Source organism: Alnus glutinosa, chromosome 9 (assembly GCF_958979055.1).
Source record: "Alnus glutinosa chromosome 9, dhAlnGlut1.1, whole genome shotgun sequence".
In the NCBI taxonomy this organism is placed as follows: Eukaryota; Viridiplantae; Streptophyta; class Magnoliopsida; order Fagales; family Betulaceae; genus Alnus; species Alnus glutinosa.
The window spans coordinates 20525555-20597643 of NC_084894.1; the positions used below are offsets into that span (position 1 = coordinate 20525555).

General features: G+C 36.6%; 3 protein-coding genes and 1 pseudogene across 4 annotated transcripts; all 4 read right to left on the minus strand.

Annotated features, from left to right (window-relative positions):
- Window positions 1-2917: 2917 nt before the first annotated feature.
- On the minus strand, window positions 2918-12904 carry LOC133877134 (DNA repair protein RAD51 homolog 2). Of its 2 annotated transcripts, none has more exons than XM_062315381.1 (13): window positions 12697-12904; window positions 12232-12345; window positions 11948-12100; window positions 10864-10967; window positions 10690-10753; window positions 10537-10592; window positions 9533-9613; window positions 6010-6069; window positions 5818-5909; window positions 5630-5749; window positions 4381-4524; window positions 3957-4036; window positions 2918-3199 (listed from the first exon to the last, which is right to left on the minus strand). In XM_062315381.1, the coding sequence occupies exons 1-12, from the start codon at window positions 12778-12780 to the stop codon at window positions 3993-3995; spliced, it is 1116 nt and encodes a 371-aa protein (XP_062171365.1). In that variant the 5' UTR covers window positions 12781-12904; the 3' UTR covers window positions 2918-3199; window positions 3957-3992. The 2 variants fall into 2 exon arrangements, with proteins under 2 accessions (XP_062171365.1, XP_062171366.1); XM_062315382.1 differs by having other exon boundaries at window positions 11948-12110; window positions 12697-12722.
- Window positions 12905-15080: 2176 nt separating this feature from the next.
- LOC133878301 (geranylgeranyl pyrophosphate synthase, chloroplastic-like) lies at window positions 15081-16125 on the minus strand (annotated as a pseudogene).
- A 19775-nt stretch (window positions 16126-35900) lies between these two features.
- Window positions 35901-38419, minus strand: LOC133876829 (geranylgeranyl pyrophosphate synthase, chloroplastic-like). The gene is made up of 2 exons (XM_062315071.1): window positions 38384-38419; window positions 35901-36410 (listed from the first exon to the last, which is right to left on the minus strand). Exons 1-2 carry the CDS (start codon window positions 38417-38419, stop codon window positions 35901-35903), a joined length of 546 nt encoding a protein of 181 aa, XP_062171055.1.
- Window positions 38420-54210: 15791 nt separating this feature from the next.
- On the minus strand, window positions 54211-55331 carry LOC133878070 (geranylgeranyl pyrophosphate synthase, chloroplastic-like). Its single transcript, XM_062316560.1, has one exon. The coding sequence runs from the start codon at window positions 55241-55243 to the stop codon at window positions 54332-54334; it is 912 nt and encodes a 303-aa protein (XP_062172544.1). The 5' UTR covers window positions 55244-55331; the 3' UTR covers window positions 54211-54331.
- Window positions 55332-72089: the final 16758 nt, after the last annotated feature.

Here is a 72089-nt window from a genome sequence, read left to right on the forward strand (position 1 = left end):
TTAATGAATCTAGTCTACTGAAAGAGGTAATTTTGCACTTGACAAATGAAAGTCTGGTAGCACTCTTATCCGACTAGCCAAATTAACAACAAAAAGATCGAGTTGTATCAAACTCGTTAATTAATTTGGAGAAATATTTATGACTTGGTGAGCACTGTTCTTTAACCAAATGTAAAAATAAAGTTTTATTTTATTTTATTTTTTAAAAAAATTTTAAGATTCTCTCTCCTCTCAAAAAAAAAAAAAAAAAATGAACTGAAGGGGAGAATAAATTAGGTCAGATTAAAGTTAAAAAACCTAATCATATCATCTTCAAATACATGCATACACCTGCAGATTTGGCCACTAGCCGGCTATATCTGCCGACATAGTTTAGATTATATTAAAGAGTTGATCGTGGCCTACTTGAAATATATATATATATATATATATATATAGGATGCTACTACTAGTTGCTTTAGATAATTAAACAACACCAAATTAATGGTGCAACAAATCGTGTTTTAAGATCCGTCGGAGCATAAAATTTCGAGGAAATTAAGATGCCTTAACCAGTAAAAAACAAGTACAAAGGAGTGATTAGAACTGAATCAGAACGCAATCCAGATTAATCTATAAATAATTAAGGGTTTTCTCCTAATTGGCCTCTAAAAGCGTGGCAGGTTCGATAATCGTTTTTTTATTTTTTCATTAATTGTTTTATTCTATCCGTGTCAGGCTGGTCGCTCAGAGTCAGTGGATGATTCGCATCACAAACCCTCAAAACACAGCTAATGCAAACAATATAATATCTATAGAGAGAGAGAGAGTCCAATAATATTGTATGGGAAAGCTAAAGAGAGAAGAGGAAAGAAACCTTAAAAACCAACGAAATCTTTGGCGGCATCTCCAAGTATTCTTTTCTTGTTTAAGAAACCCAACTGGAAGGCTGTGTTGTCTTCTTTAGGAGACGAAAAGGAAGAAGAAGCAAACACAGGTTTGTTTACGTTGTAATAAATAAATAAATAAATAAGCATCCTTTTCTGGGTTCCTACAAACTAGAAAGAAGAATAAACAAGGTTTGAGTTTTTGTCCTCGAATGAATCTCGAAGTCGATGGAGTGCATGCTAATTAATATATATATATATATATATATTCTTATTAAAAACATCGATCTGATCTCTCGATCATGACTCAAGACTCCAATCAATATATACAACAAGCTTTGAAAATACTCTTCCTCGATCTAGCTAGCTTGATCCATGAAACTACAAAATTGCCCAACAGTACCCAATGCAATAAGTCCAAGCCTTTGAGTTGGTTGACATTAATCAAATGCATCCACTACTCTCATTGTAATGGCTTCCTAATTAATGACATGTGCACCATTGTAAGAATGATTTCTTTATATTATCCGTCAGGGTAATGCCTCTCCTGCTTTCCAATCAAGAAACAAGGATGCCTGTTAGAATATAATTTAAATGTTTAAGTGTATATTTTTTTTATCAGCATAAATTTTTGATATTAGTGGTGATTTAACATTAAATATTTTGAGTTCGAACATTGTCTCTGTCATTCCGCCCTCCCATTTTAGTTTAAATATCACGTGTCGGGCCTCATTTGTTGGGGAGATCTACCATTTTCTATTAGCTTAAATTTTTGAGATAAATGGTGATTTTATATGGCCAATGTCAATCCTTAGTTCACTCGCTCCATTCATAAAAACGCTATTATAATATAGAGAAAAAGCTATTTCTTTTAAGTTCTTGGTGTGAGCTTAAGTGATTATTACGTTAAAAGGTATTATTCAAAAGGAGAATGATATTTGATATTTCCATATAGTTTTCCAAGGGTGTGACCTAACACAATAAGAATTAATTATCTTATGAGAGACAAGGGTATAAAATAAAAAGAAACCAAAATGGGTGTGAAAGAAAAACCACCATGTTTTAGAAAAAGGTTTAAAATAAGTGATTTGTTTGGAACTCCAACTTCTCTCCATTCATTACTCCTCCTTCCCTTCCAAATTTAAACCTTTAATTTATCTCCTACCAAACTTGCTGCCACGTTCTGGTAGGGAAACCCATTCACCAAATGTTAATTATGATGCACCAAAAGTCTGTCCTGATCATCTGGAGATCATTATTCCACTACCCAAATTTTCTTTTAACCTCTTTTGTTTTTTTTTGCCTTTGTTTTCTGCTCAACTTGCCTTTGTTTTAGGATTCAAAGTTGCCACTACCTCTCTAATTTCCCTCTTTGAACTTAACGAGGACTGGCCAATCCTTATCTCACCTTTCAACGCATTTGTTTCCTTTAGTATTAGCATCATAAACAAAGCATGGATACTCCACTAGATAAAGCAATCGAAATTTGTAGAATATCTGCACTTCTATAATCACAAGTTGCTTCTGATCAATCAGCTCCTTAATTGGTCTCAGTTTATTATTCCACACGCTGGTTATGCCCTTGTTCATGGGTTGGCATTTTTTTTTTTTAAGTAGATCTGGCCCAACAGGCTTTGAGCCGTATCGGAATTGACTGCATTCCCCCATATAGATCGCTGCCTGCCTGACTACATTTGTGAGAGGTTTTCGATGGGGCCTATTACAATAGTCTGCCCAAATACAGAGCGTAGGCAATTGCAAGGAATCCCCGTCACACGAGCTGACATACCCATCTAATTAATAGCCGTTTATTGCACTAAAATACATTTTTTACCAAGCTACATGACGGAACACATTTTTGTTAGAATATATTACGAGATTTGATTTTATATTATGAGATTTGATTTATTGTAATTGAATCAAATTTGATTATAATCAATTACAATAAATCAAATCCCGTAATATATTCTAACATTTGTTACCATTTATTGCAGTGGCAACTTTGCAAACCTAAGATTTGTGTTCATTCATCTTTAAAAAAAAAAAGAAAAAAAAGAGAAAAGAACAACCATTCTATTGCCGTTTGAACAAAATTTACTAGCCACTGCAAAAATTGTTTACTAACTATACATTGTCTAAACAAATCCAATTCTCTCTCAGATTACTAGAGAAACGACATGAAACTTTCGCTCAGGCTTAGACTGACATGGGTGGCAGTTGTGGGCATCTATCTCCCTTAACTTTCGGCCCATTTCAACAGGATCATCAGTAGACTGTAGAGCAACATGTATGTATAGATATATCCAGACAATTATTCTCACTATTTTTGAAACCTGCATCATGTAAATAATAAAATTAAAAAAAGAAAAAGAAAAAAAAGGCAACGTGTCTATTGTTGTTGTTATTGTGATTGTGATTGTGATATCTCTCTAGCATGTAATGCGGCCTGTCAAGAGACTAGAGTAGGTACTTCAAATTCAACATTTTCCTACATCCTAAGCTTATCCTACTATCCTCTCAAAGTCTAACATCTCTCACATCAAGATAGGGTGCAGACTACCGGAGGAATCCAAAAGGTTGAAGTGATGTGGAATGATGTGATTGGTGTGGATAATCGTCAAGATTCAAAACATTTGTGGGGCAGTGAAGATAATTATTGACAATATAGCAACAAGATAATGAGTCTTCTCATTATTCTTTTTTATAAGGATTTATACATAGAAGGGTTGTATTATATGTGCAACAGTATTATTTAAGTTGATCTGTCTAGCCATTTGTATAATCCCCCTAATAACCTTCCCTTCACTTAGTGATCAAGGATGATAAATTTCTTATTTCCTTGCTAATCATCTAATATAGTTAAAGTACACTTTAAGGTCACAATACTTTTGTATGCATAATAACATCTGAAATAATCCATCCCACTAGCAATTTGCTTGACCAAAAAACAAAGGGTACTATGAACCTAAAATAGCCAAGGTGAAGAGTCTTCAGTTTCAGTTCATTGATCTTTTTTCTACGGTGTTAACCTAGGAAGAGGTTAAAATGAGTAGCTGTTTCAGGTATTATACTTTCCGCAACATAACATACCTAAAATTTTACCAGTGCAGCTTCTGTCCTGATTGATCACTGCAAGCTTTCCCCGACAAAATTGATAATGTCATTGTGGCCTGCAATTTTTTTTTTTTCATTGATGTGAGACTAAATCTATTAATTAAACCCGCAAATATAAAACCAATATACATCAAATTTTCAGACAAGTTTGAATGATGTAACTCTAATAAAAGTAGTATCAGCACCTTAAATAAAGGACACTAATTTCCACCAAAAGTAAACTGATTTTAGCTTGATCAATTGTTAAAAGGTTTCTCTACCGGAGATTACAGTCAATAAAAAAAAATCACTAAAAGCTACTTTAAAGTGCTCCACATTTTGAAAGGTGCACTCATAGTCTTGGGTGTCCAATTAAAATTATTCTACAGGTTCACCCAACAACAAAGTCTCAATGACAAACCTTGACAGTGAATTGTGCTTATATCTGGCCCTGTCAGCTCAAATCCATCATCACTTAGCAATGACATCCCTGATGAAGTTATGTTAAAAGGGAAAACCAGAGGTGGTGATATTGGAGATTTTGCCACCTTGATAAACCTCTGACCTGCAAGAGAAAAGAAAATTAAGAATTTTTGAAGCATGAGATAAGAGGTAAAATCCATAGTGTTCACATGTTATCACACCTATAAAGGTAATTTAGATAGCCTAGTAGTCAACAAATTGACTTTTCTTGGAGGACATTTTCGCAATCTCCCGTCTTGAAATTCCAATTGATTTCTAATTCCAAATATGAAAAGAATCATACAAATTAAAAGATATAAACATTGATCTTTTCTAGTATTTTCTACAAATCATTAAGCTTATTACAAAAGGAGAAGAGAAAAGGAGGCAAGACAATCCCTTATATGCACCAAATAAGTAACACCTTATACGCACCGAATACATCGATGTTGGAGCTACGGAAGCGTTTGCTTAACACGTTATATATTTGGATAGCGGCTCATCAGAGCTTGAGTGTTTTTACTTATGCAGATTTTTTAAATTTTATTTTCTGTTCGTTCCTATTAGGGATTCTCTTGTATACTTTGTGTGTACTAAGGTTGCGCCCCTCTGCATTTTATTAATGAATTGACATTACTTATATAAAATAAAAATAAAAATAAAATAAAATAAAATTCTAAGTCTTTTCGGTTTAGATGAAAAACATTAGTCAACGGAAGGTATTCAAAGTGTAAAATGACTTGCGCTTCTCAAAAAGGTGAAAGTTATTTTACGCCTCTCATTTAATACTCAAATGTACTCGTACTTCTCACAAAAAAAATTCCCTAGAGCTCATTTTTTCTTATAGAGACATCCATTCTAGAAATCCTTCATCACTTCGTACACACACACACACACACACAATATTATATATATATATATATATATATATATTCCTTCAAAACACGTGTTACGTCGAAACAAACATAACCTAAGTTTTGTTTGCAGTTAAGTTGAAGGGAACCAAATCCACTCTATATTAAACATGCTATCTTCAGCAGATAAGGAAGCAATACATTCCAATCAAACAAATTTAATGGCAAGTTAGGCTCATTGGATGGTCTGTTTTTAACATTTTATTGTGTCAGCATGCACATTAAAAGTAGATACAAATTTAATGGCAGGTCAAGCTCATAAGATTATTAAAAAATAGCATGTGTAGTACCAACCTGATTTAGATTCAAGCACAAGACGAATTGTCACAGCATGAGCCCAGTGAACTCCCAAAGCAGCAACAAGATGAGAGTCATATCTCATGCGATCATCTTTGGTTTCATCCCAGCTTTGCACTGCAAAAGATAATCTCTATTTGTAATACATCTGGAGGAACTTTTGTAATTTGATTATGCCATCCAACCTTGAAAAGAATACTGGCAGGCCTCATCACGGCTTTGAGATCTCACTTGATTTGTCACCACAATAGGAATTCGTGAAAATTCAGCAAGTGACCTAGATATTAAACAAAAAGAAGCATCATTCAAGAAGAAAAGACAATCACCTATAGCAAAGAAGTTCCGTAACATAGCAATTAAGACAATTTAATTCTTACTTGATAAAAGAAACATGCCAACCCAATGCATGTTGCCTGGGCGCCCCTTGCTCATATTCCCTGAACAATGGAGTGACCACTGATTATATACTAACCACAGCCAACTCAATAATGCATGATGCATGACCATTGTATATTTTGCAAATATATCTCCAGAAAACATGGAAGAGATTTGAAAAAATAGGACGGAGGGCATATAGAAGCAGGTATTGAGAAGAGATGAGTGGATAAAGAATGGTGTGTTGAGTGGGGGAAGAACCCTGGGAGAGAGAAGAGTGGGAAGTGAAGGGAAAGAAGACTCATCAAAGATGACATTCCAAGAAAGTTAAGTTCGTTTGGTGGGAAGATGGAGTCATTTATATCCACGATGAGAGGGTCTGTATCCTATGAAGATGCATTTGTCTGAGCGAAAATCCAGTATGTGCTTGTTGTAAGGCCGGAGATGGGGCCAACAAGCACAACCAAAAACTGGGAGGGAGTTGTAAATGGGTCAGAAGTTAAAAAGTCATTGAAAGGGTGAACATTGTTTAGGAGAGACGCAAAAATGTGGAGTAATTTCTAGTATTCACCACCGCCATCTGTTTGGATGGGTTTAAGTTTAATCTCACAGTCAAAAAGGCGTTCGACATAAGCCTGAAATAGGATATAGCCAAATAAATTTATTGAAAAAATATTAATTAAGGAAGAACACTATTTATTTTCAGACAACGAAAAAGAAAAGTTGATACATTTTTCCTTGTTGACATGCAGGATAGACAGTCAGCTTTTTATTGGATGGGCCAACTTGAAATTTGGACAAAATGTGACGAACTATGCAATCGGCGGGATGACCAAAATGGCATGCCAGCCCACAAGAGGAGAACCAGCGGAACAATCCATTTCTACTCGGGCCGCTGTGCAGAATTTTCACGGACAAGCGCTCCTTGACAAAAAAAGGCGGGTGAAATTCCATGAAAGCGTTATTATCATAAGTAAATTATTGAATAGATTTTTTTTTTTTTTTTTTTTTTTGGAATTTATGGAGCATGTAAAAGATGACGTAAAATACAATTAAAGGAAGAGTTTAGAGGTGCCAGTATTTTTTATGGCGAGGTTGGTACCATTGCCTACTTGAATCTGATCGGTGCCATCATACTCCTTCGAGTGGATATTCTGATTGCTTAGGTCGAAGGTAATGAGGTGGGTAGCACTTGTGTCTGGATACCAATTTAGGTCCTAAGATTGTGACGATGCAGCAGTGTAGGCAGTGAGATTAGGGCCATTAGCTTGAAGGCTTGGTCAAACCTGTGGTAGCATATCAAGGCCGAGTGCACCCATTTTGCCACAAACCTAATATCTGAGCCTTGGGTCCGAATTGGGGCTTTGCCCATTTGGATTTGAAGGGCCACGAGCAGGGGATTGTGTGGGATACCCATGCCCTTTGTGGTCAATAGCTTCGCTTGGAAGAGCTGTTGGAACCACGGTGGCCTCCTCTGTCATTATGGTGGCTTTGGCCGCGGTAGACAAGGTTGGCGGCGGAAATGGCGGAATATGATGACTAGGCGTGATGCTCAAGCCACATCTCGTGGGCGAGCAAGTGACTGAAGAGGTCATCAATGGTGAGAGGATCCACTCGGGTTGTCACAGAGGTGACAAACGAGTCATACTCTAGACCCATGTTGGCGAGGAAGTAGGAGGTGAACTCAAAGTTGTTTAGCGGTTGACCGATGACGACAAGGGTGGCGCCGATGGTTTTGAGGCGTTGGAAATACTCTATAATGGACTAACCACCTTTCTTTGTGATGGCTAACTGGCAGTGAAGGCTCATGGTATAGGCTCGGGAAGTGGAGGTGAAGATTCATTCAAGGGTGGTCCACAACTCATGGGCAGTTTTGCAACCGAGGACCTGTGGCAACATTGCTTTAGAGAGGGAGGATATCAACATGCTAAGGATGAATTGATCCTGTTGAGCCCATCAAAGGGATTCATGGTTGACAACGATGATGAGGGAGCCATCGGTGGAGGTGGTCTGGTGAGGGAGGGTGACAGAGTTGTCAACAAAGCCATAGAGGTGAAGTCCTAGGAGGTAAGGTTCAACTTGGGCACACCAAGTGAGGAAATTGTTTTTAGTGAGCTTGGCGGTGACCAGGTGGGGAAAATTTGAAATCGGTGGTGGGTTGTTGAGTTGCTGGGTAGAGGTTGGGTTGGTGATAATCGGATTTGAGGTTGCAGAGGAAGAAGAAGCCACGGGTATAGATTAGGTGTTCGAAGAAAGGCTTCAAAGAAAAAATAAAACAGAGCAGGGCAACAGGTGTGTGTTGACAATGTTTGTCGTTAATCACTGCTCTGATACCATATAGAAACAGGTATTGAGAATGATTTTATTGCACACTTTTTCATTGATGTTCATTGGGTTTTATATACAAGTGCTTGAGGTTACAATTTAGGAAGAGATACAAGATTGATGCTAAAGAAATATTTGTTTCATTTCTTTGGAATTGCTAGTCGTTGCTTGATTTGATTTTGTTTGCCTTATTTGTGTTGCTTGATTGATTGTTGCCTTGTAGAGGTTGTTTCCTTGTGAGTTTGTTTGTTCATTAGGGCAAAAGGAACAATATAGCCAACTCAAGCGGAAGGGATCAAGGCTTTGTTGAGTTGAGCAAAGTTTACCTATGAGCTAATAAACATTAGACAAGTGTCAAGAAAAAGGAAGAGTGGAGCACATGCATGAACATTTTCATTTCTGTGCAATGGGGAATATGCTGGGAGTTTTGACAATGGCATTCACAAACCCCAAGGAAATTAAAATGTGATATCCTTGATACATTGCAGGGGAACACATTACAACTAGCATATGACCTTTTCAGAACAAAAGCATGGATATATGAGTGATATGAGAAAAGAAGTTTCTTCTGTTAAAAATTAACATGGAGACAGAGTTCTTTCAATTATCTAAAGACATAAAAGTTTCATCATGAAATGGCCTAAATGTAGATAGCCGTTTTTGGTTTGTGGATGTATGAGTTGATAACTCCAGAACCTTCACTGTTAATTATAAAAGAAGAAGAATAGGACACAATTTTCATTAAAACATGAGAATACGACCGTCTCTCTCACTTATAGCTTCCTCATATGCAATCCATTGAGAAAATTTTACTACTCTATTTTTATATTAAAGGAATACACAAGCTACCACTTGCTAAAGTTTTTTTTTTGATAAGTACCACTTGCTAAAGTTTTAACATGAACAATATTAGTTCCATAACTTTCCTTCTTTGTGAACATGAGAGAGAGAGAGAGAGAGAGAGAGAGAGAGAGAGAGAGAGAGAGAGAGAGAGAGAGAGAGAGAAGCAGATGATCATACTGAAAGCTGATAAAATGTTAATCAGGATTCAGTCTTCATATGAGAAGAATTCTGAAAATAACAGGGTACTGGCAAAATAATTCTTATCCTAAAACAAAGAAAGAAATGCTGATTAGAATAGTAATGCTGAAGAGTAACACATAGCTAAACCAGGTGGTTGATTACTAAAGAAGTTCTTACCCTGAAACAAGAGCAGCCATGCTATCAATTACTAGCAACTTCACTTGATGTTGGAGGAGTGAAACCTTGATTTGTTGCAGACTGGTAACAATATGAATAACATATGATCCATCGACCAATTTCAGCAGTCTTTTGATTAGTTAGTAAACAAATGCAAGTTGCTAGGATAAAGGACTATAGGGTAACCAGGGAATTTAGGACAACAAACGTATATAGAAAGTAAACAATGCAATATTTGATAAACAGTAGCACACCTTCCATTTTGCATCATCTAATTGCTAGGTTGTACATTCAAACCATCTAAGTTAATAGATATTGGGGGAAAAAAAGATTCCAATAATGCGCAAAACTGAAGAAGAGTAAGAAGAAAACCCTCAACTGGCTGGATACTACCTCAGAGGCCCCCCAGTGAACCTGAGAGATTTCTAGCAAGTCCATCCCGTGCATCAAAAGCAAATATAGACTTCTAAAAAAAAAAAAGCACTGCTCAGAGGCAGTTTTGTTCCAAAATAAACTCACCACTGATGGCAGTCCCTCAGGAAGTTCAGTTACAACTATCAACATATGCATGTTTTCTGGGGTTTTGGTGCAGTATGTATCAGGTCAGGACTTAAAGATATAAAATATCACAATGTATAGTTGCAGTATGTATTAGTTTAATTAAAAGACATGCAGTAGAGTAGCAATACTGCTGGCTTGTTGGGCCATTTCAATTAGGCTTCAGTTGTATTTAAGAGAAAAAAAGATACTCAGGTCACCCAAGCATAATCCCAACTAGTTTGAGAAAGTTGCAGAATACTGATTAATTATTCCACTCTTTCTTAAACCCAACTTTCATTTCAAAGGAATTAAATCATATGAACATTCCAAACTGGAGAGGTCCTGGTATTCATCATGCATGCCTTGCAATCCATATGAATTTCTCATCTAATCACCAATCAATCCTCCCTGAAGTTTCAGTCATAATCTGTCTTTTCTAAGGCCTTGGAAAAATGAAGTCTTACCTCTCTGTGAACTCAGACAATGATGTCGGATGCAAAACAAGGATTCTACCACCCATCTGAATATAGATGGAAAAATAATCTCCAGTTAACCGAAGTGATGCGAGGAAGTGAAAATTTAAAAAAGGGAAAAAATTTAGTGAAAATCCAGCATACCTCCTGTGCCATGCCTTTCATGAGAAATATTTCCGGGAAACTTTTCATTCCAATTTCTATCATCCTGAAAGAAGCAAATTTCGTGACTTGAAATTATTGCTCTTCTTATTGAAAAATTGTAAGGAAGACACATACACATCAAATGAGTGATATCATAAAGATGTGCTTAAGTACCTTCTTGAACTAAATTTGGATTCTACATCAATATATATTACACGACCATCTAAGCCTCCATAACTCACAGGTAGCGAAGCCAATAAAGAGAGCTTTAAGCAAAACTGCAATTTGATCAAGAAAACTACAGCTCAAAAATCAACTAACCAAGCTAGATAGTTCCCACAAAATATTATAGAGTTACCTATGTCATGCTTAGACTGCAAGCTCAAATTGTGTCCCTTAAATGAAACATCCCACTTATCAATGAGTAAATAAGAATGGCTTTACCCCAAGATGCATTTCTTCACAAAATAGCTAACAAAAGTGTTGTTTTGTGTCTCATATATCTCTCAGTTGACGAAGCAAAGCTGATAATTTATTTTCAAGGTAAGCACGTGCTAAAAGAGGGAAAGGAAATGGAATCCTAATAAAGGCTCCGCAATTTATCATCATAGTTATTATTATTATCTTCATTTGCTGCAGCTTGTTCCCAAAATGATGTGTGCATGGAAATGTTTTACCTTCAGATAGCCTTAAATCCCAACTACTGAGGGGGCGATGCAGGTTCTCTTCCATCAATTAACTTTAGGACAGAATTCTCAATGAAATAAAGGTCATTATATACTATATCATCACCATGATCCAAATTCCTTGTAGACTTTTTACTTTCCTTACAGCAACTTCAAGAGGAACCAATACTCTTTACTGTCTTTGAAAGGTGTTTTTTAAAATGATCATTTTCATTTTCATGTAGCTAAGTGAAAAAGGATGTTCTTTTATGCCTAATTACATAGACACATAGAGGAAGAAGAAATTGGATACTGTTATAAGTCAAAGATGCCTCTATGTATTAAGATCTGAGTATCACAAGAACCAGACACCCAGGACCTACATGTGTACCACAGACCTTCGTGAAGAGGTAATGATGTGTGGCTTTCTCCTAATAGTCATTTGATAAAGATTTCCCTTGCTACGATATATCATGTAAGACTCAAATTCCAACTACAGAGTATGTATGGATTCAAAAATATGCATACATCATGATAAGATCCCCAAGTACACCCAAATTGAGAGTAAATAAGGTACTTATGAAGAATAATACTTGTGTTTTGCCGATTCCTGCTGGACCAACCAACTCTGTCAAAACACCAAATGGTATTCCACCACATAAGGCTTCGTCTAATCCTTTCAGACGTGTGGGAAGATGGCCAGCCAAGTGCTCATTTTGAACCCGCTGCTCCATCAGAGATAATGCCTAGAAACAACTAAATCCAGCACCTCTGAGAAACTCAAAATCAAAACAGACAATAAAAAAAAATCTAGTGCACAGTTGATCCAACTGAACTGCCACTATAATAAATCGAAAATCCAAAGTTTTATGCTTACTGTTTGATATGGTGGACACACGATTTCACTGATGTGCGCTACTGCAGATGCTACTTCTGCCAACCCCACATCTAAGAACTCCATCAACTCAAATTCAGTTAAAGATAACGCATCCTGAAGCAAACAGCGTAAATGTAATTCCTCCACTTACCTTGTTAGCAATCATTGTCTTCAAATTCATTGCAAAGTAAAAACTACAGCTGAATTCAGATTCCAATAATGCCAATTTGTTTTTATTCCTTTTGTTTTTCCTACCAATTTGGCTGAAAAATTAGAACTGTAATCATCTTTACTACAGATTCATCAATTAGGACCATGGACAAGTTGAACTTTGCACCAGAAATTTAAAAGAAAAAAAAAATTAAATTAGAAATATAAATTATTTCCTTAACAAAACATTAAGTAGTTCCAAACTGTGTCAGCTAAGCTAGGAGGAAATGAGGAGGTTGAGATTCGGTAGTTTACCTTGGCGGTGATGATGTTACGAGCTGCGAATATGTTGGCGATCCACCTGGGCAGGTCCATCTCGCTGATTACCATGTTCGCCATTTCTCTCACTCTCACTCTCCTTCCCCTGCTTTCCCGCCAAATGTGAAAACCTAACCCATTCTTTTTCACTGAAAATTTGAGCAGTGTGCCAGTGACGAAGAAAATCTGTTTGTGGGAGAGAAAACGGTGACAGACTAAAATGTAAGCAGGCCCGTTCTTAGCTCTCTTTAAACCCAAATTTCACAGGGCCTTAGGGCTGCAATGATATCCTTGCCTTGGCCCAAAATATATTTTGAATCGAAATTTTGTAAGTCTTTTGTTTTTGTAAACATTGTTGTTCGAATCTCCTTACTCACCAAGTGCTTATAACATTTTTATTGGGCTAGCCTTTTAGTCAGGATAGAGTTTGTCCGGTCTTTAAAAGTGACATGTATTTTTTAGCACTTGAGCAATACGAATTTTTAATGACACGTGTTTTTCACATACTTTTTTAATATCTTAAAATACAAATGTTGTGCTAAAGGTTGGTTTGTAGGTAGTAAAAAGGGGCAAAAAAGTAGTTTTATCGGATATGGACACAATTGCGGATGTGGATGCAGTTATTTGCAATATCTAATGTACTACACACTTGCAATATCGCATCCGCGAAGTTATTGCAGTTATTAAGTGTGGTTATTATCTATTATTTGAAAACAGGTAATGAGCCTGTTTTTGAAATGCTTTTAAAAATATTTTTGACTGATTTTTAGTTTTTTAGGTTTGTTTTAAAAATATAATGCAACACTAAAAATATGTAGAACCAAAAAAAAAAAAAAGGTATGATGGATACAACTTCAAAATATCCATAGTAATCAATGCTCACAAGAAATACCAGTAAGGGCTTTTTTTTTTTTTTTTTTTTTTTTTTTTTTTTTTTCTTTTTTAATCCATAATTTAATAAACATAACAATTAAACGAGCAAACATTAAAAAAAAAAAAAAAAAATTACAAATCCACCATAAAAGAAATAATATTACAAATTTATAACATAAAAAAAATAAATTGTCTAAATGTATCACATTCATAAGAGGGTGTTGATAGCGTTGTGTTGTGTTTAATATATATATATAGGGTACGCAGATACGATTATTAACTGCATCCGCTATCCGCATCCGTATACGTGGATAACTGTTTTTGCTAACCACATCTGCATGTGCGGATAGGGGATAACAAATAGGTGCAGATAGCGGATATGAGCAGTTAATATCTGCCCGCATGTACACCCCTACTATCAAACTAGTCATTTTAGTTATAAAAAAAAATGGCCAGTTGTTATAGTGCTTAGCAAATTTGAGAACTATAGCTCAACAAATGCATAAAAAAAAAAAGAAGAGAGGGTTAAAAAGGGAATTGCACCTTGTGGTTTAACTTTTTTATTTTTTACCCTCTGTGGTTCATTTTGTATCGCATATGATATCTTGTCTTTGGGAAAAAATGGAGATGGTAACTCTATTCAAATTTCTGTCAAAAAACTAACGGTAGTCCACGTATCTACTTTCAGGTATTGACACATCTCCTATACATTAAAAAAATTAAAAAAAATTGGTTATGCATCCGTCTGGTTTTTTTTTCTTCTGATTTGTAGGTATTCTCTGACCATATCAACAATTTTGGCCTCTCAGTTATGCATCCGTCTATCTACCTCTGTGTTGTGCCATTCATCTCCTCCATGGCTGCTGCTGTTGTTTGCTGGTTGTGTTTTTATTTTGAATAAGAGTTTTATTCTCCATATATCTACCCTCATGGACGATCTATGAGATGAAGGTTAGTCAGGTGTGAGGGGTTATCCCTCACGACCTGTATACTTCGGTGCGAGGGGTTATCTCTCACGGCCTAGATAATTCGGTGTGATGGGTTATCTCTCACAGCCGGTTTAAATAAAGTTTTCTAGGATATTTGGCTACCATTGTCTTAAATCTAGTCTGTTCGGAGCAGATCTACTCTTTAACTATTTTTGTATATGGGTTAGCCGAATATAAAAGTCATAGATAATACTTTATTATAAGAATTTTGTTTATATCTATGACTTTGTAACCTCATAGCATGTGGCTATGAGTTTGCAGAGCTTTATACTTTATAATGTAAGAGCTTTATGCTCATAATTTTTATTAATGAAATACTAGATCTTTCACTAAAAAAAAAAAAAATCAATTTTATATCCCTTTACGGACATTAGAAGGAACTCTAGCATTTCTAAAAAATAAATAATTAAGATCTACACATAATTTTATTTTATTTTTTTTAGATATGATCTAAACAGAATTAAGAAAATAGAGTAAGAGGATCTTGATCCATCTATACCATATATTTTATCACCTATAAAAGTAGAGCCACGTGTATAGTTTCTTATTTCGAGCATATCGGAAACGACGTCGTAAAAAGGCTGTTACAGTGAGACGAGACTAGTTGGACCTATGAGCAGCGTAATTAGCCAAGGCATGCAGCCAACGGCGCGGCCTTCTCAAGATCAAACTCGGAGAGCTGATCCTGCGCATCCTCCTTCAATTTCTCTGCAAACTCCCTCGACTTCTCGATGCCCATCAACTTCGGATACGTCACCTTGTCAGCCACCAAGTCCTTCCCTGCCGTTTTTCCCAGTTCCTGCGACGACTTTGTCACGTCGAGAATGTCATCCACTACCTGATAAAGCAACCCAGTGTACCTGGCGAATGCCCTCAGTTTCTCAATCTCCTCATCGGATCCTCCTCCTAGTACAGCTCCAAGAACCGTTGTCCCTTCCAGGCTTCCACCATGGCCGCTGTCTTGCGCAGATGGATGAGTTCGAGGTGCTCCAAGCTCACGCCAGAGATCCCCTTTGAGCTTATATCAAACACTTGGCCCCCAACAACCCCTTCGGCTCCAATGAGTCTCACAAGCTCCCCAATCCCACGGACGATCCTCGCTGGCGGCACGCCCACGGTGAACGCCGCTATGTGCTCGAACGCCATTGCCAGGAGCGCGTCGCCGGCGAGCACCTTCAAGGCTTCGCCGAAGGCCTTTGTGGCTTTTGGGCTTTCCGCGGCGGAAATCATCGTTGTCCATGCAAGGAAGTTCGTCGTGGATCAGAGACATGGTGTGGATCATCTCCACAGCGCAAGCGGCGAGCATGGCCATGCGTTCGGTGCCACCGACGAGCTCGCAGGTGGCGATGCAGAGGATGGGGCAGACTCGCTTGCCACTGGCAAGGAGGGAGTAGCGCATGGGCTCGTAAAGCTTATGGGGCTCTTTCAGCGAAATGGCGGCGTCGAGGGCTTGGTTGATGGCATTGACTTTTTGGGCTATGTAATCTTTGAAACTGAAGGTTGGGTTTGAACTTTCCATGGTCATGTCAACACCGCTGAGTCAGAGAGAGATGAAAAGTGGTGGGGGAGATGGCTCGGTGTCGTTCTGAGAGTGCCAAGGAAATAGGTATCCATATGAAAATTTTGGAAATTTGATCTGGATCCAACAGGTTTTGCCCGTCTAACCAATCTCACAAAGCTTATGTTTCTCAATTTTATTTTTAAAAAAGAATGTAACACTAAACTTTGACCAACATTTCAAGATGGAAGATGACAAGATTGGTACATTTCACTAATTTAACCATCTTTGAGAGAGAGCACCTTCGTGGTGTTTGGTTGCTTGAGAGGGGGGGGGGGGGGGGGGGAGGAGGCTTCTTGGTGTTTGGTCTCCACCTAGCTTTGAAAGGGCTAGGTTGGTTGTTTTTGTTCCCTTCCTGGATTCTTCTAGGGAGTTTAGCTTTCACTCCCAGCCTTTAAGACTGTGGAGGTTTTGCTCCTCACGGTTTGATCCGGTGGAGGTTGTGGTTCTCTTAGCTTCAAGCTATGGAGCTTTTGTGTGTGTGTGTGCATTTTTTTTTTTTTTTTTTTTTTTTTTTTTTTGTGTTTCAGCAGAAGGAGTTTCAGGCTATTGGTTTTGTGGGTTTTGGCCGCTCGTGGTGTGTCTCCGGCAAGGCGTTTCTGGCTATGCTTTAACAATGTGGTTTTTATATGGTGCTAGATCTATGCGTTTTGGCACGGATTTATGTGACACGCGCCTCCCTGTGGTGGTCACGGGCCTCCTTCAGTCCGATAGTCACAAGCCGTGGCCGTGCGTTTTCTCCCCTGTTTGGTGCGTGGCCAGCATGTGCTGGGGAGCTTCCTCCCTAGTCCTGCGTGTGAGGGGCATGTACCACTTTTTCGGTCTCAGGTGGTGATGATTTGGACTGTTGAAGGTTGTTTGCTACAAAGAGGGATTCGGAAGTAGGCGCTTGCACAACACGCGCCGACTCCGGTGACGGCTTTCCCGGAGCTGGTGGTTGTGGATTTTTCTGCTTTGTATATTCCTCTGTGTCTACTGTGAATCACAGTGTGTCTACTTGTAATGCACAAATGTTTCATGGACTTATTTGGTGTCTGTGGTAGATACTAGCCATCTTATCTTGTTTAATATGGGCTTAACTGTAAAGAGTAGCTTTTATTGGTTTCCTTGTAATATTTGTGTATTGTATTTAGGCAACTGCTTCAAGTCAGACTTGTTTTTTGACTTAAGGTTTAGGGAGGTCTTGTACCTCTATCCTTGTATTCGCATTTGGGCGCTTTCATCAATATATGGTAGCACATGTTATTTTGTTCAAAAATAATAATAATCTTTCTTGATAAAAAAAAAAAAAAAAAAAAAAAAAAAAAAAAAAAAAAACTGCTTTCCTTTTTTCTTTCTTCTTCTTCTTTTTTTTTTTCTTTTTTTTTTTTTTTTTTTTGTCAATGAATTTAAATCATAATCAGGGATAAAATATAATAGAAAGATGCCTATTATTTCTAATTAAAGGAAATCTCCTATTCTTTTAAATTACAAAGAATACTAGGCTAAAATGTATCTTATTCTCACCAAGTTTGTTTTAAATAAAACCCAATAAGGAGTTATTTGTTATAGAGGCCTACTATAACAACACCTCAATCTCCAAAGATCAATTTTGCAGTTTTGCCTTTTTTTTTTTTTTTTTTTTTTTTTGGGTTAAGTACTTTTTTGCCCCCTATGGTTTTACTTTTTTTATTTTTTGCCCTTTATGCTTTCTTTTTTATCACAGGTGGTAACTGGGTTATGGGAAAAGACAGAAATGGTATCTTCGTCAAATTTTCTGTCCAAAACAAAAAAAAGGCCACGTCAACCCACACATGTCGGTTTAATATAGCGACACCTATCCTCATGCCACCTAGACTTCAAACCACTGCCACGTCACATTATTAAATTTAAGAGGAAAATTAAAAATTTCATGATTTTAAAAATACTGGTGATTTGATTTTCACAACTGCTCGATTCTTCCCCAAGCCCTAATTTCTCAGAGTTCGTCGACCTCACCCAAATCTCTTCTGTCACTTTCAAATTTCGTCCCTTTCGATCTCCACCCAAAGTTTTTCTTCAATATTTTGGCTGGAACAGTCCCTGTTGGAAGCCGGTTAGAAGCAGAACCCGAAATCTCCTCGGCCAACCTTCGCCACAGGGTAGCAACAAATAACATAGGTATTTCTATGGCGCCCGAAATAGTTTTTTTTTTTTTTTTTTTTTGTCGTATTGAACATTTTAAGAACCAAAAAACTTGGTTGTAGTTTCTTTGTGCTGTGCGAAAGAACTTGACCGAAGACGCTTTATATACTGCTTTTGTCTAAGGGTTGGTTGGTTGCTGGGCATAGTATTTTATTATATGAGTTTGGTTTTGTGGTCAAAGCATAAATTCTCGAACTTTATGTAGAGTCTCCAATGCACGTGTTTTGTGTGTTTTTGTCGGTTGTAGCTTTTGTCAATTTCTGTCTTGTTATTGTCGGTTGGTTGTTGGAAATTTGGAAACGATGTATAAAGAATTGGATGTGGGCTTTAGCCAGTAATTAGTATTTTTTTTTAGGAGTCCAAAATGGTGGTGCTCATTCCAGTTGAATTTGTATGTCATTTGGTCTCCACGCTTGTAGGTTTTGTAGGTTTGCACTTAGTTGTAGTCCATTCAAGTTACAATGCTTCATTCGAGGGGTGGTGATATTGTCATAATTGGGGGTTGTTGGAAAAAATAACTTCTCCTTTCCATAACTAACGGGTGGAGGGTTGTGGATTCAATTTTGTGTGGGTGTGTGAGTTGTACATTATATAATACTGTTATGGCTAATGAGATACTTGTGTAAAACCCATAGTTGCACACAGACAATACTTAAAGTATCATGTTAACATGTTAATTAAACATATTATCATGGTTGAATTTTTGCAATTGATAACATGTTAATTAAACTAGAAGGATATAGAAGAGGGGACCAATAAAGTATCATTTTTGTAGTATAGCTCAATAAAACATGCAAGTGTAAAGACAAAATCTTGACAATGTGAGAAAATCCATTCAAAGAATAAATTCTCCAACATTAAGGACACTTACAACTCATCCTTGTGTGTTGCCTTGAAATCATTTAGTATTGTCTTGCAATCATTTCTGTATTGCCTTGTCTGATTTTGTGCAACAATTACAACTTTTTTTTTTTTTTATCATGTGTGTGTATAATTGTGTGCGCGCTTGTGTGTTTGATTTGATTATGAGTAGGTGAGTTTGATTATTCTCACTGTTTACCAAAATGGTGTAGAAATGGATCCAGTTTTTGGTTTGATAATCTACAATCATGGGTCCCAGTTCTGACCTAGGATGGAGTATATTGGAGGTGATACAATGGAAATAGATGACCTAGATGCAGACATGCTTTGCTTTTGAGACATCACAAAAGGAATAACAATAATTTGAAGCCGAAGCAAGAACATGTGGACGTGAGTTTTTTTTTTTTAAAACGGAATAACCATAATTTGGTTTACAATTGAATGTTACAATTATGTCATTGACTTGTTTGGTTATTCTATGTGGGAGAGAGGACCCTCGGGAACAACATCTCCCCCAACAACCGAGTCGATTATACATAGACAAAGGCGGGTATCCGACCTATACAGGAGGAAGGAATTAGTGAGCTTATGTTGATTTGTGTTGGATTAAGTGCTTTGTAGATTTTCTTCTAATGCCTTATGTTAATTTGTTAATGCTGTTGCAGCTTGGGGGGCCGTCAAAGACAGTTAAGCAGCAATAGGTGGATCACAACAGTATTTTACTTTGATTAAGTAGATCCCAACATTAGTATGTGACTTTTGATGTAAATGTGTATTTTGACCATTTTGTGAACATGTTAAGTGGTGCATGTAATTTTAGATGTATTGGTGCACATGGTGTAATAGCAGGGACGGAGCCAGGAGTTCTTATGGGCAGGGGCCGGTGGTAAAAAAAAATTATTGGTAGGGGCCAATAGGCTAAATTTTTAGTTTTTTAGCTTATATATTTTTTTTTTTTGAGATTTTTTTTTTTAACCTAAGAAATTTTTTTTTTCAAGAAATTTTGGGGGGGGCCATGGCCCCTGCCAGCCCCCCCCTCCCTCCGTCTCTGTGTAATAGGTTATATTATTGGTGTAACAAGATTAATTGTTAATTGTTTATTTGTTGTTTATGAAGAGTTCAATTGTTGGCTTGTGACTCTTGATGTAAAGGTGTATTTTGGCCAATTTGTGAACATGTTAAGTTGTGTATGTAATTTTTTATGTTTTCGTGTACATGTTAAATGAGATATGTAAATTTTGATGTATTGATATAGAGTGTGTGTTGGCAATGGTGTAACAGGTTATTATTGGTTTTGTCATTTTGGGTTAAGGTCATTTTCGAAACAGGATTGTGATATAATTACAATTGTTTGTGTTATATCAATTTGGCAGAAAAGATGCATACCAAACACGAACTTATTGTTTGTGTACAGAGGTACCAATTGTGATAGAAATAGAAAACCAAGGTACCATTTCTGGTACTAAGTAAAACCACAAGGGGCACATCAAGACATTTATAAAATCACAGGGGGTATCTGTCCAAAAAAAAATTGTGTAAAACATAAACATTTGGGCAATTTTTTGGCTTTATAAATTGTGTACACTGATTATAGTGTGTTTCCAATTGTTATACGGGACTGATTGTGTAATGTTCATTTTTTGTTTATGAATGATGCCTTTGTTGCCAACATGTTATTTTTATGCCATTGATGCGTACATGTTATATTTGGCAAAAAACATGCATTCCAAATATACGAACTTATTATTTGTATAAAGAGATACCACTTGTGATACAATTACAAAACAGATGTACCATTTGTGATACTAAGTAAAAACATAGGGGGCACATCAGGACATTTATAAAACCATAGGAGGGGCATATATCCAAAAACATTTGGGCATTTTAGGGATATTCTAAGTGGTCAATTACACAAAGGTTGTAGTTAATGAAACCAAGGTACTTAATGAAACGACATTGGGCAAAACATGGAATTAATAAAACCACAAGGGGTTCAAAGTTACATAATTCACATTCATATGACAAACTACAAGTCATCTACTATGTGCAACACAAGCGACCAACAACATTGCAAATCATAAAAACAACAAAGCATACATAAAAAATGTATCTCTAGCCATATAGATGTCATTTTTCTTCTCTATATACTTAATGAGTGTCCTGTGTTTTATCATCCCCCTTCTACAATTGTTTAACCCTCTCCATGCAAATGTCATTTTCATTCTGCAAGTCTTTAATCCTTGCCATGTATCTACCATTTTCATCCTCCAGCTCATTAACATTCTTTGTAATCTCAGTTAAGACCTCCATACCCGTTGCACAAGTTGATTTGTCTAACAATTTGAAAAATCAGCATGCAACTTTTGTCTGTATGTTGAAGTATAGCAAGACAGTCAGTAACTCAAATTATCTAGTGGAAGTACTTCAAATTAACTAGTGGAGGTACTTCAAATTAACTAGTGGAAGTATAGCAAGAAAGTCAGTAACTTACTCTTGAGTTGTATGTGGCACAACCCCAAAATCTTCTTTCGGGGTTTTCCTAGTACATGAGGTCTTCAATGGTGATGGTAAATCGCAAAAACATACATAGGACATCTCAGCACGGTCCATCGAGAAAGATCTAGATGATGACTTCATTTGATTCAACAAACAAATAAACAATTTTTTAATTTTTATTTTTTAAAAAATTTGAGTCAGGAACAAATTTCATTTGAATCAAATTCAAAAACAAAACAAATTTAACAATGGGTTAAGAACAGATCTTGTCTAAACCACGAGAAACTTCATTCCCTTCTGAATCTCGTAGCTGACTTGATGCCATTTCGATTGTGACCTAGATTATGCGAAACCACTGGGAGAAATGGTCGTACTGGAGCTGGGGGAAGCCACATAAATCTGCATTGGCTTGATCTCCTTTAGTTACTAACTCTAGTTTGTGGAGAATCAGTCTTCCCGGAGATGTTGGTTAGATATCTAATGTTTTTAGCAATTTGGGAGAAATGGGTTGAGGAAGACAACGGTTTTTAGCAAAATACATTTATTTGTATTTCTAATAAATTACGTGGAATTAGTTAAACACGTATGATGTCTGAGGTGTGGCATGAGGACATGTGTTGCTATATTAAATCGACATGTGTGGGTTGACGTGGCATTCCGTTTGTTTTGGACGGAAAATTTGACGAAGGTACCATCTTTGTCTTTTCCCATAGCCCCTGTACCATCAGTGATAAAAAAGAAAGCACAATGAGCAAAAAATAAAAAAATGAAACCACATGAGGCTGCAAGGTATAATCATTTTTTTTTTCTTCTAAAAGTAATGCTATATATTATACTAATATTTTACAAGTATTTTACTCGGTTGACATGGCAGTACCAATTCATTATTAATTTTTATTTTTGACAATAATTAATCCAAAAATAAAGTGGCATTACCACGTCATCATAGTAATATATAAGATTTCTCTTTTTTCCAATTCAAATTAGAGATGTTAGCAGACTTATGATGTGTCAGAAAAATTGAAAGACATATCTTCTGGGAAGGCCTGCTCTTGTTCTCTGGACTCCAGATGCTACGGGGCCCAATGGGCTGAAGAATGGGCTTACACTTGGGGGTCTTGTGCCTATTTCCAATGTGGACCAAACCAGATGACTAAATTGCCCATTAACTCTGTTGCCCCTTGGGCCTTGGCCCATGAAACAAGTGGATCAGTAGCTGCAAAAAGACAGCTGAGCGAATTGAACGAGCATTCATTACCCACAAAGAAATTCTTCTAAAGTTTATATGTAGCAGTAAAATTATCGTTAAATTTTAGATGGATTATTATTAAATTTTAGATTTATTAAATCATCAATTGTCTTTAAAACTTAAATTAATAGGCAGGGTTGGAACCAACTTTTGCAATTTGGGGGGCTAAATTAAAAAAAATCAAAATAATAATAATAAAAAAGAAATAATAAAATTAGGGATAAAATTTTAATTTTTTTTTTTTTTTTGGGGGAGAGACCTTGGGAATTGGGGGGCCCAGGCCCCCCAAGCCCCTTGGTAGTTCCGCCCCTGCTAATAGGATCCTTACGTGTGGGCTTATACTCTATTTTTAATAAGTAAGGCTCAACAAGTGCAATATTTAATCGAAATGAGAGGTAAATAAAACAATTAAGGTTCGAACTCATGATCTTTGCCTCTGATACTATGTTAATTAATTTCATAATATTTCTCACAAAAAAAAATCATTTCATAATAAGATCTAATAATAATTTTTAAGGTTAAATACCTTTTATTGTTTTGTATCACATGTGGTATATGAGTTATGAAAAAATATGGAGATGGTACCTTCATCCATTTTTCCATCCAAAACTAATAGATTTCCACTTCAGTGACACATGGCTGCTATATATATATATATATATATATATATATATATATATATATATATATATATATATATATATATATATATTGAGGCTTTTTTTTAAAAAAGAAAACAAAAAATTACAAAAAAACAAATCGTGATTTTTAGTTTTTTAAATTTTAAGGATTTTTTTTTTAAAAAAATAAAAATAAATTAGGAGTGGCTTAAGGGCCAAAATGGGAGTAGCCGAAACTACCTCCATTTGGTTGAAAAAAGAAAGAAAGAAAGAAAGGTGAGGATAGCTCCACCAGCCACTTTTGTCGATGATAATCTATTTAATTAATTAATTAATTTTTTTTTTTTTTTAAAAAAAGATCGCAACTCACATCAGCAACAAAACGTGATGTTAATTGTCACACACTTAGCAACGTAACATTTTTTTATTTTCTTTTCCAAGTTCCAAACATTCCCATTTCGACAACAATCTTTCCCATTTCACTTGAAATAGAAAAAAATTATTTTACAATCAAGTCAAGATTTTATTTTGTTACATCTAAAATTTTAAATAATGTGATAATATATATATCATATTATAACATAAACACTATTAGATATGTAAAATTTAATTTGAACTGTATAATAAAGATGATCCTATTAATCGGAATTCAAACTAATCCGCGTTGGGTTCTCTGATCATTGATTCCTCTTTCAATGGAACGTCCCTTTTTGACGCCGAAAGAACGTCACTGAGCTACGTAATTTGTCTGGCGTTTATAAAGGAGACAACATATATTCCGACTTCTTTTTTCACAATCCAACTCGCGGACTTCGGACATGGCAAAGAAGGCGGCTCATCTTTAGTGCGAAATGCTGCCGAAGCTTCCTAGGTTTTGACTATTAGACAGCAAAATCTAATTTGGTCCTAGTTATACGTTTACAATTTTTTTCAAATTAACTATTACATCTATTTTTTTACATGTGGATTTTACATATTCAATGATTAATTTTAAATAAAGTTGTTAAAGTTGTACGAGAATTGTACAAAATGAAGATGTTTATAACTTCTGTACAACTCTAACAAATTTTTTTTTTTTTTTTTTCAAACAAAATATTAGATCTGTTTTCTTACGTGTGGTGTTACATAGCCAATGATTGATTTTTTATTTTTTATTTTTAAAAAAGTTGTTAAAGTTGTACAAAAGTTATAAATGTATCATATCTTAAATCTTTAAGATATGATACATTTATAATATTTGTACAACTCTTATACAAGATTTTTTCAAACGAACAATTGAATATGTTTTCTTACAGATCGATTTCGTTTTCTGGCCCCCGAACTCCAATGTTGACTTTAGAAGACCAACTTTTTTGGAAAGTCCGATACTCCCGATTTGGGGCAAACAGCTTCGAAACTCTTCAAAAATTGACAGGTACGTTCCCATTGACGAAATCTACATTGTGGTAATGTGAGTCATACATATTCAATGATTATTATTTTTTTTAAAAAAAAAAATCATTAAAATTGTACAATAGTTATATAAAACAAATATAAACGTATAATATCTCATCTAATCACTCCTTTCATGCACAAGTTGTGTAATCATTTTTTTCTTAGCCAACAACAAACGTATCCAACACTACTACTAAACTAACCTATTTTGACAAACTGATCGATGATCATTGATCACATCCTGCCTGCCTTTTTGCTTATCCTCACACTTTTTTATTTATTAATATAAGAAAACCTGAAAAAACTTCTGGGGTAGGTGTGTCAGAAGCATGTACATATATAAACAAACTGATTGGTCACTGCTTTTGTGGTCATTATAGCTTTCGATGTCGACCATTTTGCGGCGAAAGGTGTCGGTATGGTGATGTGTCGCCTATTGATTCGCTGTCTCCCTCAAACGCACAACCTTGATTCCTGTAAAACAACAAACAACTAGTCGGGGGTGCCGACTACGCCCACTTCGATGCCTAAGTCAGTTCAAATCAATTTCCTAGAAAGTATCTGTAATCTCAAAAGCTCAAAGAGAATATATCTAATACCTGGTGTGATGGTCTTATTTATAGGCTGGTAGTTGCAGTCCTACTGGAATTCTTGAAGCCCAGTTGAACTAGGAGTTTGAGTCCTAGTCTGGTTGAACCTTAACCTTATCCTCAGGGAATTTGAATAAGGCTACAGAGTCCAAATCGAATTGCATTTGTACCTCTTTAATCTTAATTCTACGTTACTAGCTATCTTATCCCGTTAATAATGGGATAGAGGCTTATCCTTGATCTTCCGGGATACTGGCCTTATCTCACTCTAAGACAATTGTAACACACTTCGACCAACCCCCGAGGTGATAATATCCGAGACATGTTCACTTCGAAAGGACTAGGAGATCTCGGAATATTGCCGCACCGTAACAGGGTTGTGGAAGATCCGAGGTGTTATCGTACCGATGCAATCTTTGTAACCGGATTGTGATTCAACTTCCCGAATGGTCTCGTAGCTTCTGTCGAATATCCGAGGCATAAATATCCGAGATATGTTCGCTCCGATCAGACTATGAGATCTCGAAATATTTCATACCGTTACTAGGTTTCATAGGACCGAGGCATCATTATACCTAAACGATCTTCTTCTACTGGGTCGTAACAAATGTCCGAGATGTTTCAAGATTAGGATCTACGTGTTTTCGGGGTTAATTTTATCCCCAACAAAACACATTGCCATTGATTTTCATTTTGTACGTGATCTAGTGGCTCAAAAATCACTCATAGTCAAATTTCTCTCAAGCAAAGATCAGCTAGCAGATGTGTTCACCAAGGCTCTTAATTGTCTCCACTCGGTTTGCTTATCTTCGTAACAATCTTACCGTTTACTCACAATCTTCAAGATTGAGGGGCACTATTGGATTGACTCCTTCAGATACAAGTCACCCAGTTGTAACTGAAGATAAGAGACAAGACCAAGTCAATGATTCTATGAGATAATCATATCTCACTTTGTTTTTGTAATTTGAATTTTTTGTAACAAACTCAAGATGAGTTGGATAGTCTGTTTGTAATTTTAAACTTCGTATATTGGTTATAAATACAATATAAAACAAAGTTCTCATTGAGGCATTACAAACAATCTTTATTGTTCATTTTAGTTTTGACCCGTGTAACCACTCTCACAAAGCTCATGTTTCTCAATTTTTTTTTTAAGTAATACTAAACTTTGACCAACATGTTTAGGATGAAAGATGACAAGATTGGTACATTTAACTAATCTTTCTTAATAATAATAATAATAATAATAAAAAAAAAAAAAAAAAACTGATCTTTTTTTTCTTCTTTATTCAAATTTCTTTTTATTTTGTCAATGAATTAAAATCATTGCCAGGGATCGAATGAGTAATATTTTTTGCACAATAAATGTACACATTTTATATAACAACGCTGACGTGGAAATGATTTTTATTTTTTATTTTTTGTTCTACAGGAAACATTACTCTTTATTTATTTATTTTATTTTTATTGTGAAAATCATTTCCACTTCAGCGTTGTTGCACAAAGTGTGTACATTTATTGTGCAATAAACATTACTCAGGATCGAATAGAATAGAAAGATGATTATTATTTCTAATTAAAGGAAATCTCCTATTCTTTTAAATTATAAGAAATACTAGGATAAAATGTATCTTATTCTCACCAAGTTCGTTTAAATAAAACCCAATTAGGAGTTATTTGCTACAGAGGCCTACTATTACAACACCTCAATCTCCAAAGATCAATTTTATAATTTTGCCTTTTTTTTTTCTTCTTCTTCTTCTTCTTCTTCTTCTTCGAGTAATGCTATATATTATACCACTATTTTAAAGTATCTCACTTAGTTGACATGGCAGTATTAGTTCCTTATTGATTTTTTTTTTTTTTAAATTTTTGTTTGACAATGATTAATCCAAAAATAAAGTAGCATTGCCACGTCATCATAGAAATATATAGGATTTCTCTTTTTTCCAATTCAAATTGGGGATCTTGGGAGACTTATGATGGGTCAGAAAAATTGAAAGACATAGATTATGGGAAGGCTCGTTCTTGTTCTTTGGACTCCAAATGCTACGGGGCCCAATGGGCTGCAAAATGTGCTTACACTTGGGTCTTGTGCCTATTTCCAATGCGGACCAAACAAGATGACCAAATTGCCCATTACTCCGTTGCCCCTCGGCCCATGAAACAAGTGTATCAGTACGTAGCTGTAGAAAGACAGCTGAGTGAAATTGAACGAGCATTCGTTACCCACCGAGAAACACTTATAGAGTCTGCACTATTTTACGTAACAATAAAAATTATCGTTAAATTTTGGATGGATCATCATTGAGTTTTAGATTTGTTAAATTATTAATTGTCTCAAAAGTTTAAATTAATAGAATTCTCACGTGTTTGTTTAAACTCAATTTTTAATAGATAAGGCCCAACATATACAATATTTAATCGAAAGGAAAGGTAAATAAAAGAGTCAATGTTTAAACATTTATGATACTATGTTAAATTATTTCATAATAAGATCTAATAATAATTTTTATTATCACGTCAGAAAGTATACAAATAAAATGTCAAGAGATGTTTCATTTTCAGAGTGGCATGAAGCAAACTAGTTTTACCACTCTCTCACCCATAAAAGTAGTTCAATAACAATCAAGTTACTAAATTAAATGTGTACTCTGAATCTCTAGTGCTCTCCCAACGGAGCTATCCTCACCTTTCTCTCTTTCTTTTTCTTTTTTCAACCAAAAAGAAATGAGAAAACACATACACTTTTCCACCACGAAAAAATATTCTTGGATAACAGTTGTGCACAATACAAGACACATAAAGTGGGATTCATGTAAGTAAGACCCACCACATGGATCTCACACCAATCACTTATCTTGCACCACTACCTTCTGAGTAGTTAATTTGGTCAGACAGTAAAAAATTGATCATTGATTCCTTTAATTTCTTTTTTTTTTTTTTGAACAAAATAATCGGAGCTACCATGCATTAATCTGAAGAGGGCCGAAGGCAAATACAGTAAATAGAGACACATCAACACCTTACATACTAAACCAGAAAAATGTGACTTGGGTGCTGCCTACAAATAAACGAATATTACAATATGACAAATGTTTGAGCCATGGCCCCTACCAGCCCCTCTCCCTCCGTCCCTGCTTCCTGCCTAAAGAAACTAAAAACAAGAAAAAACACAAAGTTCCATTGTCCTAGAATGACTAGGAGACACAAAGTTCCATAACTCTAGAAGAACTAGGAGAACAAAAACTTCACTGGATCTAAGCCAAGAAAAACACAAAAAGCCTTTGCAGCCTTAAAAGAACTAGGAGGAAAGCACCATTGGAGGCGCCTCCTTCCGCTTCAAACACCTCTCTTCTTTTTTCTTTCTGTTTTTTTTTTTTTTTTTTTTTTTTTCCTCAAGGGCGGCTCGATATATATGCTTCTCTAATTTCAACGTAACGAAACGTAACGTCCCTTAGCTTTTTGACGCCGAAAGAACAACATCACTGAACAAGGTAATTTGTCTGTCGTTTATAAATGAGACGACATATATACATAATACATATATTATATTCCAACTTCTTTTTCCAAGAACACAATCCAACTCGTGGACTTTGGAGGCGGCTCATCTTTAGTGCGAAATGCAGCCGAAGTTTCCTAGGTTTTGACCATCCTGATCAGATTAGTGATGTAATTTGGTCGTAGTTTTACACACACACACATATATATATATATATAGCTAAATATTATATCACTTCCTTTCATCATGCACAATTGGCGTAATCATTTTGTTCTAATTAGCCCAACAACAAACGTATCCAACACTACTACTACACTAACCTTTTTTGACAAACTGATCGATGATCATTGATCACATGCACCCGGCCTGCCTGCCTTTTGTGCTTATCCTCACACTTTTTTATTTTATTTATTTATTAATATAAGAAAACCTGAAGAAGCTTCTGGATTGTGTCGGTAGCACTTAAACAGACTGTTTGATCGTTATAGCTTTCGATGACCACCCTTTTGCGGCGAAAGATGTCAGTGAGATTATTCATCCAAAAAAAAAAGACGTCAGTGAGATTTGTCTTGTCTTTTATAAAGGAGACAATATTCCAAGTGTTTTTTTCCAGGGAGACGCGGATATTTATATGGCGAAGAAGGCGGCACGCCGGAACTGGTTATATATATATATACCGTAAAAGCTACGGCATTATATATATATCGTAAAAGCTACTACGCAATGCCGTGGAAGCTGCGTAGCTTTTGACTCTCTCAGCTTACCTCCCCCTTAATTGGTCATGTACATGTACGTAAGCCTTTGTTTTTGTGTGTGTATATATATATATATATATATATTGAAATTGGCTTCCTTAATTGCGCCTTTAAAGACGGTGTTTTTTATTTTTTGTTTGAAAACGTCTTGGTTTTTAATTTTTGGAGTTTATGTTAATGTTTTTGTTTAAAAAAGAAAAAATAAAAAGAATATATATATATATATATATTAAACGAAAATCTTTACTACAAAATGTTTTACAAACTTGCATTATAATTTATGGTTAGTGAAATAATTAAACATAAAAGTGTTTAAGATACTATAATTTTTACTACAAAATCTAATGATACGAGTTTTATTAGGGGTATTACAACTTTTGCTATTATAAAAGAAGGGCCAAACGAAAGGAAGAACAATGGATTTACGGGGTTATACATTGACATTTGTTAAATGTCAATTTGTAAAATGAAACCATGTGGGGAAATAAAGTCACGGAAGGTTCTTGGTAATTGACTTTAGGTCGGATATGCTGGAGAACAATTTGTTGTATTGACTATTTAAATATCTTAGAAGAGACGTGCTCTACGTCATTCTTTCACTTTTCAAAATTATCATTAATTAATAGGGTCAAAATGTTTAAAATTTTATCAATTTCAACCATCCGTTAGAATTTTTGGTTAATCTTATCAAAATTCTTAAAATACTATACCCCCTGTGTTTTGTATTTTTAAAAAAATTATAATTTTTTTTTTCATAGATTCAAACATGAGTATTTTTGTAAATTCTGTTAAATTCTGACCAACACCTAAATTCTAACAATTTTTTTTCCTAAAAAAAAAAAAAAAAAAGAGGTATTTTGAGAATTTTGGCAAGATTTAACGAAAAATTCTAATTAAAAATTGACAATTTTTAAAGTTTGAATGCCTTATTACAATAATGATAAATGATTAATAATTATAATTGAAATTCTCCTCTAGTTATCAAATACATTTGTCACGAATGTGTGTCTCACACCCATTCTTCTCTCCTTAAAATAGACATTTTGTTAATTCGGAGTCCGTTTGTCATCGGCGCGCGAAGTTGCTGAGAAGGTGCGAAAGTAGAACGGAGAACATGTTGTTTGTGCCACGAATCACAAGGTTGATCCTTTGTATTTAGCTTTTAAGGCATTAGCGTCGGTTTTGCATTTGTCAAAATGCAAATGCACAAGTTATGTTTTTTTTAATTAGCAACTAAGGCATCGTCGGGTAGAAAGAAAAATAAAATAATATAAAGGGAGACGCACACCAATTAAGATCAGGGCCGAAAATGATTTGTGGGGGAGGTTTTTTCGTCCCCCAATCGTTACGACATTAAAAGTCACTTTTTTATTAAAAAATATTTTTTTTATTAAAAAGTAACGGTTGGGGGATGGGAAACCGTCCCTCATGAATCATTGCTCGATCAGGGCAACCCCAAGTAATTATAAGCTAGTTCTTTAAAATTTTAAAAAAACTATTAAAAGTATTTTTTTTTAGGAGGTAGACACTCAAAAATTAATTCTCTTCCAATTTTTTTTTTTTTTTAAATACACATACCCACAAATTACATACCCGTTGTCAATGTTCTACAACTATTTTATAATGCTATATATCATATTTTTATTTAATAATTATTTTACAATGTTAATGTGACGCTTCCACAATGCTAACAAGAATTGATTCAAGTTTAGTTCAGACAGCAACATTATGAGATAAAAATATAAGTAAAACGTTACTAAAAAAAGTTCAAAAGATTGATAGAACTGCCACATCAACATTCTAAGATATTTATAAGATAAAAATGTGATTTATAATATGAATAGAAATTGGCTACAAAATGGTTTGTAGCAATTAGCTACAACCTAATATATGATTCTCACATGTTTTCTTATCAATGTTATTAAAAAACATGTGAAAAGAATATGGTATTTAAAAAATATGTGTTTCTCACATCTTAATTGTTACAAATCAGTTTGTAGCTAATTTCTGTCATTCTAATATTATCCTCCAATGAGACATTCGACTCGATTGTATGTATTTCTTTGTTAAAGAAAAATGTTTGGTTTTATATTTTTGCTCATTTCTGTATAAAAGAGGTACAAATCTACCATTGAATGTGTGGGATCACATGTGAATTTGAGAGATTTAATAATAAATTTGTAAAAAAAAAAAAAAGAAAAATGTGCAAGATATATATGGAGTTAGAAACTTGACATGGGAAAGAAGGCGTGGGCGGCCAGTTTTTGCAAGGCTGGATGGTCTGACCATTTGGGTTATCTCCACCAAACCTTATCCTTCAAAACATCTTTGCCTTAGAATTGGGTTCCTGACAGCTGTTTTGCTCTCTGCGTTCATGGGCTACAATGCATAATGGTCATGTATGTGCAATGTATCATGTAATTATGTATGTAAATTGAATTGCAAGCATGCTTTCCACGTGCACATTAGGTATGTACCCAATTCCTTGTACATAATACACAGAAAAATAAACTTGAATTAAGAGTTAATCTAAATATAACTATTTTATGCTTTTACTTGCTTGTTGAATTTGAAAATAGCTGCAAAAATCTCCCCAAACTGTATTTTTACTTGATTATTCTTATCAGATAAATGTTTGGTATTATTCTTTTGCACATTTTGTGCAAAGGACTGTAAATTTACCATTAAGTTTATGAAACTACATGTGAGTTTTATACATTGAGTAGTAAATTTGCAAAAGAAATGCGAAAAAGATAGGTAAGAGAATTTAATAATATGTAACCATTGAGATGCTGTTTCAAAAAAATTCAGTGAGATTTTCGGGTTGGTTTATCCTTTCATTGGGGCTAAAGGTCCCAAAGGATTCTCTCTTTATCATGTTCTCCGCGCGTGCTTTATTTTATTTTATTTTTTTAGAACAAATAGCATGTGCTATTATAACAATTAGAAGCCTAAAGGCTACAACGAGAAATGAGGGACATACCCCCCACACTCTTAAGTCAGAAGAATCTGACTTAAAAAACAATTACATACGTAGAATCTCAAATTTTACTAAAATTACAATCAACCTCCTAACAAATAAAATTCTAGTAAAACCTAAACCACACATAGGCAATTTTTAATTGTGAAAATGGTAGTTTTCAACTTTTAATGTTATCCAGAATAAGATTTGTTACATTTGTATATCATAGAATGTCCATGTGCTTTTCCCACACGTTTACATTGCATAACAAAGAATTCGGGCGAATTAACCTTTTCTTTTTTAATAGGGGAATATCAGTAGGAAGAATGCATAATATTAATGCTCCGTTTATTTCGACGTAAAATAATTTCTGAAAAATGATTTCGGTATTTTATAGTGTTTGGTAGGGGCGAAAATAATGGTCAATGAAAATCATTTTAGGTTTGACCGTAAAACTTTCTTTAATTTTTGGGAAAAGATTTACGATTTTAAAAACTGTAAATCTTTTTCCGAAATTAAACTCTTCGTCCTTGCATACACGTTTGATATCCGATTGTAGGAATCCGGCAATGGTCGGTCGTCGAAATTAAGGCGGCACCGGAATACTGCCTGCGCTGGAATCTGGCAACAACCGGCCATCGTCGGTGGATGCCAGCAGACCAGATTCCGGCCATGGTCAGAAGCCTACTGAATCTGGCCAAAATGACCGAGATTTGGCCGGATTTGGATGGATCTGGTCACTGATCCAGCCGGATCAGGCCGGATCCGGAGGAATCTGGCTGGAATTAAGTATATTGGGAATGTACAGTACTAAGGGAATCATGTAAATATAAGGCATTTGAGGTGCACGATTCTGCCAATCGACCACCAATTGTTTTTAGAACGATGACAATTGCTGATAAGATTCAGAGTGGGCAGCGCGGTACGAAGCTTTTACCTGCTTTCCGAGGGGAATGAGACTTTTCCTTCTGGGCACTGCAGGAAATCAAAATGCCTCTTAACTCTAACGGACCATGTTATTAAATCTTGGATTGAATTAGGGAGTCTTTACATCCATTCAGTTGAACTGAATCAAGCTGAGAACAGGAATTTGAATTCTTCAAAATTAACTCATTTGTTTGGAAAAATTATATATTTATCCTTTCTATCACTTTATCCGTAATGTTTTCCTAATGTTTTAATTTTTACAATGTCTCCCTAATTTACCATTAGGGTTTTATTATTCCCCTTTTGTGACCTAAAATTACCAAAATGCTTCCGATCTACAATTTCCTAAATTTTTGCTCTTTTCTTTTTCATTTTTTATTTTTTGTTTATCAGATTTTTTAAGTGATTGTGAGAGATTACTTATAGGACTCACCTAACCAGATAAGTAGTTGAACATCCATATTTTTATTGAGATATGATTTTTTGCTACCTCAAGACACAACTCTTGACCACTCCTATCTAGTAAAAGTAAAAGTAGCAACGTGAGCAACGGTAGCCAGAAGTTGTGTTTTGGGATGACAATGTATCATATCTCATTTTTATTTGGTCAGATGGGTCTTATAAGTGACCTCTTACAATCACTTGTCTAAATTCTCTTAAATTCGAACAAATAATTATAGACCATCCTATCCTAATTTGCAACCCAAATGATAGAATAAGGGAGATATTACAAAAATTAAACATTAAAAAACATTGCAAATATAAAATATTAGTTAGAGGGAAATATTTGTTTCGCATGTACACGTGAGTAGTAGCCAATGCAAGAGGCAACTGCCGAAGTCGCGTCTATAAGAATAGGGTGAGTTGGGGTGTAAACGAGTTGAACTACTCGCAAGCTTATTCAGGATTGGCTCGATTTAAACTCGACTCGTATTCGAATCAATTATTAAATGAGCTGTTCGTGAATACGAAAATATGTTTGATTATTAAACGATACAAACTTGTATAAACTCGACTCGACTCGGTTAAAGCTCGTGAACCTGCTTGTATAAGGATTGACTCACTTATTAAGGCTCAATTTGTGTGTATGTATATAATTTATATATTAATTTGTTAATATATATTTATTTTTATAATATAGTATATTAATAAACATGTGATAAGCGCATGTTTTATTATTAATGCTATTAAAATAATATGTGCTTCTCACATGCCAAGTGATACATGTAAATTTCATACGTGAGTTTTATGAAATTTCCTACAAACCAGTTTATAAGAAATTTTTATCCTTAAAAAAAATCGTAGATTTGTCTAAACCTGAGATTAAAAAAAATCGTATATTTGTCTAAACCTGAGATTAAAAAAAATTAAAAAAATCATATTTTTGGCTATAAATGAAGACGAAAGAGGCGCTCCTTTCTAGCTACTCACTTTGCTCAACGGCTCCTGCTCATCCTAGCTACTCGATCTCCAGCTTCTTCTTCCTCTTCCGTACTCAAAACTCCGGTTCTATATAGATATACCAATGGCCTCCGCTTCCGCCAACACAGAGAAGAAGAGAAACGCTAGCTTTCGTCTTCCCAAGAGAGGCCAGGTCAAAGCTCAGATGTTTGACAGCTTGGGCAGGACGTTTGTCTCCGCCGCATCCAAGGTGGGTAAAGCGCTAGGAAGAGCAGCCGGTAGTGGTGGGAACTCCGCCGCTTCAACCCCGCCTCCAAGCGCCTACAATTCCGATGGGAACTCCGATATCTCCTAGAGATGATACTGTGCTTTGTACGTCCATGCTTTTGCAGCCTTTTCCTACTTGGAGAAGGCGGTCCCTCGATCTGCCTGATCAGTGATCTAATAGATGATGTAATTGGAAAGAGGCAGTTTATGTATGAAGGTGTTCGGCTTTGTATCTTTGGTTTTAAAATATCATTATCTTTATGTTTTCCTGTAAATTTGTTAGTTAATTAATTTCTGATGCATTTGATGTTAGATCATGCATTTACTGCTTGTTTTCATTGGAGATTTATCTTGATTTCTTATGTTTGTTCATTCAAGGTTCAGACATAGGGGAATCCAAGTTTGGAAAATTCTTGGCTTGTTGCTCCCACGCGTCTACAATTTCCTCCAATGGTTTGATTTGGTTCCTTTTCCGAGCTAAAAATTACGCACCGTTTGGCAAACTATTTCTATTTATCTAAAAAGCTCAAATTTAAAATATTCACATATTTCTATATCACATCAATACTGCCGCCAACAACCCCTTCCGCCCCAATGAATCTCGCGAGCTCCCCAATCCCACGGACGATCCTCGCCGGCGGCACGCCCACGGTGAACGCTGCTATGTGCTCGAACGCCATTGCCTGCAGGAGAGCGTCGCCGGCGAGCACCGCCAAGGTTTCGCCGAAGGCCTTGTGGCTCGTGGGCTTTCCGCGGCGAAGATGGTCGTTGTCCATGCAAGGAGGGTCGTCGTGGATCAGAGACATGGTGTGGATCATCTCCACAGCGCAAGCGGCGGGCATGGCCATACGTTCGGTGCCACCGACGAACTTGCAGGCGGCGATGCAGAGGATGGGGCCGACTCGCTTGCCGCCGGCGAGGAGGGAGTTGCGCATGGCCTCGTAGAGCTTCTGCGGCTCTTTCAGCGAAACGGCGGAGTCGAGGGCTTGGTTGATGGCAATTGACTTTTTGGGCCATGTAATTTTTGAAACTGAAGGTGGGGTTTGATTCGATCGTTTGAACTTTCAATAGCCATGGTCAACACCGCTGAGTCAGAGCGAGACGAAAAGGGTGGAGATGGGTCGGTGTCGTTCTGAGAATGCATATATATATATATATATATATATATATATATATATATATATATAATAGGGGAATTAGTAGGAGGAATATTGCATAACATTAAGATGGCGTTTTAAAATGCTTCTAAGTGTCCTGTTGGTAATAGCTTCCCGTACTTTTTGATAATTTCCTCCTGTAAAAGGCAGAATAGTAGAGACAATGATTCTACTCAATAAGTCCATATGAGACACATGTAAAAGGCAGAATAGTAGAGACAATGATTCTACTGAATAAGTCCATATGAGACACATGATGAGATACTGTTTCAAAAAAATTCAGTGAGATTTTTGCGGCGAAAGATGTCAGTGAGATTTGTCTTGTCTTTTATAAAGGAGACAATATTCCAAGTGTTTTTTTCCAGGGAGACGCTGATATGGGGGAAGAAGGGCGGCACTGGTTATAGCGCAATGCCGTGGAAGCTGCGTAGGCGTAGCTTTTGAGTCTCTCAGCTTTACCGTTTTGAAGAGGGTGTTTTTTTTTTTTTTTTTTTTTTTTTTTTTTTTTTTTTTATTTTGTTTGAAAACGTCTTGGTTTTTTTATTTTATTTTATTTTATTTTTGAAAAGAGAAAATAAAAAGGATAATAATTTTTATTTATTTTTCAAACGAAAACCTTTACTGCAATTTTTTTCCCCTTAGAATTGGCCGGTTCCTGACAGCTATTTTGCCCTCTGCGTTCATGGGCTACAATGCATAATGGTCGTGTATGTGCAATGTATCATGTAATTATGTATGTAAATTGAATTGCAAGCATGCTTTCCACGTGCACATTAGGTATGTACCTAATTCATTGCACATAATACACAGAGAAAAATAAACTTGAAATAAGTTAAATCTAAATATAACCATTTTATGCTTTTACTTGCTTGTTGAATTTGAAAATAGCAGCAAACAATCTCCGCAAACTGAATTTTTACTTGGTTATTCTTATTGGAGAAATGTTTGGTTTTATTCTTTTGTACATTTCGTGTAAAATACGTGCAAATCTACCATTAAGTCTATAGAACACATGTGGGTTCTATAGATTGAGTAGTGGACTTGCAAAAAAGAAGCGAAAAAGATGGACAAGAGAATACTATCAAACACATTTCTTCTTTCTATGACAATAATAAAAATACGAAACTAAACTACTTTCCCATATCGTAAGTGGGTAAAAATTGTTAGAACTTAAATTATAGGGGAAAGTTCACATATCCCTTAAACAACCATCCAATTGATAATACCTCCTTCCAAATTTTCAATTGGGACAATGTCTTTCCCAAACTACCAAAAATTGAAAATGTCTCCCCATTGACTAAAATACCCTTAATAAATAAATAAATAAAATTCTAAAAAAAACTAGGTACTTTTTTTTAAAAAAAAAAAAAATCGCTTTTCGAAAAGAAATGAAAATTACTTTTTTTTTTCTCTCGAATTTATAAGGGTATTTTTGTCTTATGAAAAACTTTTAGGGTCATTCTTGTCTTTTTTCTGGCATTGGAGGACATGGTTAATTGAGTGATAGTTTGAGAGAAGCATGTGAACTTTTCTCTAAATTAATTGGGTGATAGTTTGGGATTACTGGGGCATAATGATTGCAGCTAGAAGTCATTCTATTTGTATTATAGCAGAGCCTATGGTGGTGGAAGCAATAGCGGCATTGAATGTAGTTGAATTCAGTTGTAATTTAGGGTTGCCTAGTATAATGATGGAGGGTGATTCACTGCAAGTAGTAACTGTGGTCAAGGAAACGGGTCCAAATTAGAGCAAGTATGGACATATTATAGTGGATATTAAAATAGTCCTTCAAGGGCTAAGGAATTGGCAAGATTTGTCATACATTAAGAGAGCAAACAACTATGATTGACAAGCGTTAGTTAAGGCTGCTACCTTACTGCGGCCAGAACCACCACCGTGACAGAGGAGGCCATCGCGATTCCAACTGCTCTTCCAATCAAAGCTCTTGAGTCTTGACCACAGGGGGCGTGGGTATCCCGCACAAGCCGCTGCTCGTGGCCTTTCAAATCCAAATGGGCAAAGCCCCAATTCGGACCCAAGGCCCACATATCAGGTCTGTGGCAAAATGAGCTACACAACCTTGATCTGCTACCACAGGTTTGACCAAGCAACTAACTGTCTATACTGCTGCATCGTCACAATCGCAGGACCTAAATGGGTATCCAGACACTGGTGCTACCCACTACATTACCTTCAACTTAAGCAATCTGAATATCCACTCGGAGGAGTATGATAGCACCGGTCAGATTCAAGTAGGCAATGGTACCCGCCTCGCCATAAAAAATATCGGCACCTCTAAATTCTCTTCCTTTAATTGTATTTTACGTCACATTTTACATGTTCCAAAAATTACAAAAAAAAAAAATTACTTTATGTTCAATTATTTACTTATGATAATAATGCTTTTATGGAATTTCACCCACCTTGTGTTTTTGTCAAGGATCGCTAGTCTCTGAAAATTCTGCATGGCGGCTCAATTAGAAATGGATTGTACCGCTTGTCTGTGAAAATCTGGGTGAAACATTCTCATCTAAACTTGAGGACGAGTTCCTTTCGAAGAAGGGGAGAAATGATGCAGGACGAGACAAGAATAAGTATGTCATTCAGTTTTAATTAAATTATTAGTTTTTGTTTGTAATTTAATAATGGGCTTGGCCCACAGTTAATCATTTAAGTTTAAGTTATTTGCCATTTTAAAAGTGGGCTTGGCCCTTGGCCAAAAGTCAATCACATTAAGGTTAGAGTTAAAGTTAGAATGTCTATTTAAGCATAATATTATCTTGTAACAAGACAGGTTATGATTTATACAAAAATAGATGTTTTGTTTTGAGATGTGATTTCTCGTCTCTTTTTGGTGGTGAGATACTGCCAAAGCCAGTGGGATTCTGGTTTCTACTTCCCTATTGTTAGTTTGGTGAGATTCTAGGTTAACAAAATGTTTATCTTTATAATTTTTATTTTGTTTTAATTTTTGCTGTGTCACAACTCATGGCAAGTTTTGCAACCAACCTGTGGCAGCATTGCTTCAGAGAGGGAGGACATCAACATGTTGAGAATCAATTGATCCTGTTGAGCCCATCAAAGGGATTCACGGTTGACAACAATGATGAGGGTGACATAGCTGCCAACGAAGCCATAGAGGTGAAGTCCTCGGAGGTAAGGTTCAACTTGGGCACGCCAAGTGAGGAAATTGTTTTTAGTGAGCTTGGCGGTGACCAGGTGGGGAAAATTTGAAATCGGTGGTGGGGTGTTGGGTTGCTGGGGTTGGGTTCACTACAAATAAAAGGGCATTTATGGACGGTTTTTTTTAGACGGTTTTAAAAACCGACTAAAAAATAAAATTTGCAGACGGTTTTTTCGAAACCGTCTGTAAAAAATTTATTATGGACGGTTTAAATTTAGAGACGGTTTCTAAACCGTCTGTAAATATTATTTCCAGACGGTTTAGTTAAAACCGTTTGAAATTTTATGGACGGTTTTTACCAAACCGTCTGGAAAAATTTTTCACATGCCATGTTATCGATCCTCATGATACCCCCTTATTTCACCACATCCATCCGATTTCTTTCTCAACCAAAATACAACCGTCCGATTAAAACCTTCACACACACTAGCTGTATTGAAAACCTTCACGCACACTGTATTCTTAAAACCATCGATCTCTTCTCTCTCTCTCGTTCTTCTTCTTCCTCCAGCCTAATCCCAAAATTTCTCGTCTCTCTCTGTCTCGCTATCTTACTAATCTTTCTTTTTTTTTTTTTTTTTTTTTTTTTTTTTTTTTTTTTTTCAGAAGACGACGACCCACCCCACTGCAGCATGACTCGGTCGCCAGTGACGGAGATCTAGGCGTTGAGGTCTCGCGGGGGGGGGGGGGGGGTTGGTTTTGACGTCGTGGTGACGGAGATCAAGGCTTCGAACTCCGATCCGCTCCAGGCCAGATTTTTGGAAGATCGGGTTCGATCTTCCACTTTTTCTCCCCTTTTGAACTCTCTTGAAACTGTGTGTTGGCCGGATTTTAATTTTGGGTTGGATTTCATGAGAGGAGGAAGGGAAAGATTTCGCTGGCCCTTGAAGAAGTTTCCGACGAAGGAGAAAAAAAAAAAAAAAAAAAAAAAAAAAAAAAAAAAAAAAAAACAGTTAACGCCAAAAACGAGAAAAATTCTAAACGTATTTAGACATTCTGGACGATCCTAGCTGAAATATTAACATATATATATATATATATATATATATATATATATATATATATATATATATATAAAAGAAATAAATCGAGTCATCAGGAAGAAAAGAATTTAACAACTTTATATACTAGACGGTTTTAAACCGTCCAAAAAAAAATTTAGCGACTTTATATACTGGACGGTTTTAAATCTTCCAGAAAAAACCGTCTGAAATTGATTTCAAACGGCTTTTTTTTGTAGTGGTTGGTGATAATAGGATTTGCAGAGTTTGCAGATGAAGAAGCCACGGGTATAGATTAGGTGCTCAAAGAAAGGCTTCAAAGAAAAAAAAAAAAACAGAGAGGGGCAGCAGGTGCGTGTTGACAATGTTTGTCGTTCATCAATGCTCTGATACCATATAGAATGTATTGAGAATGATTTTGTTGCACACTTTTTCATTGATGTTCATCAGGTTTTATATACAAGTGCTTGACGTTACAATTTCGGAAGAGATACAAGATTGATGCTAATGAAATATTTGTTTCCTCTCTTTAGAATTTCTAGTCGTTGCTTGATTTGATTTTGTTTTCCTTATTTGTGTTGCTTGATTGATTGTTGCCTTGTAGAGGTTGTTTCCTTGTGACTTTGTTTGTTCATTAGGGCAAAAGGAACAATATAGCCAACCCAAGTGGAAGGGATCAAGGCTTTGTTGACTTGAGTAAATTTTACATATGAGCTAGTAAACATTAGATAAGTGTCAAGAAAAAGGAAGAGTGGAGCACATGCATGAAAACTTTCATTTCTGTGCAATGGGGAATAGGCTGGGAGCTTTGACAATGGCATTCACAAACCCCAAGGAAATTAAAATAGGATATCCTTGATACGTTGCAGGGGAAAACATTACAACTATCATATGACCATTTCAGAACAAAAGCATGGATATATGAGTGATATGAGAAAAGAAGTTTCTTCTGTTAAAAATTAACATGGAGACAGATTTCTTTCAATAATCTAAAGACATGAACGTTTCATCATGAAATGGCCTCAATGTAGATAGCCGTACTTATGAGAAGAATTCTGAAAATAGCAGGGTACGGGCAAAATAATTCTTATCCTAAAACAAAGAAAGAAATGCTGATTAGAATAGTAATGCTGAAGAGCAACACATAGCGAAGCCAGGTGGTTGATTACTAAAGAAGTTCTTACCCTGAAACAAGAGCAGCCATGCTATCAATTACTAGCAACTTCACTTGATGTTGGAGGAGTGAAACCTTGATTTGTTGCAGACTGGTAACAATATGAATAACATATGATCCATCAACCAATTTCAGCACTCTTTTGATTAGTTAGTAAACAAATGCAAGTTGGTAGGATAAAAAACTATAGGGTAACCAGGGAATTTAGGACAACAAACATATATAGAAAGTAAACAATGCAATATTTGTTAAACAGTAACACACCTTCCATTTTGCATCATCTAATTGCTTGATTTGAACCTTGCCCGTTTCCTTCTTCTGAACCAATCAGTGTGGAAGAGATTGGGTTTCAACGATGGGGGTGGTTTTTTTTGGTTTGGTCCTTTTGGTTTGTGGTTGACAGTGAGTGGTCTTGGGGTATGGGTGACGCTGGGTTGAGGAAATCGTGAAGAGGGTGGCTGGGCTTTGAGGTTTCGGGGGTTGGTACTGTGGGTGATGGAGTGGCTTGTTGATGGGTGAGCTTGGTGGGATTTTTGGAGGTGATGGTGGGGGGTGAGCTTGGTGGGATTTTTGGAGGTGATGGTGGGGGGTGAGCTTTCGGGTTTGGCCAAGAGATGTCGTTTTTTTTGGGTTTTGGCTGGGATTTTGGATGGGTTGATACGTGGTGGTGAGGCTATATGTGGCTTGATGGTGTGGTGGATATTGGGCGATGGTGTGGCTGACAGACTTGGTTGGTGGCTGGTTTGAGGTTCTGCGACGGTGGGTATGGTTAGTGAGGTTGTCTTTGGAGTGGGGCTGGGTTTTGGGTCCTTGCAGGATGGTGGGGCTGGGTTTTCTTTTGTGGGTTGTTTTTCTGGTAGATTTTCTAATGGTGAAGATGAGAGCGATAGGATCTATATGCGTGCTGCAATTTCATCTCTCTATTGCTGGATATACTGCTTTGTCTACTCGTGAAACTCTGCCCAAATTTCTTCGAAGCATCTGACAGACATGGCTCTGATACCAAGATGTTACGGACCTCCGTCACGTACCTAGGGTATGTGACAAGGGTATTCTTGAAATTATATTAATGCCCCTCTTTAATAGAATAATTAGGTTAGTTTTTAAATAAGGTAAGAGTCGTAGATTATTATTATTATTAGGAAAAGGAGTATTACACATAAAACAATATCTCCATCGTCCATCCCCCGTTATGGAGGACCGTAACATCTTGGTATCAGAGCCAAAAGGAGGAAAACTGCGAGAAATTTTGTCTGGAGAAGCAAGCCAGACAAAATTCCATGAATGCCCTTACTTTATGAGCAAGAATCCAAATCCCTAAATATATTTTATTTAGTCCTTGAGGCATAATATATAATTCCATGAATGCCCTTCTCACATAACCCTAGCCCCTAGGTACGTAACAAACAAGGATTCTGTCATGGGCTTGCCCGGAGGAGGGTTATATTGCATCATAGCCCAAGGAGGAGAGATGGATCTGGGTAGTAGATTGGATATATTCCATCTTCTAGAAGGATTCCTCAGTTATGTTATTTTACTGTTATAGCCCTGAACGATTTGTTGGTATAACAGATCAAGATGCTTCTAGGCGCATCTTTTATTTTCTGTATTTCAAGTATTAGTAGCTGTTTAAAAGAGAGGGAAAATAGCTGGGATTCGGTTAGAATATATTCTAGTCGAATTGCCTATTTAAGAGAGGAGAAAGGAAGGTAAGGGTAGACTGAAAAATTGACTGTAATTGTTTTCCCTTTGAGAGATTGGGCCTCTCTAAGAGCCCTCCTCTAATATTCAGTACTATTCATCTCCTTTTCAACTTGCCTTCACTCATTCCCTTAAATATAACCCTTACAAGTAGTATCCAGAGCCATTCTTTCTCACCCATTGCTTTTGCTTTCTCATTCTCTTCCTCCAAAATTTTTCTTCCTTCTCATGGTTGACAGTACACGTCTTGCCCACCTCCAGGACTCCCTGAAAACTTGCCATGACCATATAGCCCAGCAAGAATCCACCAATGTTGCGGTCCAGCAGCAGTTAACCGAGCTCACAGAGATGTTTCGCAAATTCATGGCCGCTCAACCCAGGCCACCTCCGGAGCGCCCCCCCGTTGATGAACCTCCCCCTTATCACCTTCCCTTTGCACCGGGACGTGATGACCATCGGCCCCATGCACGTGAAGGTCGTGATGGCCCAGAGGGACGTGAAGACCACCGTCTCCCGCGAGACAACCATCGCCCAGTGGGTCCCGAGGGATGGGACGTCCGGGATGACCGCCATCTCCGTTTTGAGGATGACTATCCTGAGCATCACCAGGAGGACCGCTTATTCCAGATTCGACCCTTTCGACTGGACTTCCCACGATTCGATGGTGATAATCCGGCCAACTGGTCTTACAAGGCTAACCAGTTTTTTGAGTATTATCAGACCCCTCTTTATCACCGTATCCGAATAGCCTCCTTCCACATGGAAGGGGAGGCACTCATTTGGTTCCAGGATGCAGAGGATTTTGGCCAGTTTCCCACTTGGGATGCTTTTCTCCAAGCCTTGCTCACTCGATTTGGGCCAATTTATTATGATGATCCAATGGAGGCCTTGATGCGGCTTCGACAGTATTCTACCGTGACTAATTATACAACCCAGTTTGAGGCCCTCTCAAACCATTTGCTAGGTATATTTGAGAAGAACAGACTCAGCTGCTTTCTCAATGGCCTAAAGGACGACATTCGTTTACCCATGCGGATGTTGAATCCCTCCACCTTGGTGGCAGCCTTCGGACTTGCGAAGCTGCAAGAGGAATACCTTCTGACGTTCCGCCGCCCTACCCGTGCATCTTCAACTTCTTTCTCCTTTGGGCGCCAACAGACTTAGGGGCATACTAGTACCTTACCGAGCCCTCCAGTGTCCCAGTCTGGTGGACAACTTGCTTTACTTGCCAAGTCCACTTTGGGTGTTCCCATTCTTCGTATTTCCCTAGCCCAGATGAAGGAACGACGTGATAAAGGGCTCTGTTATTATTGTGACGAGAAGTGGGTACTAGGCCATAAGTGCAAGTCTCCTAGACTCTATCTCATGTCCGGGTTGGAACTTCCCCAAGATGACACTGCTGAGGACGTCTATTATGACTCCAATTACGGGATCGAGCCGGTTCCTGAGTTTGATGTCATGGAACGCAAAGATCCTGAAATTTCCCTCAACACAATTTTTCATTCTTCCTGTTCGAAATCCATGAGGATCGTCGGGATTTTGCAGTCCCAAAGGGTGAGCATTCTCATTGATTCAGGGAGCACCCACAACTTCCTGGACCCGGCGCTCTTAACAATGGTCCATCTTCTGGTAGTTTCCACTCCCTTGCTGACGGTGAAGATTGCAAATGGCGATGCCATTCCGTGCTGTGGGAAGGTCACAGCCGTCACCCTCAAATCCCAGGGCCACCCTATTATTGCTGATTTCTATCTCATCTCCTTAGGGGGGTGTGACATTGTTCTTAGCGTCCAGTGGTTACAAACTCTTGGGCCAATCCTCTAGGATTTCTCCCTGATGACAATGCAGTATTCCTGCAGGGGGTCTCCAACCTTGTTGAGAGGATTAGGGACTACAGATCTGTCCTTGGAAGACGGGTGTCACTTCCTTAAACCTCATTCTACTGCCAATAAAGGGTTTTTTCTGAAACTTATCTCGGGGGACACTACAGCAGCTACCCCCCAATACCCACCGGCCATTCAATCCATTCTCACCACCTTTAAAGCCACCTTTGCTGAACCCACACACCTACCCCCTTCCCGCCCTCAAGATCACAAAATTCCCTTGTCCAACCCTCAACCAATCAAATGTCCATTCATACCGCTACCCATATTTTCAGAAATCAGAAATTGAAAGATCATTCAAGAGATGTTACTCTTGGGCGTCAGATGGTAGTTGGCAATTATGTGTGGATTACTAGGCTCTTAACCATGCTACTATCAAGGACAAGTTCCCAATTCCAGTCATCGACGAATTGCTCGATGAGCTCCATGGTGCCGTGATTTTTTCCAAATTGGACTTACGCTCCGGGTACCACCAGATCTGGATGCATGATGCTGACATTCCCAAGACGACCTTCCGCACCCACGAGGGACATTATGAGTTCCTCATCATGCCCTTCGGCCTCACCAATGCCCCCGCCACTTTTCAGGGGCTTATGAATGATATTTTCAAACCTTTTCTCCGGCGGTTTGTCCTCGTCTTCTTCGACGAAATCCTGGTGTATAGTCGTTCCTTGGAGGACCATTTGCTACACTTGCGGTAGGTGCTTTAGGTTCTGGTGCAGCACAACCTTTTTGCCAAGCTCTCAAAATGTCGGTTTGCTGAATCTAAAATTGAGTACCTTGGCCATTTGATTTCCCACCAGGGTGTCCGGGCCGATCCATCGAAATTGGAAGCTATGGTAACTTGGCACCCTCCCCGTTCTGTCAAATCCTTACGAGGATTTTTGGGCTTAACCGGGTATTACCAGAAATTCATCCGCAATTATGGTCTTATCGTGGCTCCTTTGACTACCCTTTTAAAAAATCAGTCATTTCTTTGGACCCTGGAGGCGACTCAGGCCTTTGAGGCTCTCAAACAGGCGGTTACCTCACCCCCTGTTCTCCGCCTTCCCGATTTAATGCAACCCTTCATCATCGAATGTGATGCCAGCGATACCGGGTTAGGCGCAGTTTTGATGCAAGAAGGGTGGCCGATTGCCTTTCTCAGTAAGGCTTTAAAGGGCCGGGAGCTCCTCCTCTCCACCTATGAAAAGGAGCTGCTCTCCTTAGTCACGGCGGTTCAAAAATGGCGGCCCTACTTATTGGGGCATCCATTCGTGGTCCGTACTGACCATCAGGCTCTCAAGTTCCTCTTGGAGCAAAAGGTCGGCACAGTGGCCCAGCAGCGCTGGCTTTCTAAGCTCTTGGGCTACGATTTCGTCATTGAGTTTAAGAAAGGACGGGATAATAAGGTGGCAGACGCTCTCTCTCGCCAATCTGAGTTTCAGTCGGATCCAGCTGACATATCTATTTCCCTTATTTCCTTTCCGACTCCGACTTGGGTAGCTGACCTCAAGTTTTCTTATCAGTCTGATCAATAGGCATTGGACCTCTTGGGTGCCTTCCAATCCGGGGCTACCATTCCTAAGGGGTTCTCCCTCCAGCAGGGGCTGCTCCTTTACAAGGGTCGCATATGGTTGATTAAGCACTCTCCTTTCCAGAAACAAATTTTGGAGTTCCTCCATTCTGATCCTGCAGCTGGCCACTCAGGATACCATAAAACCCTTCATCGCGCCAAGGTAAACTTCTTTTGGAAGGGTATGAGGACTGACATCAAAACCTTCGTTCGCGAATGTCGGGAGTGCCAGGAAAATAAACATGAAACTGTCCTGCCATCCGGGTTACTACAACCCTTACCCATTCCCTCAAGGGTTTGGGCGGATATCTCCCTTGATTTCATTGAGGGCCTTCTTGTTTCTCAAGGGTTTTCCGTCATACTGGTCGTTGTCGACCGTTTGACCAAATATGGTCATTTTCTTCCCTTGGCTCGCCCTTACTCAGCCTCTACGGTTGCACACCTATTTTTGGCTAACATCTTCAAACTCCATGGGATGCTGTCCTCCATCGTTTCGGATAGGGACCCGGCTTTCACCAGCTTGTTTGGCGCGAGTTTTTTCGCCTTCAGGGCATCACATTGGCTTTCAGCTCCGCCTATCACCCACAATCAAATGGCCAGACCGAGGCCCTGAATAAATGTCTAGAGACATACCTCCGCTGCTACGCAAGGGCTAAACCCAAGATGTGGGCTGTTTGGCTACCTTTGGCAGAGTGGTGGTACAACACCAGCCATCACTCTTCCATCGGGCTTACCCCGTTTCAGGCCGTTTATGGTTATACCCCACCCACCCTCCTCTCCTATGTTCCGGGTACAACAGCAAATCGGGCCATGGATACCCAGCTGCGGGATCGCACGGCGGTGCTCACTGTACTCAAGGAGCACCTTTACAAAGCTCAAAACCGCATGAAAACGTTTGCGGATAAACATAGATCAAACCGTCAATTCAATGTGGGAGATTGGGTTTACCTCCGCCTCCAGCCTTACCGGCAGAACTCCATTGTTGTCCGCAAACATCTGAAGCTCTCTCCTCGTTTTTTTGGGCCTTTCAAGGTCTTGAGCAAAATCGGCACTGTGGCCTATAAGTTGGATCTTCCTTCAGAATCCCGCCTACAATCCAGTCTTTCATGTCTTTGCCTTGAAGAAAAAGCTGGGCCAGTCAGTCTCTCCACTCTCCACCCTGCCTCCGATTGACCACCATGGCGACTTCCAGCCGAAACCGGCGCAGATCTTGGAGCGCCGTATGGTGAAACGCCATGGCCGTGCAGCTACTGAGGTACTTGTTCGTTGGACCGGTTCTTCCACGGATGACGATACATGGGAACTTTTGTGAGCCTTACAGAATCAATTTCCGCACCTTGTGGGCAAGGTGCTCTAATGGATGAGGCCTTGTTATGGGCTTGCTAGGAGGATGGGTTATATTGCATCATAGCCCAAGGAGGAGAGATGGATCTGGGTAGCAGATTGGATATATTCCATCTTCTAGAAGGATTCCTCAGTTATGTTATTTTACTGTTATAGTCCTGAACGATCTGTTGGTATAACAGATCAAGATGCTTCTAGGCGCATCTTTTATTTTCTGTGTTTCAAGTATTAGTAGCTGTTTAAAAGAGAGGGAAAATAGCTGGGATTTGGTTAGAATATATTCTAACCAAATTGCCTATTTAATAGAGGAGAAAGGAAGGTAAAGGTAGACTGGAAAATTGACTATAATTGTTTCCCCTTTGAGAGATCGGGCCTCTCTAAGAGCCCTCCTCTAATATTCGGTACTATTCATCTCCTTTTCAACTTGCCTTCACTCATTCCCTTAAATATAACCCTTACAAGTGGTATCCACCCATCTGAATATAGGTGGAAAAATAATCTCCAGTTAATGAAGATTTAAAACAAGGAAAAAATTTAGTGAAAATCTAGAATACCTCCTGTGCCATCCCTTTCATGAGAAATATTTCCGGGAAACTTTTCATACCAATTTCTATCATCCTGAAAGAAGCAAATTTCGCGACTTGAACTTATTGCTCTTCTTATTGAAAAATTGTAAGGAAGACACATACACATCAAAGGAGTGATATCATAAAGATGTGCTTAAGTACCTTCTTGAACTAAATTTGGATTCTACATCAATATATATTACACAACCATCTAAGCCACCATAACTTGCAGGTAGCGAAGCCAATAAAGAGAGCTTTAAGCAAAACTGCAATTTGATCAAGAAAACTACAGCTGAAAAATCAACCAACCAAGATAGATAGTTCCCACAAAATATTATAGAGTTACCTATGCAATGCTTAGTCTGCAAGCTCAAATTGTATCCCTAAAATTAAACGTCCCACTTATCAATGAGTAACTAAGAAAACTACAGCTGAAAAATCAACCAACCAAGCTAGATAGTTCCCACAAAACATTATAGAGTTACCTATGTCATGCTTAGACTGCAAGCTCAAATTGTCTATGACATGTCTATGTAATTAGGCATAAAAGAACATCCTTTTTCACTTAGCTACATGAAAATGACAACGATCATTTTAAAAAACACCTTTCAAAGACAGTAAAGAGTATTGGTTCCTCTTGAAGTTGCTGTAAGGAAAGTAAAAAGTCTACAAAAAAATTTGGATCATGGTGATGATATAGTATATAATGACCTTTAATTTCATTGAGGATCCTGTCCTAAAGTTAATTGATGGAAGAGAACCTGCATTGCCCCATCAGTAGTTGGGATTTAAGGCTATCTGATGGTAAAACATTTCCATGCACACATCATGTTGGGAACGCTGCGGCAATTGACCATTCAATGAAGATAATAATAATAACTATGATGATTGCGGAGCCTTTATTAGCATTCCATTTCCTTTCCTTCTTTTAGCACCTGCTTACCGTGAAAATAAATTATCAGCTTTGCTTTGGCAACTGAAAGATGTATGAGACACAAAACAACACTTTTGTTGGCTATTTTGTGAAGAAATGCATCTTGGGGCAAAGCCATCTAAAGGTCATTATATACTATATCATCACCATGATCCAAATTTTTTTGTAGACTTTTTACTTTCCTTACAGCAACTTCAAGAGGAACCAATACTCTTTACTGTCTTTGAAAGGTGTTTTTTAAAATGATCGTTGTCATTTTCATGTAGCTAAGTGAAAAAGGATGTTCTTCTATGCCTAATTACATAGACATGTCATAGAGGAAGAAGAAATTGTATACTGTTATAAGTCAAAGATGCCTCTGTGTATTAAGATCTGAGCATCACAAGAACCAGACACACAGGACCTACATGTGTACCACAGTCCTTCGTGAAGAGATAATGATGTGTGGCTTTCTCCTAATAGTCATTTGATAAAGATTTCCCTTGCTACGATATATCATGTAAGACTCAAATTCCAACTACAGAGTATGTATGGATTCAAAAATATGCATACATCATGATAAGATCCCCAAGTACACCCAAATTGAGAGTAAATAAGGTACTTATGAAGAATAATACTTGTGTTTTGCCGATTCCTGCTGGACCAACCAACTCTGTCAAAACACCAAATGGTATTCCACCACATAAGGCTTCGTCTAATCCTTTCAGACGTGTGGGAAGATGGCCGGCCAAGTGCTCATTTTGAACCTGCTGCTCCATCAGAGATAATGCCTAGAAACAACTAAATCCAGCACCTCTGAGAAACTCAAAATCAAAACAGACAATAAAAAAAATCTAGTGCACAGTTGATCCAACTGAACTGCCACTATAACAAATCGAAAATCCAAAGTTTTATGCTTACTGTTTGATATGGTGGACACACGATTTCACTGATGTGCGCTACTGCAGATGTTACTTGCCAACCCCACATCTAAGAACTCCATCAACTCAAATTCAGTTAAAGATAACGCATCCTGAAGCAAACAGCGTAAATGTAATTCCTCCACTTACCTTATTAGCAATCATTGTCTTCAAATTCATTGCAAAGTAAAAACTACAGCTGAATTCAGATTCCAATAATGCCAATTTGTTTTTATTCCTTTTGTTTTTTCCCTACCAATTTGGCTGAAAAATTAGAACTGTAATCACCTTTACTACAGATTCATCAATTAGGACCATGGACAAGTTGAACTTTGCACCAGAAATTTAAAAGAAAAAAAAAATTAAATTAGTAATATAAATTATTTCCTTAACAAAACAATAAGTAGTTCCAAACTGTGTCAGCTAAGCTAGGAGGAAATGAGGAGGTTGAGATTCGGTAGTTTACCTTGGCGGTGATGATGTTACGAGCTGCGAATATGTTGGCGATCCACCTGGGCAGGTCCATCTCGCTGATTACCATGTTCGCCATTTCTCTCACTCTCACTCTCCTTCCCCTGCTTTCCCGCCAAATGTGAAAACCTAACCCATTCTTTTTCACTGAAAATTTGAGCAGCGACGAAGAAAATCTGTTTGTGGGAGAGAAAACGGTGACAGACTAAAATGTAAGCAGGCCCGTTCTTAGCTCTCTTTAAGCCCAAATTTCACTGGGCCTTAGGGCTGCAATGATATCCTTGCCTTGGCCCAAAATATATTTTGAATCGAAATTTTGTAACTCTTTTGTTTTTGTAAACATTGTTGTTCGAATCTCCTTACTCACCGATTGCTTATGACATTTTTATGGGGCTAGCCTTGTAGTCAGGATAGAGTTTGTCCCGCCTTTAAAAGTGACATGTTTTTTAGCACGTGAGTAATACGATTTTTAAATAACACGTGTTTTTCTCATATTTTTTTAATATCTTAAAATACACCATGTTGCGCTTTTAAAGGTTGGTTTGTAGGTAGTAAAAAGGGGAAAAAAAGTAGTTTTATCGGATATGGGTGTACATGCGGATGCGGATACAGTTACACCTGCATCTGCAAAATGCGGACATCGTTTTTAGATGTCCGCATCCGTGAAATTATTGCTGTTATTTAGTATGGTTATTATCCGTTATCTAAAAATAGATAATGGGCCTCTTTGAAACACTTTTTAAAATACTTTTGACTAATTTTTAGTCTTTTGGGCTTGTTTTGAAAACATAATGCAACACTAAAAATATGTAGAATCGAAGAAAAAAAAAAAAAAAAAAAAGAAGAAGAAGAAGAAGAAGAGAGAGAGAGAGAGAGAGAGAGAGAAAAAAAAAAAAAAAGAATGAGGATACAACCTCGAAATATTCATAAGAAACACTCATATTTTTTTTTTTTTTTGTTTATCCATCATTCAATAAGCATAACATAAATTGTCTAAATACAACACATTTATACGTGGATGTTGATAACGTTGTGTTGTGTTTAATATATTATCTATAATATATATAAAAATATATATTATATATAAATGGTACGTGGATACGGTTATTAACCACGTCCACATATGCGGATAGTGGATAACGGATGCGAGAGATTAATATCCGCCTGTATGTATACCCCTACCACCGGGCTGAAATACAAATGCATAAATAAAGTAATAAGAAAATCAATATTATTCTCTTTCCTCTTTAAGAATAATAAAGTGGATGAAGAAAAAATATTTACATGGCATAGGAAAAGTAGATAGATAAAATAGAGAAGCATTCCTATGAGCATTTTTAGTAGCCTCACCAAATTAGTTTTTTAGCTATTTTGGTGAGCCAATTTGATGAAAACTCTTAAAAACCACTCCCAGCAGCCTCACCATTTTAACCAAAAAAATTTGATGACTGAAATTACTAGTCAAATTAGACCAGGCATTTTCACTCAACAACCCACTCACCAAATTTTGTTTCACCTTTCTCTCTCACATGATTAGCACACTTTTTTCCTTTTTTCTCTCATTTTCTTCTCCCATCTCCCATCTCTCACACGATATTGTCCTTATTTCATGGATATGAATGATTTTTTTGTAAAAAAGATTATATAAAAAAAAATATATATATGAAAAAATTATTATTTAAATGGAATAGTGAATATTGACTAGTTAAAATGGTGAGGCTGCTGGGGGAATTTTAATAAAGTGGCTCACCAGAATAGAAAAAAGTGATTTTTAGTTATTTTGGTGAGTAAAATTTGGTGAGGCTACTAGGAATGCTCTAAGCCTCATCAAAATAGCTTTTTAGTTATTTTGGTGAGCCAATTTGTTGAAAACACTAAAAAACCACTCCCAGCAGCCTCATCATTTTAACCAAAAAGTTTTGATGAGTGAAATTACTCACAAATTTTGATGAGTAATATTCACTCATCAACTCACTCACCAAATTTTGTTTCACCTTTCTCTCTCACATGATCAGCACACTTTTTTCTCTCATTTTCTTCTCCCATCTCCCATCTCTCATCTCTCTCACACGATAATGTCCTTATTTCATGGATATGAATGATTCTTTGTAAAAATATTAAATAGAGAAATAAAAAAAAAAATCTGAAAAATTATTATTTAAATGGAATAGTGAATATTGACTAGTTAAAATGGTGAGGCTGCTGGGGGAATTTTAATAAAGTGGCTCACCAGAATAGAAAAAAGTGATTTTTAGCTATTTTGATGAGTAAAATTTGGTGAGGCTACTAGGAATACTCTAAACACTTTAAAAAGAGTCAATAGCTAGAATAGACAATAAAAATGATTCATTATCTAAAACTTATTTAAATCGGATGTAATGCTGGTAATTGTGAGACATCTCAGTTGCTTGAGATTTACGTTAGCACAATATATAATTATGTGATTAGTTGTATATATAAGCAAATGATATTTGTATACACTTTTTTGTACACACACTCACATTCCAATATGCATGGGTCACACGCCAAATATGAGTGTATATATAAAATGTGTACAAATAACACATCTCGTATATATAATATAAGGTTTTTATTTTTATTATAAAAAAAATTGCTAATTATCATGTCTGCAATAGAAAGTCGAGGGTCTAGTTACTGTAAAATCAAAATATAAGCCATTATCTCGAGTAATGCTATAAGTTCTTTTTGCGTCCCTCCAATAATGAAGTGACTTTTAAAATCACCACTAAACCATTTTTTAAATCATATTTTAGAGTTCTCATGATATTTGTGAAAAAATATAAATTTTGTTATCTCAACAGTTATGATATGTAATATGCAGTAAATTACATAAAAGTTAAGATATATTTTAAAATTGAATTTCAGGGTATCTTGAGATAGTAAAATATAAATAAATAATTCAAATCTAAACAAAATTTAGAAAATAGAGTAAGAGGATCTTGATCCATCTATACCATATATATATATATATATATTTTATCACATAAACTTGTGGAGTTGAATTGATAAATAAAAGTAGAGCCACGTGTTTACTTTCTTTTATTTCGAGCATATCGAAAACGACGTCGTAAACAGGCAGTTACAGTGAGACGAGACTAGTTGGACCTATGAGTAGCGTAATTGGCCAAGGCAAGCAACGGCGCAGCCTTCTCAGGATCAAACCCGAAGAGCTGATCCTGCGCATCCTCCTTCAATTTTTCGGCAAACTCCCTCGACTTCTCGATGCCCATCAGCTTCGGATACGTCACCTTATCAGCCACCAAGTCCTTCCCTGCTGTTTTTCCCAGTTCCTGGGACGACTTTGTCACGTCGAGAATGTCATCCACTACCTGATAAAGCAACCCAGTGTACCTGGCGAAAGCCCTCAGTTTCTCAATCTCCTCATCGGAACCTCCTCCCAGAATAGCTCCAAGAACCGCAATCCCTTCCACCATGGCCGCTGTCTTGCCCAGATGGATGAGTTCGAGGTGCTCCAAGCTCACGCCAGAGATTCCGTTTGAGCTTATATCAAACACTTGGCCGCCAACAACCCCTTCGGCCCCAATGCATCTCGCAAGCTCCCCAATCCCACGGACGATCCTTGCCGGCGGCACGCCCACGGTGAACGCCGCTATGTGCTCGAACGCCATTGCCAGGAGCGCGTCGCCAGCGAGCACCGCCAAGGCTTCGCCGAAGGCCTTGTGGCTCGTGGGCTTCCCGCGGCGGAGATCGTCGTTGTCCATGCAAGGAAGGTCGTCGTGGATCAGAGACATGGTGTGGATCATCTCCACAGCGCAAGCGGCGGGCATTGCCATGCGTTCGGTGCCACCGACAAGCTCGCAGGCAGCGATGCAGAGGATGGGGCAGACTCGCTTGCCGCCGGCGAGGAGGGAGTAGCGCATGGCCTCGTAGAGCTTCTGGGGCTCTTTTAGCGAAATGGCGGCATCGAGGGCTTGGTTGATGGCATTAACTTTTTGGGCCATGTAATTTTTGAAACTGAAGGTGGGGTTTGAACTTTCCATGGTCATGGTCAACACCGCTGAGTCACAGAGAGATGAAAAGGGGGGAGATAGCTCGGTGTAGTTACGAGAGTGCCAAGGAAATATGTATCCGTATGAAAAAATTGGAAATTTGGAGATCTGGATCGAATATATTTTTATTAGATTGACTCCATTAGATACAAGTTACCCAATTGTAACTAAATATAAGAGACAAGACCAAGTCAATGATTTTATGAGATAGCTCGGTGTCGTTTCGAGAGTGCCAAGGAAATATGTATCTGTATGAAAAAATTGGAAATTTGGAGATCTGGATCGAATATATTTTTATTAGATTGACTCCATCAGATACAAGTTACCCAACTGTAACTAAATATAAGAGACAAGACCAAGTCAATGATTTTATGAGATAGCTCGGTGTCGTTCTGAGAGTGCCAAAGAAATATGTATCCATATGAAAAAATTGGAAATTTGGAGATCTAGATCGAATATATTTTTATTAGATTGACTCCATTAGATACAAGTTACCCAACTGTAACTAAATATAAGAGACAAGACCAAGTCAATGATTTTATGAGATAGCTCGGTGTCGTTCCAAGAGTGCCAAGGAAATATGTATCCATATGAAAAAATTGGAAATTTGGAGATCTGGATCGAATATATTTTTATTAGATTGACTCCATCATATACAAGTTACCCAACTGTAACTAAATATAAGAGACAAGACCAAGTCAATGATTTTATGAGATAGCTCGGTGTCGTTCCAAGAGTGCCAAGGAAATATGTATCCGTATGAAAAAATTGGAAATTTGGAGATCTGGATCGAATATATTTTTATTAGATTGACTCCATCAGATACAAGTTACCCAACTGTAACTAAATATAAGAGACAAGACCAAGTCAATGATTTTATGAGATAGCTCGGTGTCGTTCCAAGAGTGCCAAGGAAATATGTATCCGTATGAAAAAATTGGAAATTTGGAGATCTGGATCGAATATATTTTTATTAGATTGACTCCATCAGATACAAGTTACCCAACTGTAACTAAATATAAGAGACAAGACCAAGTCAATGATTTTATGAGATAGCTCGGTGTCGTTCCGAGAGTGCCAAAGAAATATGTATCCATATGAAAAAATTGGAAATTTGGAGACCTAGATCGAATATATTTTTATTAGATTGACTCCATTAGATACAAGTTACCCAACTGTAACTAAATATAAGAGACAAGACCAAGTCAATGATTTTATGAGATAGCTCGGTGTCGTTCCAAGAGTGCCAAGGAAATATGTATCCATATGAAAAAATTGGAAATTTGGAGATCTGGATCGAATATATTTTTATTAGATTGACTCCATCAGATACAAGTTACCCAACTGTAACTAAATATAAGAGACAAGACCAAGTCAATGATTTTATGAGATAGCTCGATGTCGTTCCAAGAGTGCCAAGGAAATATGTATCCGTATGAAAAAATTGAAAATTTGGAGATCTGGATCGAATATATTTTTATTAGATTGACTCCATCAGATACAAGTTACCCAACTGTAACTAAATATAAGAGACAAGACCAAGTCAATGATTTTATGAGATAGCTCGGTGTCGTTCCAAGAGTGCCAAGGAAATATGTATCCGTATGAAAAAATTGGAAATTTGGAGATCTGGATCGAATATATTTTTATTAGATTGACTCCATCAGATACAAGTTACCCAACTGTAACTAAATATAAGAGACAAGACCAAGTCAATGATTTTATGAGATAGCTCGGTGTCGTTCCGAGAGTGCCAAGGAAATATGTATCCGTATGAAAAAAATTGAAAATTTGGAGATCTGGATTAAATAGGTTTTTATTAGATTGACTCCATCAGATAAAAGTCACCCAACCATAACTAAAGATAAGAGACAAAACCAAGTCAATGATTCTATGAGATAGCTCAGGGGGAGATAGCTCGGTGTCGTTCTAAGAGTGCATAGGAAATATGTATCCATATGAAAAAATTGGAAATTTGGAGATCTAGATTGAATAGGTTTTTATTGGATTGACTCCTTCAGATAGAAGTCACCCAACTATAATTGAAAATAAGAGACAAGACCCAATCAATGATTCTATGAGATAATCATATCTCACTTTGTTTTTGTAATTTGAATTTTCTGTAACAAACTCAAGATGAGTTGAATAGTCTATTTGTAATTTTAAACTTCGTATATTGGTTATAAATACAATAGAAAACAAAGTTCTCATTGAGGCATTACAAAAACAAACTTTGTTGTGAATCATAATGGACTTAATTCACATTAAACCAATGATCCTGTTTTGTGATCATTTACAAGACCCAAAAATCTAAGTAATTGTGATCATTCTCATTCTAGAGGCCTCAACGCTATAAAAGAACATGAAAGCTATGAAACTATGTGCATTTTATCTCACATAGTGGTCCAAAGAGACATTATATAACATAAGAGAGCATCGGAAAGAAGTGTAAGCTTCTATACCAAAAAAAAAAAAAAAAAGAACCATTGAAAATAGAAAATAACCTTCGTAAAGCATCTTTCTACAATTCCTAGCATTTTATGCTATTTGAAAACTCTCAAAATGGCAAGATCATGGACACAACTTTGCATTGCCGTTTTTGTCAAATGATAACTCAAATAAAAAAAATTTTAAAAAAAATCGTGGAACTTTCTCTCTTCATATATATATAAAACATGAACCTTGGGTCAAATAAAGTCTTAATTTTCTACATCATTATTCATTACAATTACTACACTACAAATAAATAAATAAATAAAAATAAACCACATTTAGCAATGTTTTGTAAACGTCATTAAATGGTCCTCAAACGTCGCTAATTAAGAACTAGTCAAAAGGAGGCAAAATCCTTAAGAGTACATAGTCCCTATCCTTGAACAAAATTTCACAAACAAATATTAACTAGATTCTTTCTCCCTTGCCCTATTGTTGGTGGATTTCGGTTTTCTTCTTCTGCCAAAGTCTGTCCAATCCATTGTTAGAATCTCTCTGGAAAAGAAAATAAAAGAAATAAGAAGAAAAAAGATGGAATCCACACAACATTCACAAATTCAACCATGTAGAATAGAACCCATGACAAATTTACCAATAGACTTCCCAAGTACCTTTAGTATTTGCTAAAAGAGACGGATATCACACACACACACACACAAAGAAATAAGGGAAACAAGAGGCAGAAATATATATTTTAACAACCAAAAGAAAGAAGAAGAAAAAAAAGAAATCTCTTGACAAATTTTAGTTATATGAAATGAATGAATGAATATAGTGTACCCATGAGGAATCTCCCAAATACTCATGCCACGTGAAGAAATGAGGCTATGTGGTCACTTGCCATCACTTTGGTCTACTGGATTGTTAAACGGTCCATCATTTCCGATGGCCAAAACCATAATTATGTTATTTGGTATTATTTCCCAAACCTAGAGAACAAAGCAACATTAACATATGTAAGAGGGGAGGGGAGGAGGGGGGGGAGGGGGAGGTGATTGTGATAAACTAATCTAGGAACCAAAACATAATTTGTGAATAACAAGTAGTACTAGCATTGTGATGGATAATAGGGTATATTGAAAATAACAAGTTTTTTTTTTATAGATGATTAAGATGATTTGTGTAATGATCCACCCCAACGACACAATATTGTCCGCTTTTGGCTCCCCCAAACCAGATTTTCAGGATGTCACCCATCCTGGTATTGCTATCGCAGAAACACACTTAACTGCGGAGTTCTGATAGGTTCATGGCCATCACGACTTTAAAACGGGTTGTGTCAAGAAAGATGCGTTTATACATATAAGCACATCCCTATTCCCAAGCGATGTGGGACGTCACAATCACCCCCCTCTTGGGACCCAGCGTTCTCACTGGCGACCCTCATGGGATCACCCCATTCTGAGCATTCCAGCAAGTGCCCGCTGGCGACCCTCATGGGCTTGTATACACTCCCCCCATCTCAGGCTGGGCAATGACTCTGATACCATTTATAACGACCCACTCCAACGACACAATATCGTCCGCTTTTGGCTCCCCCAAACTAGACTTCCCAGGAGGTCACCCATCCTGGTACTGCTCTCGCAGAAACATGCTTAACTGCGGAGTTCTGATTGGTTCATGACCATCACAACTTTAAAACGCGTTGTATCAAGAAGGGTGCGTTTATACATATAAGCACATCCCTATTCCCAGGCGATGTGGGACGTCACAATTCATTTATAACGACCCACTCCAACGACACAATATCGTCCGCTTTTGGCTCCCCCAAACTAGACTTCTCAGGAGGTCACCCATCCTGGTACTGCTCTCGTAGAAACATGCTTAACTGCGAAGTTCTGATTGGTTCATGACCATAACAACTTTAAAACGCGTTGTATCAAGAAGGGTGCGTTTATACATATAAGCACATCCCTATTCCCAGGCGATGTGGGACGTCACAATTTGATTCTTCAAGTATCTCAATGGCAAAAGTAAATAAATTATGGACTCCACATTACCCCAAACAGAGTACATAAACTATGCAGCAAATGGGCAGGTCCAATGATTAAAATATTTTAATATTTTATAGTTGTTATAGCTGAGGTGATGCTTGTTCTTCATAATTAATTCTCAAATATGTATTGAGAGAAAATGTAAGTTCCAATAATGCAACATAATACATGACAGCATTAATTCAGAAAAAAAAAAAAAAAATCAGATCAAAAGATGCTAAATAAGTCAGTATACAAGCTTGAATTTTTGATCCTTACAAAAAAGTTCTATGAAATTTGCTTTACGAAAAAAATAAAACCATGCAACTTAACCTACTAACCCACAAAGTTCTCTAAGGCAAACGTAGTGGTTTAATTTCACATGTTAGTTAATCCTCTTAATTTCTATAAAAATTGTAATGCATACGAGCTAGTGCACTAACTATTTCAGTCACAAATTTCTAAAGGATTTTACAACAACAATGGTCCAAGGCAGTCTTACTCTAACAAACATCATCCTCTAACAACGATGACTATTAATGGAAAAACAGAGTTCTTGAATGCCTAGCTTATTTAAACAGAGGCAAGAATGCATGCTGTTCACAAAAACAAATACGTGATACTGCCAAAGGACTTACAGAACCAATGTGAAGAAGCCAGATACTGACTTTGAGTTTTACAAATGATGAGAAATGGAAGGCAGTTCGAAAATTACAGTGGTTGATGTATGATTTTAAGTGATTTCATTTGATTTCATTTTAGAACCCACCTGTTTTCGAAAAACTTTACATTTGGATTTAAGGAATCGTGAAAGTGGCAGGGTTGTAATTCTCGTGGGTAGCATGTAGGCAATTTTTATGCGATTTGTGAATATAACAGGTTAAGGTTTAGGAGTTTAACATGTTTGATTAAATGAGTTGGGTTAACATAAACGTTTGAAACCAAAAAAAAAAAAAAATCCTCAAAATTTTTGCAAGTAAAAGACATCAATCTCCAGCGCTACATAGTGAAAAGTCAACAAAATCATAAACTTTAACTCTTAAAAAAAAAAAAAAAAAACAGAATCTACAATCAAGGAAATCTCTCCAGAAATGGAAAGAAATACGCCCAAGTGTGGGGACCAGAACTTCTGAATGCAACCAAGTTCCTGACCTCCAAGAAAGAAAAGAAGGATCTCAAATAGGGGGAAGGATATATGTTTGTGGGGGTATGAGAGCGAATCTTTGACAGCAATCGAGACAAAAGAGTCCGAGTAAGAGAGAGAAAGAGATAAAGGGAAGCACAAGATGGGGTTGTGCCAAGAGAGCCTTGAGCGCAGGAAGGTCTTGCGCTTCAGCACAGGTCCTCCTCATTTTAGGCATAGGTTTTTTTGTTCTTGCAAGCACCCTAACCAACACCATCCAACAATTAGAACCAAGAAAATCACCAACACTAACCAACAAAAAACTGATTTTTCCCCCTCAAACCGGATCAGAACCAAGCAAAATCACCCACCACAGTATACCCATAAAAATGCTAGAGAGAGAATACCAGGGAGTTGAATAATGCCGGAGACACGAAACACGAACATGCTGCCAGAGAAGAAGGATACGCTGTCGGAGAAACGAACACGCTACCGGAGAAGAAGGACGGCCGAGAGAGATACAGGCCGGTGGAGACGGCGCCAGTTAGGACGAATGGCCGGCCGGAGAGGAGAGAGAGAGAGAGAGAGGGGGAGAGAGAGACGCTTTGGGAGGGAAAATGAAAAAAAATTACCCCTCCCAACGCAATTTTAGCCTTTTAGGATTCAAAACTCAAAAGAAAAAAAATTAATAAAATAATAATGCCATGTAGGACGGGTGGGATTGCAGTGGGATCTTGGTGGATAGCGTAGCATTTCTCAATTCAAAAACCTAAATTACTTCCAGATGGAACCATCAAATATCCTCTGCCTCAAGCCTTGGTCGTATCTATTGATTCTCCTACATTGGAGCCTACATGTTACTCATCTGCAATCAAACATGCAGTATAGAGAGATGCCACGACTTATGAGTTTAATGCATTGCTGAAGAATGGAACGTGGACCCTTGTTTCTCCTACACCCTCTATGAATATTGTGGGATCGAAGTGGGTTTTCTGAATTAAACGAAAAGCGGATGGGAATATAGAACGTTATAAGGCAAGACTAGTTGCCAAGGGTTTTCATCAGCAATCTGAGATTAATTATGGAGAACCATACAGTCCAGTTATTAAACCCATTACAATCTGTACTGTTTTGTCAATTCCAATGTCATCTGGATGGTCTATCAAATAAATGGATGTTAGCAACGCTTTTCTGCATGGCTTTCTACATGAAACATTTTATATGTCACAACCAATTGGTTTTACTCATTCTCAACACCCAGATGCCGTATGTCTTCTAAAGAAAGCATTGTATGGGCTAAAACAAGCCCCTCGAGCATGGTTCTCTCGTCTAAGCAATCGTTTACTAGAATTGGGATTTATGGCTTCAAAAGCAGATACCTCATTGTTTATTTTTAATTCTGACAAAATTTGGTTGTTTGCTTTAGTGTATGTGGATGACATTATTTTAACAGGTTCTTTTGCATTTGCTGTGGAAAATTTGATTCACTCTCTCAAAATTGAATTTCCAATCAAGGATCTTGGATCCTTATCTCTCTTCTTGGGTGTAGAGGTTCACCATTCCAAGTCTGGCCTACATTTGTCTCAGCAAAGATATATTGCTGACAATCTTCAACGAACCAATATGCAATTTGCCAAGCCCATTTCATCACCAATGTCAGCATCAGCTACTCTCAGCAAATTTGATGGCACATCTATGTCTAATTCTACTATCTATTGAAGCACAGTTGGTGCTTTGCAATACTTATCCGTCACACGGCTTGACATAACCTTTGTAGTAAATAAGATATCACAATTTTCACATGATCCCCGTGATGTTCATTGGACTGCAGTGAAGCGAATACTTCGCTATTTGAAAGAAACCATTTCATATGGCATTCTCATTCGGCCTTCCTCCTCAAATCAATTAATTGCATTCTCAAAAGCTGATTAGGCAGGTTGCCCGGATGATAGAAAATCTACTTCTGGCTACTGCATGTTTTTAGGCAGCAATCTCCTCTCACGGACTTCCAAAAAGCAACCTACAATCTCACGGTCAAGTACTGAATCTGAGTATAAGGCTTTAGCCAACGCAACTGCAGAGTTACTTTGGATTCAATCTTTGCTAAAGAAACTTGGAATTTTTCTCGAATCAGCACCCATATTATTTGGTGATAATATCGGTGCCACATATTTAACTTCAAATCCCATGTTTCATGCTCGCACGAAACACATTGTCATTGATTTTCATTTTGTACGTGATCTAGTGGCTCAAAAATCACTCATAGTCAAATTTCTCTCAAGCAAAGATTAGCTAGCAAATGTGTTCACCAAGGCTCTTAATTGTCTCCACTCGGTTTGCTTATCTTTGTAACAATCTTACCGTTTGCTCACAATCTTCAAGATTGAGGGGGACTATTGGATTGACTCCTTCAGATACAAGTCACCCAGCTGTAACTGAAGATAAGAGACAAGACCAAGTCAATGATTCTATGAGATAATCATATCTCACTTTGTTTTTGTAATTTGAATTTTTTGTAACAAACTCAAGATGAGTTGGATAGTCTGTTTGTAATTTTAAACTTCGTATATTGGTTATAAATACAATAGAAAACAAAGTCTTCATTGAGGCATTACAAACAATCTTTATTGTTTATTTTAGTTTTGACCCGTGTAACCTCTCACAAAGCTCATGTTTCTTTTTTTTTTCTTTTTTTTTTTTTTTTTTTTTTTTTAAGTAATACTAAACTTTGACCAACATGTTTAGGATGAAAGATGACAAGATTGGTACATTTAACTAATCTTTCATAATAATAATAATAATAATAAACTGATCTTTTTTTTCTTCTTTATTCAAATTTCTTTTTATTTTGTCAATGAATTAAAATCATCGCCAGGGATCGAATGAGTAATTTTTTTGCACAATAAATGTACACATTTTATATAACAACGCTGACGTGGAAATGATTTTTATTTTTTATTTTTTGTTCTACAGGAAACATTACCCTTTATTTATTTATTTTATTTTTATTGTGAAAATCATTTCCACTTCAACGTTGTTGCACAAAGTGTGTACATTTATTGTGCAATAAACATTACTCAGGATCGAATAGAATAGAAAGATGATTATTATTTCTAATTAAAGGAAATCTCCTATTCTTTTAATTTATAAAGAATACTAGGATAAAATGTATCTTATTCTCACCAAGTTCATTTAAATAAAACCCAATTAGGAGTTATTTGCTACAGAGGCCTACTATTACAACACCTCAATCTCCAAAGATCAATTTTGAAATTTTGCCTCTTTTTTTTTTTTTTTTTTTTTTTTTTTTTTTTTTTTTTTTTTTCTTCTTCTTCTATTTTAAAGTATCTCATTTAGTTGACATGGCAATATTAGTTCCTTATTGATTTTTTTTTTTTTTTAATTTTTTTTTGACAATGATTAATCCAAAAATATTGATTTTTTTTTTTTTTTTTAAATTTTTGTTTGACAATGATTAATCCAAAAATAAAGTGGCATTGCCACGTCATCATAGAAATATATAGGATTTCTCTTTTTTCCAATTCAAATTGGGGATCTTGGGAAACTTATGTGGGTCAGAAAAATTGAAAGACGTAGATTATGGGAAGGCTCGTTCTTGTTCTTTGGACTCCAAATGCTACGGGGCCCAATGGGCTGCAAAATGTGCTTACACTTGGGTCTTGTGCCTAGTTCCAATGCGGACCAAACAAGATGACCAAATTGCCCATTACTCCGTTGCCCCTCGGCCCATGAAACAAGTGTATCAGTACATAGCTGTAGAAAGACAGCTGAGTGAAATTGAACGAGCATTCGTTACCCACCGAGAAACACTTATAGAGTCTGCACTTTTTTTACGTAACAGTAAAAATTATCGTTAAATTTTGGATGGATCATCATTGAGTTTTAGATCTGTTAAATTACCAATTGTCTCAAAAGCTTAAATTAATAGAATTTTCACGTGTTTGTTTAAGCTCAATTTTTAATAAATAAGGCCCAACATATGCAATATTTAATTGAAATGAAAGGTAAATAAAGGAGTCGATGTTTAAAAATCTCTGATACTATGTTAAATTATTTCATAATAAGATTTAATAATAATTTTTATTATCACGTCAAAAAGTATGCACATAAAATGTCAAGAGATGTTTCATTTTCAAAGTGGAATGAAGCAAACTAGTTTTACCACTCTCTCACCCATAAAACCAGTTCAATAACAATCAAATTACTAAATTAAATGCGTACTCTGAATCTCTAATGCTCTCACAACGGAGCTATCCTCACCTTTCTCTCTTTCTTTTTCTTTTTCTTTTTTCAACCAAAAAGAAATGAGAAAACACGTACACTTTTCCACCACGAAAAAATATTTTTGCATAACAGTTGTCCACTGGATCTAAGCTAAGGAAAAAACAAAAAGCCTTCGTAGCCCTAAGAGAAAAGTACCATTGGAGGCGCCTCCTCCCTCAAACACCTCTCTTCTTTTTTCTTTCTTTCTTTTTTTTTTTTTCTCAAGGGCGGCTCGATATGCTTCTCTAATTTCAACGTAACGTAACGTAACGTCCCTAAGCTTTTTGACGCCGAAAGAACAACATCACTGAACAAGGTAATTTGTCTGTCGTTTATAAATGAGACGACATATATACATATATTATATTCCAACTTCTTTTTCCAAGAACACAATCCAACTCGTGGACTTTGGAGGCGGCATGCAGCCGAAGTTTCCTAGGTTTTGACTATCCTGATCAGATTAGTGATATAATTTGGTCGTAGTTTCACACACACACACATATATATATATATAGCTAAATATTATATCACTCCTTTCATCATGCACAACTGGCGTAATCATTTTGTTCTAATTAGCCCAACAACAAACGTATCCAACACTACTACTACACTAACCTTTTTTGACAAACTGATGATCATTGATCACACCCGGCCTGCCTGCCTGCCATTTGTGCTTATCCTCACACTTTTTTATTTATTTATTTATTTATTAATATAAGAAAACCTGAAGAAGCTTCTGGATTGTGTCGGTAGCACTTAAACAGACCGTTTGATCGTTATAGCTTTCGATGTCCACCTTTTGCGGCGAAATATGTCAGTGAGATTATTCATCCAAAAAAAAAAAGACGTCAGTGAGATTTGTCTTGTCTTCTATAAAGGAGACAATTTTCCAAGTGTTTTTTTCCGGGGAGACGCGGATATGTATATGGCGAAGAAGGCGGCACGCCGGCACTGGTTATATATATATATATATATATATATATACCGTAAAAGCTACGGCATTATATATATATATATCGTAAAAGCTACGCAATGCCGTGGAAGCTGCGTAGCTTTTGACTCTCTCAGCGTACCTCCCCCTTAATTGGTCATGTACATGTACGTACGCCTTCGTTTTTGTGTGTATATATATATATATATATAAATTGAAATTGGCTTCCTTAATTGCGGCTTTAAAGACGGTGTTTTTTATTTTTTGTTTGAAAACGTCTTGGTTTTTAATTTTTGGAGTTTATGTGAATGTTTTTGTTTTAGAAATAAAAAATAAAAAGAATATATATATATATATATTAAACGAAAACCTTTACTACAAAATGTTTTACAAGCTTGCATCATAATTTATAGTTGGTGAAATAATTAAACATCAAAGTGTTTAAGATACTATAATTTTTATTACAAAACCTAATAATATGTGTTTTATTAAGGGTATTACAACTTTTACTATTATAAAAAAAAGGGCCAAAGGAAAGGAAGAACAATGGATTTACGGGGTTATACATTGACATTTGTTAAATGTCAATTTGTAAAATGAAACCATGTGGGGAAATTAAGTCATGGGAGGTTCTTGGTAATTGACTTTAGGTCGGATATGCTGGATAAAAAAAGAAGAAGTATTTTGAGAATTTTGACAAAATTTAACTAAAAATTCTAATTAAAAATTGACAATTTTTAAAGTTTGAATGCCTTTTCACAATAATGATAAAAGATTAATAATTATAAGTGAAATTCTCCTCTTATTATCAGATACATTTGTCACGAATGTGTGTCTCACACCCATTCTTCACTCCTTAAAATAGACATTTTGTTAATTCGGAGTCCGTTTGTCATCGGCGCGCGAAGTTGCTGAGAAGGTGTGAAAGTAGAACGGAGAACATGTTGTTTGTGCCACGAATCACAAGGTTGATCCTTTGTATTTAGCTTTTCAGGCATTTAAAAAAAAAAAAAAAAAAAAAAAAAACCATGGCGTCGGTTTTGCATTTGTCAAAATGCAAATGCACAAGTTATGTTTTTTTAATTTGCAACTATAAGGCATTGTCGGGTAGAAAGAAAAATAAAATAATATAAAAGGCGACGCACACCAATTAAGATCAGGGCCGAAAATGATTTGTGGGGGAGGTTTTTTCGTCCACCAATCGTTACGACATTAAAAGTCGCTTTTTTATTAAAAATTATTTTTTTATTAAAAAGTAACGGTTGGGGGATGGGAAACCGTCCCCCATAAATCACTGCTCAATCAGGGCAGCCCCAAGTAATTATAAGCTAGTTCTTTAAAAATTAAAAAAATCTATTAAAAATATTTTTTTTTAGGAGGTAGACACTCAAAAATTAATTCTCTTCCAATTTTTTTTTTTTTTTTTAAATACACATACCCACAAATTACATACCCGTTGTCAATGTTCTACAACTATTCTATAATGCTATATATCATATTTTTATTTAATAATTATTTTACAATGTTAACGTGACGCTTCCGCAATGCTAACAAGAATTGATTCAAGTTTAGTTCAGACAGCAACATTGTGAGATAAAAATATAAGTAAAACGTTACAAAAAAAAGTTCAAAAGATTGATAGAACTGCCATATCAACATTCTAAGATATTTATGAGATAAAAATGTGATTTCTAATATGAAAGGAAATTGGCTACAAAATGGTTTTTAGCAATTAGCTACAACCTAATATATGATTCTCACATGTTTTCTTATCAATGTTATTAAAAAACATGTGAAAAGAATATGGTATTTAAAAAATATGTGCTTCTCACATCTTAATTGCTACAAATCAGTTTGTAGCTAATTTATGTCATTCTAATATTATCCTCCAATGAGACATTCGACTCGATTGTATGTATCTCTTTGTTAAAGAAAAATGTTTGGTTTTATATTTTTGCTCATTTCCGTATAAAAGAGGTACAAATCTACCATTGAATGTGTAGGATCACATGTGAATTTGAGAGATTTAATAATAAATTTGTATAAAAAAAAAAAAAAAAAAAAAAAAGAAGAAGAAGAAGAAGAAAAGAAAAAGAAAAATGTGCAAGATATATATGGAGTTAGAAACTTGACATGGGAAAGAAGGCGTGGGCGGCCAGTTTTTGCAAGGCTGGATGGTCTGACCATTTGGGTTTTCTCCACCTAACCTTATCCTTCAAAACATCTTTGCCTTAGAATTGGCCCGCTCCTGACAGCTATTTTGCACTCTGCGTTCGTGGACTACAATGCATAATGGTCATGTATGTGCAATGTATCATGTAATTATGTATGTAAATTGAATTGCAAGCATGCTTTATACGTGCACATTAGCTATTTTTTCTTTTCTCGAATTTATAAGGGTATTTTTCTTATGAAAAACTTTAAGGGTCATTCTTGTCTTTTTCCTAGGCTTCGGGAGACATTGTTAATTGGGTGATAGTCTGAGTGGGTATGTGAACTTTTCTCTAAATTATATCAAAATACACAACGAAAAAAAAAATTAGACATACCTCCAGACATGTTTGTTCAAGCTTGCACTTGATTAGAAGTAGAAACCCGGCCTACCAGCAAAAATACTAGTAAATTTTAAAGAAAAAGGTTTCTTCTAACCTGTGATTAATTGCCATATTGATAGAATACATGTATTTTTTATTTATAGGCTAGGCTAGGGCCCTCATGTCACTAGCGGAGGGATACATCCACGTACAATACATGCAAGGTACTTTCACATTCTAAATTACAAAAAGTATAAGAGTGATCATTCACAATACCTTTCTTTTTTAGATTTGCCTTTGCTAGGAGGAGATCATTGCATGCCCGCTATAAAAACATTTTGACACGAATAAATAAACATTTTTTTCCCTAAAAAAATAAAAAATAAAAGATTTACCCCTAATTTTTGTTTTCAAAGTTTTGCTCCCATCCCCTCCCAATTTTATTTTATTATTTTTTTTTAATTTCTCCCCTCAAATTCTAAATGCTGGCTCCGCCTTTGGCTAGTAATATTTAGGGGGCTTGTGAGTAGAAGATGCAAAGAGTACTACTGGTGGAGATTCTTTTTATAGACGTGCAGAGGGATTGATCGACACTTGTATGGAGGACGAACTAGACCCTTATTCAATGATTGCAAGGAGCATTTGGTTTTGGAAAACATAAAGTGGTCTATAGGGGAGAGTTTCTTTTGCCAAATCATATCTAGGAGGCTGAAACTGCTTTGTCAGAATTCCATAGAGCAAATGCCAAGGATGGCACAACCGAGCCTCACAAAAGGGCAACAACGTAGGGAATGAAAAAAAATTGCTTCTGAATATTTACAAGGTGAATTGGGATATAGCTATCGACTCTGTCAACAAAAGATTGGGGGTAGGTATCATCATGCAGGATTACCAGGGCATGATGACTGCGACTAGAAGTCATATTTTCTGTATTATAGCAGAGCCTATGGTGGCGGAAGCAATAGTGGTATTTAATGCATTGGAATTCAGTTGTGATTTAGGGTTGCCTAGTATAATGTTCGAGGGTGATTTGTTGCAAATAGTAACTACGGTGAAAGACACATGCCCAAATTAAATTGGAGCAGGTATGGACATATTGTAGTGGATATTAAAATAGTCTTTTAAGGGCTAAGGAATTGGCAAATTTGTCATACTAAGAGAACAAACAATTATGCTGCATATGGACAATTATGTTGCATATGGATTAGTTAAGGTTGCAACATTACATGTCATAGATAGGGTATGGATGAAAGAAATTCTTAGTTGTATCTGTGATGCTGTAACTTCAAAGCAATTGACTTTGTTATTTGCTTTTAGATCTAGATTTTTCTGTCCGATGTATAAAAATTGAAATACCTTCAAAAAAGAAAAAAAAAAAAAGTAATAAGAATTTGATTCCAATATTTAAAATTTCAGAAATAATTTCTTTATTTAGAATAATTAAATTACCAAAAACTCATAATTTGTATTTAATTAAACTACAATAAATACATGTGGCATACATGTGACACTTAATTGATTAGGGACTGTCTTACAAAACGCCTCTAACGGACCATGTTATGAAATCTTGGATTAAATTAGGGTGTCCTTGCATCCATTAATTAACTTCTTCAAAATTAAGTCATTTGTTTGGAAAAATTATATATTTATCATCTCTAACTATCACTCTATCCGTAATGCATGTTTTCCTAATGTTTCAATTTTTACAATGTTTCCTCAATTTACCATATATTAGGGTTTTATTATTCTCCTTTTGCGACTTAAAATGACCAAAATACTCTCAATCAGGGACGGAACTAGAAGTTCTTATGGGCAGGAGCCAATGGCCGAAATTTTTTTTTTTTGGTAGGGGTCAAGTAAGCTAAATTTTTATTTTTACCTTATATTTTTTTATTTTTTAGATTATTTTTTTTCCCACCTTCAAAATTTTTTTTTTTTAGGAAATTTTGTGGGGGCCATGGCCCCTGGCAGCCGCCCCTCCTTCAGTCCCCTTTTTTAAATTTTCAGGTGATTGTGAGAGACTACTCATTAGATCCACCTGACCGAATAAGTAGTTAGAAAGCTCTATTTTTATTTGATCAGATGAATCTTATAAGTGGTCTTTTACAATCACCTATCTGAATTTTTTTAAATTTGAACAAATAATTTTAGCCGGACGATCCTGATCCCAATTTATAACCCAATGGTAGATTAAGCGAGATGTTACAAAAATTAAACATTAAAAAACATTGCAAATAAAATATTAATTAGAGGGAAAAAAATTGTTTCGCGTGCACACGTGAGTAGCGGTCATTGCAACGACTGAGGCAACTGCCGAAGTCGTCCATAAAGGATCGGGTGAGTTGGGAAGAGATATGGGCGGTGGAAAGCCCAAAGTCAAAGCATTTAGGTGTCCCGGTCTCCTGTCGTTGTCACCTAAGCGCTTAAGGGCCATCCCCACATCAATGCAATTCGATCCATAATGTCTACATTCTCAAAACAATAAGTTTATGGAACTAATAGGAAAATAGGAAAATAAAAAAATAGAGATAAAAAAATTTATAAGGACTGCATTTTATTCTTATTTATTTAATGCTCTTACAATACAAAATATTCGTATTTATAAAAAAATTGAGATAATCAGATTAATTTCACGATATACTCTAACACGTTCCTCCACGTTAGGTTCTTGATTTAGGAAAGAATATTCTTTTTAACTATGTTTTTGCTTTACAATCTCACCCCTATTTATTTGGACAGCGGTTTTACCTAAATTGGGTTGAGAAAACTTTCCTCAACTCAATCTATAAAAATGTCACGTGTCTATTTCATGTGAATCTAACATGTATTTTTGAATAACATATGAGAAATACATATTTTTTTTAATAAATTGTCTTTAAACTTTGTCTTCACTATTAGCCGTATGACCTTTTTATATATTAGGTTTTGAGGATGTTCTTTAATCTTTGTCATAATTATAATATTCATTTCGCATATGCTGGCATCACGTATTTAAAGCAATTTTTTAATTTTAAAATAAATATGATAATGAAGTGTGAAGTGTGAAGAGATAGAGTAGCACTGGACTTTCTCTTTCGAGGTTACTTGCGTGTGAATGCTTGGGACTCAAGCAACCACTCGGATCCTTCTTACCCTCATTAGTCATTAACAATTACGAAGTGCTTTCCTAATTGTCTCGTTTGGACAATCCATCTAGAAAATTGAAGGCAACAAAGCCCCCCTTCCCCCAGGAAAGCAAAAAAAAATGGATACAAAGCCAAACTGGCCTTGATCACAAATCACACGGCAGGATTCAGAAAAAAGAAAAATTATTATTTGCACCAATTGGGTTTCAATTCCTCTGTTTTCTAAATTTGCACCAACTGGCCCTTTGCTTGTTGGGTTGCCCAAAATTCATGTCTATAAATAGGACACTTGAAGGGGTTACACTACTACTCACCCTACACAAAAAAAAAGTCTCCTCAAGCAAATACCACCACCCTCCCCTTCTCTTCCCTCTCTCCTT

Bases quoted from the DNA above. Each gene is read 5' to 3' on its own strand.
- LOC133876829 (XM_062315071.1), bottom strand. From the start codon at position 38,419: ATGGCCTCCTCTGTCACGGTGGTGGTTCTGGCCGCA. The intron at 36,411-38,383 runs GTAAGGTAGCAG...GGCTATTGAAAG, and splicing joins CGGTGGTGGTTCTGGCCGCA to TTCAAACGATCGAATCAAAC.
- LOC133878070 (XM_062316560.1), bottom strand. From the start codon at position 55,243: ATGACCATGGAAAGTTCAAACCCCACCTTCAGTTTCAAAAATTACATG.
- LOC133877134 (XM_062315381.1), bottom strand. From the start codon at position 12,780: ATGGCGAACATGGTAATCAGCGAGATGGACCTGCCCAGGTGGATCGCC. The intron at 12,346-12,696 runs GTAAACTACCGA...TGTTTGCTTCAG, and splicing joins GTAACATCATCACCGCCAAG to GATGCGTTATCTTTAACTGA. The intron at 9,614-10,536 runs GTAAGACTTCAT...TATTGTTACCAG, and splicing joins TTGTCTGAGTTCACAGAGAG to TCTGCAACAAATCAAGGTTT.